This window comes from Desarmillaria tabescens (assembly GCF_030435595.1).
Source record: "Desarmillaria tabescens strain CCBAS 213 chromosome Unknown EV420scaffold_35, whole genome shotgun sequence".
NCBI classification, from domain to species: Eukaryota; Fungi; Basidiomycota; class Agaricomycetes; order Agaricales; family Physalacriaceae; genus Desarmillaria; species Desarmillaria tabescens.
This window is the reverse complement of record NW_026848334.1, coordinates 9,709-62,509: the sequence shown is the minus strand read 5'-3', so window position 1 is coordinate 62,509 and position 52,801 is coordinate 9,709. Positions and strand designations below refer to the sequence as shown.

At 47.0% G+C, this 52,801-nt stretch overlaps 7 protein-coding genes across 7 annotated transcripts; 3 read left to right on the top strand and 4 right to left on the bottom strand.

Moving 5' to 3' along the window:
- Window positions 1-2,535: 2,535 nt before the first annotated feature.
- Window positions 2,536-4,170, bottom strand: EV420DRAFT_1646376 (uncharacterized protein; the record flags this gene model as incomplete). The annotated part of the gene is made up of 12 exons (XM_060477904.1): window positions 2,536-2,811; window positions 2,859-3,017; window positions 3,068-3,162; window positions 3,221-3,290; window positions 3,340-3,407; window positions 3,480-3,545; window positions 3,602-3,686; window positions 3,739-3,765; window positions 3,814-3,868; window positions 3,926-3,944; window positions 3,998-4,026; window positions 4,076-4,170. 12 exons carry the CDS (start codon window positions 4,168-4,170, stop codon window positions 2,536-2,538), a joined length of 1,044 nt encoding a protein of 347 aa, XP_060327330.1.
- Window positions 4,171-12,095: 7,925 nt separating this feature from the next.
- EV420DRAFT_1482667 (uncharacterized protein) lies at window positions 12,096-13,201 on the top strand (the record flags this gene model as incomplete). Its single annotated transcript, XM_060469918.1, has 4 exons — window positions 12,096-12,642; window positions 12,774-12,852; window positions 13,003-13,064; window positions 13,155-13,201. 4 exons carry the CDS (start codon window positions 12,096-12,098, stop codon window positions 13,199-13,201), a joined length of 735 nt encoding a protein of 244 aa, XP_060327329.1.
- Window positions 13,202-19,745: 6,544 nt separating this feature from the next.
- Window positions 19,746-21,253, bottom strand: EV420DRAFT_735793 (uncharacterized protein). The gene is made up of 6 exons (XM_060483253.1): window positions 21,009-21,253; window positions 20,836-20,964; window positions 20,355-20,784; window positions 20,211-20,299; window positions 19,949-20,162; window positions 19,746-19,894 (listed from the first exon to the last, which is right to left on the bottom strand). Exons 2-6 carry the CDS (start codon window positions 20,871-20,873, stop codon window positions 19,850-19,852), a joined length of 816 nt encoding a protein of 271 aa, XP_060327328.1. The 5' UTR covers window positions 20,874-20,964; window positions 21,009-21,253; the 3' UTR covers window positions 19,746-19,849.
- A 2,981-nt stretch (window positions 21,254-24,234) lies between these two features.
- Window positions 24,235-25,748, top strand: EV420DRAFT_735723 (uncharacterized protein). The gene is made up of 3 exons (XM_060483251.1): window positions 24,235-24,399; window positions 24,458-25,640; window positions 25,687-25,748. Exon 2 carries the CDS (start codon window positions 24,461-24,463, stop codon window positions 25,469-25,471), a length of 1,011 nt encoding a protein of 336 aa, XP_060327327.1. The 5' UTR covers window positions 24,235-24,399; window positions 24,458-24,460; the 3' UTR covers window positions 25,472-25,640; window positions 25,687-25,748.
- On the top strand, window positions 25,610-27,118 carry EV420DRAFT_735751 (uncharacterized protein). The gene is made up of 3 exons (XM_060483252.1): window positions 25,610-25,640; window positions 25,687-25,969; window positions 26,034-27,118. The coding sequence occupies exons 2-3, from the start codon at window positions 25,793-25,795 to the stop codon at window positions 26,826-26,828; spliced, it is 972 nt and encodes a 323-aa protein (XP_060327326.1). The 5' UTR covers window positions 25,610-25,640; window positions 25,687-25,792; the 3' UTR covers window positions 26,829-27,118.
- A 1,753-nt stretch (window positions 27,119-28,871) lies between these two features.
- EV420DRAFT_1561840 (uncharacterized protein) lies at window positions 28,872-30,146 on the bottom strand. The gene is made up of 3 exons (XM_060473877.1): window positions 29,822-30,146; window positions 29,525-29,765; window positions 28,872-29,462 (listed from the first exon to the last, which is right to left on the bottom strand). The coding sequence occupies exons 1-3, from the start codon at window positions 29,960-29,962 to the stop codon at window positions 29,188-29,190; spliced, it is 657 nt and encodes a 218-aa protein (XP_060327325.1). The 5' UTR covers window positions 29,963-30,146; the 3' UTR covers window positions 28,872-29,187.
- Window positions 30,147-40,225: 10,079 nt separating this feature from the next.
- On the bottom strand, window positions 40,226-43,351 carry EV420DRAFT_735596 (armadillo-type protein). The gene is made up of 13 exons (XM_060483250.1): window positions 42,895-43,351; window positions 42,031-42,840; window positions 41,776-41,969; window positions 41,647-41,727; window positions 41,428-41,590; window positions 41,330-41,376; window positions 41,206-41,275; window positions 41,025-41,148; window positions 40,800-40,974; window positions 40,666-40,741; window positions 40,516-40,613; window positions 40,449-40,458; window positions 40,226-40,397 (listed from the first exon to the last, which is right to left on the bottom strand). The coding sequence occupies exons 1-13, from the start codon at window positions 43,258-43,260 to the stop codon at window positions 40,377-40,379; spliced, it is 2,235 nt and encodes a 744-aa protein (XP_060327324.1). The 5' UTR covers window positions 43,261-43,351; the 3' UTR covers window positions 40,226-40,376.
- Window positions 43,352-52,801: the final 9,450 nt, after the last annotated feature.

Genomic DNA, 52,801 nt, shown 5'->3' with positions numbered 1-52,801 from the left:
TGACCGTTGTTTAGCTTTATGCAGAGTATATAACAATGATGAGCATAAAGGCTAGGCAGATAATTGGTAGCTTTTGCGAGCGTTGGTAATCAGTACTTTTATACATGAGTTAGTATTCACTCCTCGCCCTCAAGTGATAAGTATGGGCTTACGTATTCATCGCTAAAGGCTCCATCCACCTCAAGAAACCATGAACTCGTCCGAATTCCGTTCGAGAGAATTTCGGAACAAGAGGACGCCCTGGATACGTGTCAGGGTCTATCAGCCAAGATCCGGAGAAGTGATAGAAGCTCTCACCTGTTGGTATCGTACTTTGCGGAATCGCAGTTCAGAGTACTCCCTATTTCACGTCGTACGGGAGATGAACGCCACATCGATAGCGCGGAAAATGTGACTGTCAAAGGATTAGCTGATATTAGCACCGGGACCAGAATGCTGTGATACAACCACGAACCGAATGCTGCAACCCCACATTTTAATGCGTCGTTATCTTCCGATCCTGAGAAGTAGTAGTAGCAGGTGCCACATCAATCAAGGATCAAGCTAAGCTTCAAACGCAGAGCGATCAGGGATGTCTTGGAGAATCCGTTTAAGGCAGCGGAAGATCTAGGACCATACCATCATATTATTTTACAGGGACGAGAAAGACTTGTACCATTGAAAGGTCTTGTATCCAGATGTTCAACAGCTCGATGGTGGACTTGGACCCAGAACATGGGCTGGACTCGGAAAAAGTTGATGTTAGGAGCCAAAAAGTCAGCGAGCGGGTTCATGGCACCCACGAACTCCGTTACAGCTCGAAGAAACGAGATAAATGCCGTAGGCTTCACCGCAATTGGTCCTTTTAAGGCCAAGTCCGAATCGGAATCGTCCCTTCTCGCACGATCAGTGACATTCATGGGAAAGAATCACACTCAGTATACCTGGTTTGGAAGGGGGGCATACGCGTGAAGCCCAAGACTTAATGAAGACCGGAAGCAGAGCCTATATTCCACAGCACTGCGGTTATGTATGTGAGCCAGGGGAAACGGATAGAGATCAAGGAACGTACCTAATGTCCCGTCGTGCTGAGAAGGAAGGCATCATAAATCGATCTACGCGAGGTTCGCGGGATATTGCCTGAAGAAGACCTGACCATGCGGTTCACCGTCGTGCCCGTTTTCATGTTGGACCTCCTAAGCCCCATAGTCTCGACGCTAATGAAGCAGATCATCACTCAAATATCAGGGAACGATCAATGGTTCTGTCGAAGAGTATCTCCGTTGCCGAAACGCTGGTGAACATAGGCAGTCATTCTACCTATTGTAGACGAAGAGGAACATAGCTTCGAGCTTTGGATCCAGCCCAAAACCAGAGCGAAGCGATCATTCACCAACACGACCGGTGACAACGGCATCAAAGTCTCCCCGATGGCAACCACTTTAGCATCTGTGATTCGGAAGAGCGGCTTGAGCTTTTCCATCGCGAACTATCAGCTGAAATGGTGATGCTGATCATCCGTGTGCAGAAACACGTAACGAATGAAACGGTCTTTAGGTGCTGAAGAGGATGTATTGAATAGGATTAGACAAAATCACAGAACGTACAGCATGATGATCTTTTGGAGATCATCAGAACCGAAAGACTGGATTTTTTTGTGGAGGATAAAGCCTGTCACCAGAAAGCCTATCCCTAGACGGAGTAGTACGGGAATGTCCGCATGTGCCCTAGAGAGGTATTATGGTTTGAATAGGCAAAGACAACTGAATTATAATTAGTTCCGTCCGACGATTATTCAACAGACGTACCTAGGGTCGACTGAAAATGAACCAAAGCACCACGATGCACAGCTGATGAATACAGTGTTCGCGACATTTCACCACGGCAGAACGTCATCAGTACCAGGATCAGGACGCCTCGCAGTGTACCTGTCCTAAACCCACGGACCGTCGAACAGTAGCCCAGATCAGAACCTTTTTTGCTTCGATTTCAGGTTCAACGTGTGGTCCTGCGACAAAGAAAGGAACCGTCACTCAGAAGCCCAAAAGGTCAGGGACAAGACAGAAAAGAAGCCACATTCCGTGGAACTCGACAAAGGCGGAAAGAACGATGGACCAGGTGAAACGCTGTGCCGAAGTTATTTATTACTGTAACCATGAAGAAAGGAACAGCCTTCCTAGAACTCGTATCATAAAACGAGTTGGTTCAGCGGTTCGATTCAACAGCAGTTGAGCCGGATGATGTCGGACGAAGAGTATGCCCACGACCGTCACTGTGAAGCCTCTAAGTCAGAAAAAGGGATCTTGAAAGGAACGGGAACATACAATTATTTTAAGCAAGTAGGCATCATTGGAAAAAAAAAAGAATGTAAAGAATCATGTTCTCGTATTATATAAGCCGAAAGCTGTTCAGAACTCGTCATTTCCTGATTGCAGCTAAACTAAAGTAATACTCTATAAGATCGTAGATGATTAATATTGGTTGTCCAAGTACATGCCTAAATAAAAATCATTACCACTAAAGTCCGAAACCCTTAAATCTCCCACCATCATTATGCTAGAGCACAGCCAGGCCGCCCATGATCGCACCAAGGACAGCAAACCAGGACTGCCCGAACGTAACAGCACCTCCATTTGAGGTGCTACTGGATCTACCTGCCGAGCTGGCAGCAGCAGCAGATCCTGTAGACGAAGCACCAGCACTGGAAGCACCCCGCGTGGTGGTCCCGGTACGCGAAGAAGAGCTTCCGCTAGTACTTGTTCCGGTACTCATTACACCCTCTCCGGTACTCGTCGCACTTGAACTGGTCGACGTCGCCGTAGAAGTCCCAGACTACGCAATTAAGCATAGTATTACAAGAGGAATACAGAAAAACGTACGCTTGTCGCAGTCGTGGTGGTAGATACACCAGTCAATACTGCACTCCCGCCTCCAATAGCAGAAAAAGTCGTACATTGCGAGGAAGACGGTACAGGATGAGCAACGGGCGTAGAAGCGTCACCTTGGTGGAACGCTGCGGTGCCGTAGACACCCATAGGCTAATCACGGCATCAGGACAGGGCGCAAAGTATATCTGTGAAAGGAATACCTGTCCGCTGTCACCCTGACATGACTCGAATACACCAGCGTCGTAGTTGGCGGGCATGTTCCATGCACATCCCATCTCGTCGTAGATATGTTGACCTAAATTCAGAAGACGGTCAGCGATTCTGGGACAAAGCGACAGTTTTGCTCTACTTACACCATGTAGGCGCCATGCTCCCGGCAGGATTGCAAGCTCTGAGGCAGAATTGGTCAGCAGCCATAAAATTCTGTCAGAGATTGAGATACAAGCGTTCAGGGGAAAGATAGGTTGTGTACCGTCCATTCAAACACCTGTTCGAGCTTCCCGAAAGCAGTAGAGAACACCAAACCGCCAATTGGGTTGCCTGATATTCAACAAAGTCAGTGTTGCACATCAGCCGACAATAAGACGATGCTTTACCATTCCCAGTCGGCACCATGAGGATCGAGCTCTCCACCAGCATCGCCAGCGGGGATATTAAGCTTAGTCAAATCACCCGTTCCTGTGAAATAGTCTGTTTCATAAATGATTCCTATCAAACGTCAGGGATATACGTACCAGTAACTTGGACAAAGTCGGGCGTCTGAACGAAATGTGCGCCTGTAATAGTACCATTGGGAATGAGACGTGTACCGTAGCCGTCCTAAATGAAACTGGGAAAAAGCGGACAGAGCAAAGGGTCTGGAGAAGGCAACCTTGAGGCACCAAGAGACTTCGATACGCTGTGGGAGCCTTTAGCGTTTCCAAGAAAAATGGCGAGTTCGACGAACCTCTGTATTTCCAATTGTAGAATCGGCGCCTGCTGTGGGCGGGGCCCATAGGCAGCTACAATGTGGGTATGTAAGTGATCCACCTAGGCAGGGGCCGGAAGGCGAAACGTACAAATCATCGACGCCATTGACTAGACGAACATCAGGAATGATATCGCCCAAGATTGACAAGATAACAACGCACTGTAGACATTCTGGCACATCGAATACTGACTAGACGTCGTTCCGCATTTGTTGGTCCCACTCTGACCCTTGCTCAGACGTGTCGGGTGCGGTATCAGGTAGATAGGTCGCGCTATATTGCGCGCCTACGGTAGAGAGTGTGGCGATAAAAAGAACGACGACGGGGGTATGCATCCTGAGTGATGGGAGAAAGTAAGGAGAGATAGGTACGACACGCGACATCTATTGGGAATTTTTAGGGTCTAAATATAGAACACCTGTCAGGAGCACCGGATTTTTAACTGAAACCATGGAGTTGTGTAGCCGTAGCTTTCAGCTATGTACAACGACTAATTGAGCGTTGAGAAATGCAGAAGGCGGGAGCTCGAGCGCTGTGAGTGCAGCAGCGAAAATCAGGGAAAATTCATAGTCTGAGGAACGGAGTAAACAGAAATAACGCTGACAGATAGGGAAAATACTGACAGACACCCAAGAGACGCTGAACTATCGATACCTTGATGGGAATGAGGAACCGCGGAGCTTGACCTAGCAAAGAGACCGTAATCGTCTCAGCGTGTTGAAGAGTTGAAGCGTCAAAGAATCCGAAAAGAAAATGTCGCAATTACTGCAAGATGGCTTGTTAAGGACTGAAACACTTTTACAAAGACACAATGGTAACTGGCATCATTCTGGGACGTCAAGAACTAGTTTTGCGAACGCGGCGCAGCTGCCTGTAAAGGGCGTGTATCGATGTGTTTTTAAGCATCACCCATACTGCTTGCTGCCTGTTCCATGAATTAGGATCTGAGGATAAGAGCAAGCCGATGAATCATCAGACTAGGCCGAGGGCGAAATATCGTAAAACCGAACGTGCGCCGAAGCCGAAATGAACTGGATCAAAGTATATCAGTATCGGGGATCCAAGCAACGTCAGACGAACATACCGACAAGTACGCATGTGATGTGAACGGTGCTCGTGTGCTCCCTAGTCGCGGTGAGAGCAGCCGCTAAGGATAGCAATCGGAAGGTTGAAAGAATTTCGACGCGTCAATGCGGGTTTGCATCGTGTACACCGCGTGGGATCATAAAATTGGGACTAAGCGCCGGCTGTTCCATTAATTAGGCGCGAGAGAATGAGTTCAACACTACAACATCCTAACAACCTGTGGGGCACTACTGACCACAGCATGGTCTATCGATAGATGCCGTATCAATCACATTACAAAAGATCCATGACTCGTGGAAATCAATCCAGCAGTCGCGTATAGACCGTTCCTTCAGCACGAGTACGACATAACACTGTACAGAAAAGAACTGATGAGCAACCGCTCTGACAGTTAGGCTGTGTTACCTTGTGAAAAATCAAAGAAATTCATCTTCCTGTGTGGTGCTCCACCACATCAATAAAACCGATTCCTAATAATTCGGTTGCACCGTGGTACGCGTTGAAATGGTTCGAAACTTTATCCTTCTGGTCCATACTGGACCCGGCAGATAAATAAATTGACGGACTAAGATCTATGACTGGTTTATGTCAGTACCAACCACAGCTTCCATGAAGAAATGGGTAGAGATATCGGTCGTCGTGGTTCAATGAAAAGGTTGAAGTTGTAGTTGTTTGGCATCTCAGTCGGCGCGCATGAACCGTTCGGACCGTCCGCCCGGTTCTTTGCGCCTTGCTCAATTCTCATCCTGTTGCTGCTGGACTTCAGTGGGAATTCGCTGCTTCATTATCTTTCCCAGCTGCTTTAATTTTATCTGAACTACCATGAACGCTCTCAATCCTCAGCATCGCATTCGTCTGCATAGGTGAGTGAAGATGACTCATTGTTACTATGGTCCGTTTGACTTGGTGCGACGCTTGAGCTTCGTCTCTTCGCCATGTCCCCGCAGGTATTCTGGCATCTAGCTTTCAGAAAGTGATCTGTCCTTGCTCACCGTAATTCGGTTTACATGGCAATAAAATTCAGTGTAAGAGCAAATTTTATACTTGTATTTACACCACTTTTGGGCGCAATCTGCTTGAAACTGTGGTTCAACTTTCCTTCTATATTATGTGTACCCGACACTCATTAGCTTCTCAGATAAAAACCACTCACAACTCCGACTTTGTTTAGACCGACCACTTTCTGTACTCTATGCGCCTCGCGATCTGATATGCTGCTTCACTCGAACTCTGCGGTGACTTGTAATTTCTCTGATATTCGCCCAGCTCGAACTGATTCAGCCTACTGTCATTCACTCATTCGCACAGCCCTTGTGGAAATTATTAAGAGGCCTTTCTTAGCGGGGATCACGACGCGATTACTATCAATATTCCCCCCGCCACCTGCAAGAGCGTATTTGGTATGTCTCACGACATGTATTTATCAAAAAATATCCGAATCATTCTGATAGCACAGGAAAAGTGACAGCCCTACTTTTAACTTGACTCGGAATACCTTCCCACCGGTACCACGAAATAATTGCGATATCTTGATTCCCTCGTACAGCCAACCACGAGACTGTGAGTAAGCTGAACCTTCCTGAGATGATGAACGCTCCTTAGTATGTTATGATACCAGCTACTACACATCTTCAATTCCCGCACTACGGCTGGTATTTTACCGATCAGTGCCGCCGTCTCTCTGTAATATATCATTACAATTATGCGGCCAAGGCTATTTTATGTTAAATCCGCATTGCTCCTACTAGCTGGGATACCCGACATTGATTACTTCCGCCAGCTTGAGCTCTCTACAACTTGACCTAGCCGCCGGGACCATCAAATGGCGCATAACCTGCGGCGACTACAGCACTCGCACATCTAAGACGACGCACCCCGCACGAGACAACTAACTTGTTTCCGGCCTCTGAGTCATCGCTGACCACAATGCACGCCGGTCCTTTTTAATTTCGGTTTAAACCAAGTTCCCGCTGCACCGCAAGAAGGCGCTAAGATGGCCTATCAAAGGCATTATACAGAAAGTTGACCACAGGTTCGTCATTCTTTTGATCTTCCATCATGATTCTAGGGTTGATCGTCGTGATAGTCAAGCCTTTCTCAATTGAACCGTAGTTTCCTCTACTCACGGAAGCTCCACCGGGGTTTGATAGTGCGATTTTCGTATAAGCCGGTTGTTTTTCCACAGAATGCACGTCATACATTACAAGTTGTATGAATTTCTGTCATACCGGCGACTCAACGTTGTGTGGAACAAACAAGACATAATGGTGCTATTTTAAGTATCGGTGTATTGTATCTGAATACTCGCCCGGTCCTTGACAATATGTACTACATAGCATTCCTGGATAAATCAGCATAGCGGGTGCGAATGTTCATTGGAACTACATTTCCTAAATTCCTTTCTGAGCCTGAGGTCCGAGTTGATTCGGAAGGCAGAGTAAGACATCAACGTCTTTTCTCATACTCTGTCGACTCGTCCGGTCATCCATCAGAATTGAATGAAAGGTTACGACATCGGAAGATATCACTTCGCGAACCTCTTGTCTCTGCGGAACATATTAAGCCCGGAACAGGCACAGATCACCATGACGAATAAATGCAGTTGTTACAATTAGCTAACTATAATTATACAGATCACACCGATTGGTGTATGATACGCGAGATAAATATATGTACAAGAGTGAGCGACGAAAAGCAACATGCTAAGATATGTATACGACATGACATCGAACGCGGATGCATAGTAACGGACAGCGATTATAACGATGATGGAATGTAACTGAAAGGGAACAATGTAGGAAGGTGAGAGGATGTGATGTGGTTTGGGCAAATGATCTGATGATGAACGAGCTCGTAAGCGATTGAAAAACAGAAGGAAGAAGAGAAGGATAACTCACAGAATTATGATCGCATTCCTTTATCCCTTTATCCGAAGGGGCACCCTGGCGCGTGAGCACCTCTCCAACCACAATGGCAGCACTGGGGCTCGCTGACTCCGCGACTCGTATTCGATAGCGGTGAGCCCAAAGATGGTTCTGAGGATGGGATTGAGGATTCGTGTCCGGAATGGTAGCAAACTGGTACAGAGGATGACGATAAGGTGCACATCGTGTTGGGTATGCTGGGTAAGGAGGACGCGGTATTGGTTTAGATACGAGGTGGGGCTCGACTGGTGCTGGTGCTGTTCACAACTGCCTGCTTTTTATCCAGTCCCGAGGTGGGGCTCGTTTCGAAAAGATTGTATTCAGGTGACAGAATTATATATATCGGGAAACGGGTAGTAGGATCTGACTGATGCTAAGGGGTTTCAGCCGGATAAGAAGCTAAACCATTCCGGGTCAAGGCCGGTGAACAGTTCGAGTCGAGTCGTGAGGTACAGAATTCGATTAGGCGGCCCTGACCTAATATAGACGTATAGGTCCTTATTCGCGGCTCGTTCAGTGACAAATTTTCCGAGAATACTGCCAAAGACAGAGAGAGTAGATGACAAGCAGGTCCTCATATAGAAAGCGGGCCGATGCGCTGAAAGTTAATAAGGAAACTTCAATGACTGCCCAAGGTCATAAGGATGAGGTTGGTGGCGTTAGGGTAGTTAGTATTTGCGGTCTTCTGAGGGAAAAAAGGGCGAATAATGTAGTCATGAAAAGAATAGAATACTTGAAGCAAGACATTACCTCTGTTGGTGACGGATTATTTAACAATATCCAATTCCCCCGTGCAACGTTGGCGTAGTTCTGAGCAGAGCAAGGTCGAGAGAGTAAAGTTCCGAGCGCAACACGGTCACATCACGTTCTGTGCGACTATTGTGACCTCCCTTTTAGGCCTGTCAGCACCGCCACACCGCCACTCAATTTCGAACCACTTCGCATGCTCGACATCTCCTGTGTTATGTCCGAGAGGAAAATACCGCTTCATTTAGATAATGACTTGGGTGGTATCCATCCTCCAAATTATCTTGACAAAGCTCGGTGGTCATCAAATGTTTGGTATCTCATTCCCGAGCGACCAGTGGGCATTTTACAACGGCGTGATTTGTAACTGGACGACGAAGGGAACGTTTGTATCATTTAAATTTTAATGGATCTTAATATCTTTCTTGATTATTCTCTCAGCTTCTCTGAAAACATTCCGTCAGCAAGTCGGTCTCAATCAACTGGTGCTGATTATTCTCTTATGTCCGTACTTCTTTGTTCTGATACGTGTTTCAAGGTCATGATTCAGGGTAGCAGCCCTGAGTATCAAAACTAACGAAATTAGAGCACTTTTGCTGTACGTTTTTTGTGCAGTAGTTCACAGTGTTTGTGATAACTGAGCTTGAGACTCAGTTCAGCCGAAAGCGGGTGACGATGCCGCACCTTGGTTGAACCGAAGTGTTCTCAGGATGATTTAGCGAGGGCATTTGGTTCGTTGAAATAATCTTTCGAATACGATGTCAGTCTCACGAAGTGCATGTAAGCAATCATGAAGAGCCCTCGATACCCTTACCCTTACATCGGAAGTAGGTCAGAGTATTCATGAATACTCGATAAACGTTACAGTGCTGCAGGACAATGATTCCGGGAAATATTCAGACAGGCTTTTCCCCGCCGAATTATCTCAACCTTGAGTTTCTTCTAGTACGTACTTAACAGCGTTCGGATAAAACGAGACTAAATTCAGAGAATTAGTACAACCACTGGTGCGACTTCCATTTAAGTAAACTGCACAGTGCGCTTCTCCAGCCGCGGTTCGGGGTAACAGTGCGGAAAGTAATCGGTACACTGGTAAGCGCCTGCTTGTTCCAGCACCTCGTTCATTTTGATGCTCAAATTGACGGATATCCGGTCCGACTTTTTTTCGCAACATCTGTCCTGGAGTCGAATGATTCATGTGGGGTGGTCGAAGCAAGCCGGAATTATCAAGTATAAGTGGCTTCACTGGCAGCTCGTCATTCCCTGCTTGACAGAGAATAGGATGACGCTGTATCTGCCGTCATCTATACAAGATTGGACTCGAATATTCAAGCTAAGATTTTTCTGACGGTTCAGTGTATTAATTGCCCGCAGGGAATAATCAAGGTGATGTCTCTATTACCACAGCACTTGGAATCTTGACGAACCCCATGCAGCTTGTCATAGCTTCTCAAAACCCGGTGGTATCTTCTATGGCATTGAACATTTTGTGATATGAAGGTAAGTCGCGCACTACGAAGGTGTTCGACTCAGCTGACTCTCGAGCTTCCCCAGCCGCGCGGTTCAAGGTGCATAATGCGGTGTTCATTAATGTGTTCAGAAGTAACCGGTAACTTGGCGAGCACTTCTTTGTCCTGGCCGCTCACTCGCCCTTCCCGACTTGGATGCATGATGCAAGCATGACTTCTGAACGTAATATGTATCCGCGGTTTGATGAACCCTTGGGGAGCACTTATTGCTCGTATATATGGTGATTATCAAGTAACTGGCTCAAACCTGAAGGATCTTGCTCCCTGCTGACGTGTACCAGGATGATGCTGCCCTCGTGGTCATTGGGAATATTCAGTGTCGCATTCGTGCCAGCCGCCCGTTCAAAGCTTCGTATGGAATACGCTGACCTAAATATTGGTACGATTACAATTTCAACAATGTTGGAATGACGCAGCGACCTTCGTCATCACTTTCCCAGGTACATGTTTTTCTCCGTCGGATGAAATACCAAATTTCTGTGACTTATGACATCCTTTTCTCCGTCCTACCAAGTGAGCTGAAGCTGCTCTGGGCCCAAGGAACGGTATCTTCAGGAAGGCCTGGCATTCCCTTCCAACGTACCAAGAAAGTCATCTGACTTGGCAGCTGAAGCGTCCTACCTAGAGTTAATCTTCATTGTGTCAGTTAGAACCACGAGCGCCTGTCTCGGATGTCTTCTAGACCAATCGGTGAGCCGCGAGCGGCGGACAACGTTATCCCCCGAGTTACTGTAGCAACCACCAAGCCTTTCTTCACGTCTATCATTGCCCAACAGAGCACGAAAGACGACTCCTTATCACCTTGGCTTGTAACTATCTCTCGGATTTCCCCATATCACCAAGACTTTCTCCACCTTCAAGTCAACTCCGACATCGCACACGCTTCTAACCGTCTCTCTGTTGCCCAAGTCTCGACCCACCCAAATTGTATTACTCTTGTGGGTCTGTCTCGGTGCCTTCGCCATCCCGGATGATTGACTTTGACGATGTGCGGCGCATAGCACACACTTCTTCAATATAATTGCCGTGTGGCGCAGCGTGTACTTTACATTCATTATGCATGTCTCTTCACGAGAAATCATCGCCACCGATGCAGATCTTCGGATTTTTTTGTCCTTGACAAATTCTTCCGCTTCCTTTTGTCTGGGCTGTTGAGATAGACTCTTTGACGCTGCGGGTGCACGGTGGCGTCGGATAGGGATTTTTAGCCCGAACCGAACCACTTCCTGTTCCTCATTTATCAATGATCTTCACTAATGACGCTCTGAACGGTCTAGACACGAAGTCGAGGATTGATCGTCTTGCATGTACACTCATCCTCAGGCTATACCAGATACGAGGCGACAACCGTTCACTACCAGAACAGAATGTGCGCCACCTATCTCGGATTCATCAAGTTTTGACGCAACTCTGACTGTGTAGAAAACTGGGGTACTTCTTGAAATAGGTCCAAAAGAGCGTACTCTCCTAACGGGTATTGCCGCGCTTGGAAAGAAACGTGCTGCTGGACACAGATCAAAAGGACGGCCAGTACCACGAGCCCGTCGGCGGCGGTAGGGCAGGGTCTTGCACCGTACCCTCCCAGCGATCGAGTGGTTAAACCGCTGACTCAAAATTTCGGACCGCTGAAGTTCTAAAGTCGACAAAATATTTTACATTACAAAGGCTAGAAATCCTTCCGTGACAAGGGCGGAACTATTTTACGGAAAACTGTGTGATAGAGTTTCCAGGGAGGGCGCGCTTGCTTCGCTTCCTGTCCCCTCTAAGAAATTCCATTGTCATGATGGGATTCCGTGTGAGTTCCGCGTACAAGCTTTGTCGGACAGGAGGCAGTGGTACCCTGTCATGTGGAATGAATAACAGAGGCTGGGAGAGGCTAGGGAATCACGTTCCGAGGGGCAGATAGCGAGCGCTATTATGTTCGCATCAGAAGCATGATCTCATACCGAGCCTGCAGGGTTGCCATTTCAAGCGATGTGGGGTAAGGAGAGGGCTTGGATAAGGAAGATTTATGGTGGTGGGATTATCGGAGAAATTACTCCGGGTGCTGGGAGAAGTATACACCTACCGTCGCCTACATTTCGGCAGATGGGTCTAGACATTGTGTTGCTATCATCATCGGCGTGCCGCAGTCGCAACAAAATTGAATATCACGTCAATCTTAACATGGTTGACGTCGGGGAGCACTGGCTCAGCGCGGGGCCATTTGATATGTCGACAAAATCTGCTAAGCACCGAGAAGATCAGGGATTACGCACGCGGAGGTGGATAGTTCTTGATATTTCCTGTCAAATTCTGTACGAATCTAGCAGTCGAATAAGTTATTTTGGATCAGAAGCTGATCCTGAATCGTCCAGACCTAGCAGGGTTGAGAAGAAGAACGGAAAGGAGCGCTTATACGACTTCAACCCTCTGAGTTCGTCATTCATGACGTTTGGTTGCATCGACATCCGTAGTCTCGGAGAGATGATACCTTATGGAACGAGCCACCAGAAAATAAAGTTCTCTGGAGTACTGATAGGTAATCCGTTGGAACTGGAGCCTGGAAATACTTACTAACACGAAAATTTAAGCCATCAACTACGTTGCAGCTCCATCAAGCAATGATTCAGCAGCATAGCCTGAGGTCCCCAGATATGCATGTATGCCTAGAGCGACAAGGAGATTCGGCCAGACCAAGGGTAGTAGTAGAAGCGAAGTTAAAGGATCCGGTTCGAGCGAACATGATAAGGTGCGGGATTATTGTAGTTACCGCTGTCCAAGAATTATTACGAGAAGTCACCTGAATCGTGGAAAATTTACACTGCAAATATTTATGCGCACGTAATCGTTGTATATTCAAATGCTTATCTTCGAGTTGACAGCTTCGATAGTAATGTAGGCACCGATACATTCTGGTCGACCACGTTTCTCCTGCCCAGGCGCTTGAGGTATTTCTGCGACGTGAGTCACATGTGACTTTATCTCCAAGTTGCACGCCTACATATGACGAGCTAGAAGGTCGCTACCAGGGAATACTTGCTATTGTTGTAGGTGCTTATGCCGCAAAGTCCTTAGAAGCCGTCGTTCACGGACTGTAGAAGGTATGTCGGACGGAAGCGTAAGAATTAGAGTTGATGTTATCACTGGCAATACCACGGACGAGGAAAGTGTTATCATTCAGATCATTTAGATTTGTAACCACGAGTAAGAGTCTCAATGTCGGCAATTTGTACATCACCAGAGCCACTATGGTTCATCGGACTGAACAATCCGTAGCACTGAACGGAGGTTTTGTGGAATGCTACGGAATGTCACTGGAACTTTGATAAGAAGACGGTGAGAAGGGGCTATCATTTCGTAGTAGTTGAAGCAAGTAGGTGTCGGCCCGGTATCCGTACACAAAAATAAATGAACATCCGATATTTCTTTGTTTAGAGTGCGTCCCAGCGCGCGCATTATCTATTTGGAGGCTAAATACGACTTTGCATTAGCCTACACTAAAATTCACGGCAAAAACATCGAGAACACATAAACAAAGAATTACATGACAATTGCGTAGTAATACCATCGCAAACATGAAAGGAATCATGATGGTATGGGAGGCAGTTTACCGTGTTGCAAGTAAAAAGTACTAAAAACCACTGTCTTCCTGCATCTTGAGACACTTCGTCGATGAAATCCAACAGCGCAGAACACGACAGCAGAGGGGTATACCTAGTTTGACCAATGGTAAATGATCGGCCATTAAGACGTCGTCGTCTTTAGAGGCAAGTGTGCAGTTACACTTGTTTGGCAAGCATCTGGCGCTTCACCTTCGGCCGACGTATCCAAGTTGCCGGTCTTTGCCACGGGACTTGGGAGAAGGTTTTTCTATCGTTGTTTCCAGTCTGCGATGAGCTTCGGTCGTGGGTGGGCATTGCCACATTGGAGTTCCTAGAGCTTTCCTCCGCCGACCTTTCCTTGAGTCGCCCATGATTGTCACTGATAGGGTTGCTGTAAGCTTTAATCAGTAATTGCACTCTTGGAATCGATGTGTCACATTGGATTTCGTTGCATCAGCAAACTCTGCTGAATGGTGAACATCGTCGACATTCTCTCCTGCCAACTCTTCGCATTACGCCTATATGTCCCTCTGATTTCTTCCCCGTATCGTTATTGTCACAAGGTGACTCCTCGTTGATTGTTATATCACTGCTTACGGCAAAAAAAAAACTTGTTGGCAAGTGATATCGAAGCGATACAGATTCTCTTGCCCATGGGGACTTCTCTATGTTGAAACTCTGGTTAGACCAGCTGCCCACACGCTGGAAAACCTCCGGAATACTCCACAGCGGTGATAATTTGATACGGGGGACTTCGTAAAACTTGAACGATGCACTATGACTCACAATCGATCTTATGATCTTAATTTCCCATACTACTGATCCCATTTTCCTATTTGGACAGTGATTTCTTGGCCGTATTGTGGTAATGTATCCTTGTGATTATCCACCTTTCGATGTAGGACGAATATTATCTATCTTTGTGTTAATTCCTTAAGGCTCTCAGCTGAAAGTAGGGGACACGAATCGCTTCTGACAATCACATGCTGCCAGGTCCGTTCAACTTCAACTTGATAATAATTGTCGTACACGCTGGATACTGAGCCATACTCGGTTTTAGGGTCAGTATGTGGTGGACCCTTCCCCTGAAAAACTTTCTTGCAACCTACTCGGGAAGTGGTGTTGCGACTTTTTTCTCTAGCTCTACAGAGCACCAGTTGATGCCGTGCTCCTAATCGCCGTGATAGGCCGCTGACAATCCACCCCTGTCTTCCTTCATTTCACCTTTCATTTCGGACGCTTTCTAACAAGGTCTAAATCATCCGGTATGAAGGCGCCTAGGAAACGAGGACAATCTTTTCCTGGAAGACTCAATACGTCGTCCGCAACCGCTCGCGGCAAGATGGTCCCCACAGAATCCTACTTGAGTAATGCTTATGGAACGCGTCGGGGATATCGGCTACCCGAACCCGAACTTTCAGATTGCAACAGCATCGTGTGGCACCAAACTCATTGAGTTTTCGTTCTCCTTCAAGTTCCCAGATCTGGGCCAACGTCACCATTTGAAGGCGCCACAATTGACGTAATCAGCTTTTCCTCACGTTCATTTGGTTATGCAGTAGTGAAATCTGTTCTTGAAATATGACCCTTTCATTCAGTCAATTTCGACGTGGGGCGCCGAGGTCGAGCCAATCCCAAACCAAATTTGCTTCGTGAAGGTCAGCTCTAGTGTACCTGTACCTAATGCATATATATGATCGACGATTGTCTCAATGACGTCCAAAGCTGTTACTAACGCTTTGGTCAGCGGTCCGAGTTCCGAGGAAGAGTACGAGCTAACAGCTCGACAGGGTAAAAAAGTAGTACCGGTCTCCTCCTAAAATAAATGTCCTGTGATGATATATACTTCCTTAGTGCAGACCATGACGGTTCGGATCACAGAAATACAACATATAGGAAAAGAGATCCGGCTTACACGTGTAGACCCATGTCATAGGTAGATTTACAGAGGCCGAAGCACGAGAATAACGCAAATCGGCATAGGTTCAAACTTCATGGAATCAATAACCGCAAGTATAGTGTCATGGCTGTGTATGCGAAGATCGGCAATGCGCAAGGCACTGAGCAGGAACAGGTCAGTGAAAAACATGAGCCAAATAAACGTACAGTATGACTCGCAGCCAGGGTTAATCAATGCCAGCGCGTAGAGACGGCTCGATAAAAACAAATTGAATGTAATAGCCGCCTGATTTTCATAGTCCGTGAACCTGTTGCGCTCCATAAGATCTCCGAATGAAACAAAAAACACAAATCTTTGATGCGTCATTCAGATTCCGAGGTCGATTTCCAGCTGGGCGCTTTCTGGCTCCGCATTCAGAACCGGGACCAGATCGCATAATGAAATCGCCAAGGCACTATGCCAAGTGTGGATTGGCTTTGCACTGAATTCACCGGTGAATGGGTATTTTGGTGCAGACTATTGACATGTGAATAGCTTCACCAGCAGAGTTATTATCAAGTCATGACATTTCAGACGCAAGGTCGTCAAGTGCGACTGATGTCGGTTAGCAATAACCATGACAGGGTTTGCCACTCGCCTTTTACGAGCCTCCGACGACAGATATCAGAACCCACGGTCCGAAGTACCTGGTGGACTTCAGGGAAATCAGAAAAAAACGGCATCGAGAATGGAAATGATTGAGACACACTAGTCACGATGACCCGTTGATGTTCGCAGTGGGTTGGATGGATGTGTGAAAGAATATGGAAGACGAAGACGCCTACTGGCACCTACATTTCGGCATCGGGATGGGACGGACATAATAGGCAGCGGTTGGATTCAATTGCTATGCGGAGGGAAACTGTGGCCGGAGACTGATGAATGACAGGCATCTTCGGCCAGCCGCACCACTAGCGTTGTTAGGCGCTGGATAAAGAGAACTGAATAGGAAAACCCGGTTTTGAAGTGACGGAATGCATATAATCACCTGTAAGACGACTGCGAATCGGATCGCAATTTCGTATCCATATGAAGACTAGCCCACAGTCCGCAAAATTCAAGGAGACAGTGATATAACTACTAAAGGCTAGAGAGAACTTTTGATAAGAGGCTTTCATGTCACTTTTAGAGACACAGAATATGGTCTCTTGGTAAGATGTCAGGACATTGGAAGCACCTATTCAATGGATAAAACTTCAGGAAGTTAAACCGTTGATTATATTTGAAGTTATGATATGCCGAAAAAATCGGCAGATCGTTTTGAGATCGTTTGAGATCCCAGATGGACCTAGAAATACCGGTGAATAAGTCAGGCCACCTATTAATGCGATATATACCTGAGAACAGAGAGCTAGAACGAATGTTGGACGTCGTAGAAGAAAGAGATGCTAGAAAAAGGCAACGAACATGGGTGCCCAAAGGTTCGCTCCAGGAGGTCAATGACGTAATTCACCGTCGCGATTGTGGCGTGAGAATCTGTTTTCTCTCGATCGATGTCATCTCCTTCCAGTTACTACCATGCTAAGATGGACCAGCCTGTATTCTCTTCTTCGGCGTTCTCATAGTGTCCAAATTTTGCGCTGCGTTTCTTCGCAAGCCCTCCACTATACCGAGCGAGTAGTCCACGTAGAAAATCTCCCTGCGGGATACAATGTTTCGACCATCCTCGAGACTATGAAGGCTGGTACTCAGGTCGAGAAGATACAACCTCAGAAAACACGACTATCCGTGTATTTTTATGACCAGAACTGTGCTGCTCGATGCTTACAGGCCAATGGAGGAAGTCGTCTGTCGCTGAAAATTGCTCATGCAGAGGGTCGACTACCGAACACCGTTGTTGCCTCTCTGGGGCGCTACCATGCGTCTCATATTCTCACCATAGACCGCGTATCACAGAGGTTCGATATCCAGAAGCTACAGGAAATTGTTCCTAAGAAATCCTTCAACTACAACGAATCTGACGCTCACTCGAGATCCGTTTCCTGGATACATCCACGGCATTCAATGTAGGCTATCATCCTTATTTATCATATGCTTGTTAACATGATTTCTATCCAGACCAGACATGTCCTTCACGAAGTTCCACCGGCATTCAAATTGTAGGCTATCAAAATCTTATGTATATATTGCTTTGCTTAACAACGATCTATCAGAAAAGACATTCCTATAAGAAGGACACTCTCCCCGATTAAGTGTCCCACCTGATCAATCATGTGGATATTTCCCTCCGGAAAACACGTCTCGAGGGCTTCCAGGGATATTGGACTATGTTAGAGGTATGAAAATAGTATGAGCAATATAAACAGATCGGAGGAAAGAGAACCAGTTCAAGGGGTCTCAGCTAAATCTTGGTACGTTTCCGCAAATTATAGTGAGATACATATATCAGGAATCCATTGGAGAATCTCTCTTAAGCTTGGAGAATGTAGCCGAGCACATATGAAGTGCAACGGGAGAAGCCACCACAGTTCAACTCGAGTTCAACGCAGCCTAACGCAAACGTGACACGCCGTCACAACTATCGTCACATTTGCGTTCTCGTTTGCGTTTTGTCTCGAACGCATGCGTTTACTACAACGACGCTCGCGTTCGATTTAATAACGCATGCGTGACTTATTTTTGAGTTGCGTAAGCGAGTTGCGTCGATTCGAGAGGTGCACACAAGTTTTTCGGTTTACCAAAAGTCCAAAAAATGCAAGGGTTCACAACTGATTCAACGCGAAATGATACTGAAGTAAGAGGATTATGTTCTAAGACATATATAGCTAAATTCACACGCCTTTATGGCTTTCCAAGATAGTTTCACACTGTTTCTATGTCATAGAAAGCTGCCGATACATGTCCAGTAAATACGTCGAAAGTAGGTAAGTGCGTCATATAAATACACATGGTAGTATTATTCTTGAAGGTAGACTAACTATTAGAGGTCACGCACTGAACGCATCGAAGGAACGCAAACGCATCCGAGTTGAACGCATTCAAACGCAGTTGAACGCACGCACGCAAGGGTCGAACGCAGAATTCTCCTCGCCCCTTCACGAAGACTGGAGCTTCAAAAATTCCCAATTTGATTACGTCCACGACGACGAAAACAGCTTCTTCCCAGACTGGTACCCGATGGAAGAAAGGAATTCCAGGAGAGCGTTGAAACGAAGCGTCGAAATACGGGGCATCACGTCCCCGATAATTGCCGAAATTTGTCAAGGATGGGTAGACCGATTTGACGAGGTCTCGTCCGCCTTGGTTTCTGCATCCCTCTTGCCGAAAACAGAGGTAAGTCGACCAGCTATGAAAATCTAACCTGTGACTAGATGTCGTTCTTTCAGTTAACATATCTCGGCTTCGCGACGGAACTGGCTGCAGAGGAGTTTCTGAAGATGTTTCAAGTCAAGGCTACGAAGGCGGGAGTCCAGATGGAATTGGCTGTAGGGGATCACACGATACACCCCAGTCTGATCACGGCTATGAGCTTGGGTGCTAGTCGTTCGCTTGCGTTTACTCTGAGCCGGAAGCAACACGATATATTGAAGAAGAAAGATTGCCGGAGACTCTTCTCGAGAATGGGTCGGGTTTCCATGGTTTTCGTCCAATTGGAGTGAGTCGTTTTCCCATTTTCGTAATCAGCCTCTCTGATAGAAATTGCTACTAGTGAGGAGACATTAAAGGGCTCGTTAGTGGTTCAATTCGACAACATATTTTCGGCTATGGGTGTTATACATCGGCTGATGCACCCAGACGTGTTGCCTGATGTAGAAGGCAGCCATGTCAACTTTAAAGGAGCGCATCAGCTCAGATATCTTGTTGTTCAGTGACGAAGGAAGCGATTAATATGATTGTATCGTTCTTCCTTTGTTTGCGCAGAAAATCCGAAGCCGTCACATCCGACGTGGAGTAACATGAATACGACGCCACGATGATTTCAATCTTATACCCATTTTTCAGTCGCGGTGTGTGAAGGCTTGCACCGTAAAACATGTGGCGTTTGTCGATGTACGAACAGTTCAGTGTAATGCAACATTTCTTAAGTTCGTTTGAATCATCTTCACTAGGAAACAATCTTCGCTTCATGATAATTTCTTCAGGACCTCAGCCAGCCACTTACGCCAAAACGCTTCATATGAAACAATGTCCTCGACTGGATAGATACAAATCGGACATTCTTGTGTCTACCGGGCTTACAGCTCATGAAAGTAATACCAGTCGCATCATTCATTCTCAGTCCCCCTACTCGCCTTCCACGTTTCGGGACCCTTCACCGTTTCCATGAGTTCTTCAAGAACCAAAAATGAAAAGCGAAGACCTACCACCCTGTTGTTCAACCTCTGATACTTGACCCGCCGTGCAAACCACTCCTTCGCCGTCTGGCCAGTCTCGAAGTTCTTCCCAGGAGTATTGTGGACTGTGTCTGCGATGAGAGGACTGTCCTCAACTAACGCACGAAGGATGACCGAGTTGCCTGGTCTGGTGAAGAAGACTAGAGACCATCTGTCGAGATGAGACTGAGCGCCTGGAGGTGGCCTTGAAACGGATGAGGTACGAACGAAGATGAAGGAGCGTCAGGCTTACAGAACTCGATGCAGATTTGAGCGGAGGATACCTCCGCTGAATAACGACAGTGCATCACCGACATTGCAGATCGCATGCCCGGGGATCGGCTGGAACACCAATACTGAGCAAACATGATGACATAAAGAGAGCTCATAAGATCACCTTGACATACTGCCACTCTGTATAGCACGGTGGGAGGACCTGTAAACCTCCGAGTCTGTTATGTAAAAAAGTCAAGGAACCGAAGTCCGTATGGGCCCCGATCGCCACTCGGTCAGGAGCGTATCTAGGGGGGTTCTGAGTCGTTCGCGCTTCGCTTCCGCTGTGCTCGTTCTTGGGGTGAAGCTTGCTCAAGGTTCCTTTCGGTAACCCAAGTGTGTCATTGAAGATTCCCAGGATGGTATCGTTTACTTTCGCCGACTTGGTGACGAATGGGATGATGGTGGTTTCCATTCTCTCGTTTACCGTGGACGGGTAGGTGCGGTGGACAGCGTTCGGGTAGGCAAGCGCGTCGTCTTTGGAGACGTTGATGAATTCCATGGTGCCTTCCTGTCCCGATGCGTCTACAGCGCTACTTCCTGCGGCTTTGTATCTGATAGGACAAGATAAGTCGAATGAGACTATCCAGAAAGAATTAACTGACCCGAAGGATCTGCCTTCGTCACCTTGTTCGTATTTCATCTTCTCCTCGAGAGGCAGATTTCATCGTTTCCTCTCCCATCTCGAACATGCGGTTAGCGTCTTCTTCGGCACCGTGGTTCTTCAGGCTGCTCTTATCAGAAATATGATATGAGCAGGCTTCGGGAAGAGACGTACTACCAGAAACCGAGCTTTCGAGCGGCTTCCCAGAGCCTTTCTATCTCATTTGTATTGCCCTCCTTGAGGAGCTGGTAGTCAATAATGAGGAGAGGATGAGTCGGGACAGTCGTCTGGGAACGGGGGAGATAGCATGGTTAGATGGGAAGAGAGGAGCCGTGAGTCTTAAAAGGCAGTCATAGGTGCTCCTTTCCCATGATGTAGTGGTCACAAGTCTATCCGAACTAAGACCATAAGCCGAAACGATTATTCGACACTGAATGGAGAACAGAATTATCCTTTCGCCTTAAAGTCTATTGGCAGCCGTGAGAGGACAGTAAGTATATAGGTCGGAGAGTGGACGACATTGACTATATTGACTGTCCAATGCGAAGGGGTGGATTTAAGAGGTTGTGTTAGTTTTAGTTGGATAGGGTTGGACAATGAATCATTTCAAGGACTCTGCCGTGAATTATTACATTCCTTGTCGAAGTATACGAAAACGGTCTCGCGCTTGACGTGTCTCAGGAGGAAGGCCAAGGAAGGTATCCAGCACAGAAAGAACCGAAGAGAGCATTGAATGCGTTAAGATCCCTTGAAGAATGGATTGGCCTCCGGTTAAGAATCGACAAAGTCCAAAGCAAGTTCAATACTCAACACCCGCGTCGCAACGGAGCGCGATGATGGTTAGGTTCGGATGGTAATTGAACTCCGCCCAAAATAGATGTCATCAGGCAAGCATGCCGCAGTTGTCGGTGTGCGGGCGGCACCGGCATTTCGGGAGAAAACGGAAGTGGGCTTGGATCTCGATTTCATGATTAGACCGTGCGAAGGTCTAGGCTAACGCTCTTTCATTTTCATTTCTTTCTCTGCGTTCTACTATTTATTCCAAGTGGGCACTGAGCAATTATGGTGCTAGCTTCTAAGGAATTGCAAATCTGAGGATTGCTGTGTGGTGTCAAGCCATCTTTTCCTTCGTCGTGTGTTTCTCTCCTTACACAGTGTAAATTCCAGGATGTCCCAGTGCTCGGGTGCAGGTGTCGATTCCGAAACTTCACAATCCTTTGCTTACACACAGTATACCGCAGCGTACTTATCTGATACCGCACCTGACAACACTGAGCAGGGCCGAATTAGAACCAAAAGGATACAGATTAACGTCTAGCGAAGAATCAAAGGGCGTGTTAGCGATTTCTTCTCCCTAGGAGATTTCGCGTCTGATGCTGGTTTAGTCAACGTCATTGATGATTTCTTCATTGCGCTTTCAAGTTTCGATCGAAGGTCTCTTATTGGCCCTGCCTATTGTTGGTGCTACAAAAGTTCGTCCGGTCAGCGGTTGCTCTACTTTGTAGGTACTAATAGCCTCCTCCATAGCGCATGGAAGTTTGTTCTGCCTCAAGGTCTATTCTCTCCGTTTTTTTGCTCACCTTGCTTCAGCGACCTTTAGACCGACTACGGATTTGTGTCATCCCAGAGGGGATCACAACGTGCTTGCTATTCAGATGCCCAGTTTCATACGCGTCACCGGTGCGCGTATAACTTTAATTCATGAGGATGCTCTCTGAGCAAAGCCTTCGTGGGCTTGGGAGATTTCACAAATCTTCATATCACCTCTGGGGACGCTGGTGGAGAGCTCGACTAAGTTGCGGTAAATTTCTTGGAACTAGCATTGTCTGAATGTCAGGCAACCTTATCGGAGGTCTAGCTTCTCTTCTACTCTCGAGAGGCTCAAGCAGGTATTTATATCGACGGTGAGTAGTGATTAGGTCTATGCAAACACTTGTATCTCATTATTTGGTAGAACATTATGGCGGCCGACGGGTTTTCCTTCAGGGCGTGTAATCCCACTGGGAAGACTCAGGGCATGTCTCAGTCTTCCATATGAGTATTAGCGGCTAATGCCGAAACAGATGAATCGCCAACCATTATCATTCCCTCCTGTCTAGCGGATCTGCAAGCTTCATTATCATTGACTGTTGTTGACTGCCCGTGTTATTCGTTCGTATTCAGTACCTGCTTTACTGTCTACTTCAAGTCCTCACAGTGAGTTCACTCCACAACATCCTTTCGGTGCTTACTGAGATGTCGAACAGATGATCTACTGCGCTGGACTTGCGTTATGGCGTTCATGAGAACAGAGGGATATCATGACCAATGACCAATGCTTTTTCACGTAGCGATCCGCGAATCTCGCATGGGCGTATGGCCTTGAGTTACAAATGATTTCATTTTCGGCGTCGACGGGCACCTTGTGGGTTCTTTGATCTCTGTCTATTTCCTCAGGCCCATGAATGTAGTCCGGTGCTACGTTATATAGACCCTGCACCCGAACCGCTTTAATGTGCTCTACGAATAGGGATGACTCCAATTCTGACTTGATCCCAACGAAAGATCGTAGGAGAGTGCGCAGTGGCCGGGCGCCCTATCGCTGTTAACTAGCATTTCGCTCCTACTGTCAACTTTGCAGGGGCCTTCTCCGTAGTCTGGATCCTGAGGGCCGAAAGGTCGTGTGATAGGACGTCTTGATGCGGGCCCTTCCAATTGCGTTGTACCTTTGACGTTCGACAAGGGTATTTGTGGCCATGGATGTTACCTTTGCTGGACTAATTGATCACTAGACAGCCCTGATTGTTCCCCGCTTGAAGCTTGAAGCTTGTTTGAATTCCAAGAGCTACCTCGTCAGTATCCGAGCAGGCCTAGATTCGAGGTGCGAGCTGGCATGACTTCCCACTCAGAATTTGATTGGTAGGTACCTTGATGGTCCCGGCGTTGGGCACTGTTTTGACGACCTTTCCTCAGCATCTGATCTTGTCATACATGGCAGGATTCCCATTACCTCGGGATGAGATACCCTCACTATAGACCTGCCAAAGCTTCTGTGGTGTATAGCGTTCGGGAGTGGTTGACAGTCCTGAGATCTGCACACGGCCGAACGGAATTCGGACCAAGGTCCCCTGCTTCCTGAGGTGGATTCGGCTATCGTCGAACTGTTCTCTTGGTCACTTCCCGACGCCCCAAACGTGTACTCGTCATTGTGTAGTACCATCCGTGAGTATACACCCTGCAGAGTCGTTTTATTTCTCACATCCTCAACGTAGTTATACGCTGCGTGCATCATATCTAAGTTCTATCTCAGACTATCTTAGCTACAACCTCAGTCGGCGGCTAGACAATCTTTCATCTGCTTTCCAGGTCTGAATTTCTTATCTGTTATTTATGGTACTATATTTTCGGAACGGCATGCCGTGTCCCTGGTACGTGACCACAATCTCATTCAAAATCTAGGCCTTCCTGATGAGTCTCACAGGCGCGCGCTTAATTGCCTCGTGTACGGACCGAGGACCCACAAGGGTCACTGAAGCACGACATTTCGCACTTTCCCACCATCTAACACTATCGGCTCAATACCGTTGTAAGTATTGTCTTCCATTTATATCTGCGATTTCCACCGATCTCGTTTTTTTGGGTAGTCGATGACCGAGACGGCTCCTCTGTATGCATCCGGGCAGTTTGATGCTGTCGATCAAGAAGGAGAATACTTGAATGTCGGTGATATCAGTCTGCATGAGACCGATTATATGGAAACCTCTCTAACCAGCGATGACGAAGACGAGGATGACGAGAATGAGAATGAGAATGAGGAAGATGAAGATGAAGACGTGGGATTCCAGGCAGCCTTAGCGGCGTCTACGTTGGAGATGGAGAACACTCGTAAACAAGAGGAGCTGGAACTTCAGCAAGCCATTGAGGCGTCGAATGATGTAGATCAGGATGTGAAGTTGACGCTGGATACTGAACGAGCGATAGAGATGTCTCTGGAACAAGAGAGAACCTTGGAAGAGATGCGAAAAGCGCAAGAGGAGGACTTCCTTGGTCACTTTGCTGCAGAGTCATCCTCGATTCTGTCTTTCGATCGGCCGAGCTACACCTCATCGGTGTCAACCTTATTGACTGGTGGTACTGGATCGCAGTCACGACATCATCCATTCCTTTCACCCCCTGCGTCTGTCATTAGCAACCGCAACGCTAGCGTTTCTTCGGCTTCCAGGTACAATTCTCGAGAAGCGAACATCCCTGTGCCTATAGGTAGTGATTCGAGCGCTACGGTCACAGACATTGACATCAGCGCCTATCCACCACCAAATTTATCTCCCACTGCTTCTACGAATTGGGAGCTGATGGCTGAGAAGGGTGATCCAGTATCTGTCTCTGTACCTGGTCAGACATCCTCCTCCAGTCCAGCTACTTCCAAGCGCGAGAGGGAATATAAAATTCCTCTACCGAATTCTCTTCCGTCGAACATTGGTCCTGACTCTCTTAACACAGAAGACGACGCTCCATTCCCAGAAGTTCAGGATGGGCACCCTACCCCGCCAAAGCCGCAGCACGAACGTTTATTTTCATCCTCGAGACTTTCAAACAATACCGATACAGGTTGTGGGAGGTACAGATCCGATAACTATACCTGTGAAGCTAGAAGATAAGCTTGGACAAGCTCCGTACCTGCAGCACAAAGCGACATTTCCGCTCTCCTTCCCCGGACTCTTATATTTCTCCATCCAGTCCTACAGCGACTTTGAAGGACGACGTCCCCTTCCCAGAGGTGGAGAAGAGTACGGCAAAATCTCGTACCTCATATAAGCCGACCCATGAGTGCGTTTTTTCTACTGCGAAGTGCACATATGACTTATGTCTCCAGCTCGACAGCGTCGAATATCTCTGTTCAAAGTGCTTCTACAGAGCAGACATCCGTACATGGGGATACGCGTTCTCAACGTTCCGATGATACCTCTGCCAGCTTATTTATGCGCCTGGCTGTTCCACCATCGGAAATGGCTCCACCTTCGCCATCGAGACAATATTTCATTGCGAGCGATATCTTAGCTGGCATTGAACCACGCATGTCTCTTCAGACATTCAGGACGATGACACGACCTCTATTCTCCGACCAATGCTTATGCATCAGTTGCGGGACCGACTTTGTATGGAAATTATATCTTTCTTCGATCCGTGTTTGATAGACCCCTTCAGGTACACGATTTTCAGCAAAGTGTCCAAGCAATGCCAATTACCGTCCGATCCGCTATTCATGGAAATCTCACATGTTGCTGTGAGAAATGCGGCGTTGAATTTTGTCACGGGTGCCGTCGTCCACGGAATTGGTGCGAAAAGCCTGATGGCTGCGTACCTCGGATCGCTACTGCGATTTTTCGGCTACTGAGTCTCATTGACATTGAGCTCCTCAGGATTGGGGGTCCTGAACGTCTCAACGAACTGTTCGCAAATAGCGGAAAGCGACAAATGGTAGCCAATGCGTTATCTATGATGGTAACTTACCTGAACAATTCGATGCATGCGCGGCATTACTATCTCCCTCACCTCATCAATCTGTCGCTCCTTCCTGTGATCTTCGAATACCTCCTTGAACGTCCTCCCAAACTGTGGATAGAGACAGGGGCAACTGAAAATCTCTACCGTCAGATGCTTGCATTTCTCACGATATGTCTCGATGTGGGGAGTGGAGAAATTCTCCTTCAACAACGAGGTCGAATTATCCGGCATAGTGGCTTGTACGCAATGATGCAAGACATGGGAGGGATCACATGGGACCATTCAGCACCGGTTAGATCATTTGCCGATGTTGTTGAAGAAATCTATACGAGTGATTTCATGAAGGAAGCAGAGGAATATATCTCTAGGTCTCGATACCTTTTCGACCATCTTAGCGAACGTGTGAATCATCTCAAACACCTATTCGAGGGAGTTGATAGGTTGCGTACCATAGACGATGGTGGGAAATCCGTTATGGCTCGACGCTCCAACATCGATGTAATAATGTAGTGGGTATGAGAAGCTTATGCTCTGGGAAACATTCCTGATTGCATTTTTTTTGTGAACGTCGGGTTCAGGTGTCAACGAGACGTCGGATGGCGTTCGTTACTCCATTCGTCAAATTCGTAACACGCTCACTCCGCCTGAAAAGAAATTACGGTGGCAGCCTTCATGGGGTAATTTGAACACGGAGCACATACTGGAATAGCAAGAACCTCAGTGCCGCTCTCGGTGCCGTTTATCGAGGAGATGTGGGGGCAGCAAATTTCGCCTTGGAAATCTAGCTCAATGATATACTCCGGAATCGGACATTTGTGAATGGAAGAACCGTGCTTGACTACGGTGTGGATCGTCTCGCGATTGTGAAGTCCTACGCTACCTAAAGCTGATTATCAGCCAGTATCAGCCCTTCGTTTCAGGGCGACGTCAGATGGATTGATGATCGAAACCGAAGGGCGCACCCTCCTCCCACACATTCGTTCGGCCTCACGTTTCCATCCTACGGAGTCCTTCTAATCATTTCAGACGTCCTTTGGCTCTGTCACTTCGGAAGAGCTTCACTGTTTTGAGCGTGAGAGGGATGGCTATGTTCCTGACTCCTAATTGGTTGTGATATTGCTGTCGCGGATACTTTTCCGAAGTTGAGATGTGGCAGGCTAAACGTATACTTCAGTTAATGAAAACAGTTTTGGACAAGAATGTTTGCTCAAAGTTTAAAGTTTCAAGTTTAGATCCTGTAAATTTGTTCCAACTTATTAGGATCGTTGGTAGGGCGAAGGACGCCTATGAGAGGTCCGGTCTTTTCGTACTCCCGATGATCTCATTGACCTCCCGTTAATCAGCGTCAAAACACTATTTTCTGGTACAAGGGACCCGAGCATAATGTGTAACATTACCCCTACGCGCTCAAACCTGGGAGTGATCTCCGGAAAACATGAAACGTACGCTTTTACTGGATCATAAAAGTGTTTTAGCTTGACTATATAAATAACATAGACAAAAAGACTGGTAGTTCCCGGAGTCCGTCACTCGGGAGATAATCATCTGTCAGATAGTACCTCTCGACTTGAGAACTCCTAACTGTTTATCTCATTCCTGAGGCACGAATACGTTGATAGTGCCACGCACACGATTTATAATCCTTCTAATACGGAATGAATATCAGTATACACCCCCTCCTTCCCAGCAACGAGGACAAGGTTTAGTGTTTCGTAGATCACAACTACTATTTTTGAAATTACACATGTGCTAGCGGTGCGGCAAGTATACGCCAAGCTTACTCATGTGGAGACTCGGAAATTAAGTCCGCTCCATCGGCAGTCAGGCAAGAGCGGTGGCAGATTTGTTTCTTGACCGCCAAGGTTCAAATATTCTTTTGTAACACTAGAGAGTGCATGTACGACCGATGCCGGGGGTGTCAATTATGGCATTCCTGAGCCTGTCGTGGTACGAATTAGTATGGGAGCATCATCGTGTAACGTATGCGACTACTAGAATGTGGCGCAGAAGTAGCGTTAACCCCGGAAGTGTTACGCGTAAGAGACAAGCCGTACATCAATAGTAGAAAAAGGGATCACGGGAACGGTTCAAACGTTAAAATGCAAGCCGAGAGCTAGTAGAATTGTGGAGCTGGAAGGCTGATCGGTGAGGTAGACGACGACCAACGCCGTAGATAAACGGTATCCTAGGAACTCCCGAAACCATCGCTATAGAGATTACTAGGGAACAATGTAAAGGATGAGAATGCGACGTTCCTCACTTAGAAGAAACCGAATAGGTCGAGTTATCGAGTCGATTCCGGACTCGGGAATTTCCAGCGGTCCTTGAGGGTTTGTTCCTTTCGTGCCCTAGTGCCGGAAATGAATAGATCATCCATCAAAGGAAAGGATAAATGAGAGACGCGATTTACGGCATCCTACCGTTACGATCTCACGACTTCTTCGAACTCGTCATGTCTTTAGGTCAGATGAAGGGATTCGGATAGTTTTCGAAATATAGATCCCAGGACCCACATATGGAAAAGGTACCAGAAGTGACGCTCATCTTATCTCAGGCTCGAGTGCAGAAATGCAATTGTACAATTACGAAGGTACAATTATACACGTACAGGCCATCTATGAGAGGTCCTATTATAAGTGGAATAAATATGTGATAGGAGCGGAAAGCTGTAACACAAGCAATATAAAGCAATTACGACGGCGATGGACTGTATTTGAATGGGAGCTGTGAAGCAATGATTAAGAACATGCATGACGCGCGCAGTGTGGAGTAGGACTTCTGATGACGAAGTGGCCCCAAAGTGGCTCGTAAGCGGCAAGAAAAGAGAAGATAAGAAGGAATAACGCACAGAATCCTGGTTCCCCTTCCTTTACCCGAAAGGACACCCTGGGGCGTGGGCGCCTCTCCACCCACAATGGCAACATTGAGGCTCGCTGGCACCGCGACCCTTCGGGCCCGACGTAGTCAACGCTGGGCGCACAGATGAAGAGCGATGTCCGGAATGATCGCAGACCACGACGGAGGATGATGATGAGGTGCACATAGATGTGTGTGTGTGAGGGTGAATGCAATGTTGATTTAGATACGAGTTCCGGAGCTTGACTGGGGAAAAGTCATTGGCAACATGCCCACCTTTATACCAATGTCAGTGGCGCCCAGTTTTTTTCAAAAGATTCAGCTGACCGACAATATATCGGGAAGGATAGTTAGAGATGCCGGGTTAACAAGTAGGACGAATCGGTAGATCAAGCCTGATTCGTTACTAGACCTTTCTAGGAGTGTCCCATCACACGAGGCCGGTGAACAGTTTGCAGTTTGATTCGTCTCCACCCTCCGAATCGAGCCGTGTATCCGACGATATATGAAATTCGTCCGAAAATAGCATGGACGAGGTACAAGATTTGACTGGCTGTCCCGGACGTAATAATAACGAAAATAGACAGACAAGTAGGTCCTTATTCACGCCCAGAACCTGAATATCGTCCAATCATAACTTACTTAAGGAATACTACAGTATTGTCGTACACTCTGCGCAGCATCCTGCCCGGTAGCAGAGGAGAAACTACGCTTCCAAGTCCATTGATAGACCCAAGATAGACCGGTCGTAGTAAATTATTGCACTGTTCACGGCTCCGGAGAAACATACTGCCGTATCCTGCCGTATCGTAGTATGAGGCATGCGTGTCAGGAGTTTCCGGTTGGCTAGATTTCCTTGACTTCAGGAATTATGTCTCTCAGCCTGATCTAGCTAAAGATAGACAAGTAAGAAGAACAACGACGTCGGAAGAATGAAGAAGACTATAGGTATCGAGCTGGATGCAATTGGAAAACCAAACAGGTGGTCGTGTTATCTCACGTGATTGGTGCACTGCCACGTGGCTACACCTTTCCTCCTTGTTCAATCCTCGTTTCGTGTCCAGAATTCGCACAGATTTTTTCCTCCAATCCAATGCGCATCATCCGATTAACGCTGTTCACGATGTTAGCGCATCACAGAGAATTCCTTACATGATTTGGTATATCATCTCCGAGAGAACGCCATTGGAACACCAGGACATTCTTTGAATTTGATCAAAGCATGACTACGGATTACAGATCAGCCTGACAAGTCGATAGATAACCTAATTAATCTTCAAGTTATGCTGGCGTCGTATACCATTCGACCACAAGCTCTGTCCGGAAGAACTCGAAACCAATGCTGATTTTGTTATCTTGAACTTGCATATTGACAGCGCTGACGCAGATTTCAATTTGCAATAGGACATTTTGGACTGAATTATTTTCACAGCTTTCCAGAAATTTTCTTCTGTTGTGTTCGTCTGGAATCAGGATACACCTCTGCTCGCGTTTCCAGGTCATCTTACAGGGGCGTGCGACGTCCCTTTGACTGATCGCAGTGGGCAGATAACGGCCTTACTGATCAAGAACACAAGGTTCGTCAGGTGGACATTTGCGGCGCTGCGAGGCCTGCATTTTGGTTGGAATTTGTACTACCCGGAGTAGAGCTCAGACCATCATGACCTAGGGTCTCTTCCGCTCAGTCCTTCGATGTAGTCGTCTGAACGCACCACCCTACCGCAGTCAACTCAATTTTCCACTTTTACGGAATCCAGCGTCTTCTATTTCGTAATATCCAAGCCAGTTAACTTAACCTCGCAGCAAAGGATTTTCCAAACTTCACCATCTGCGTGTTTTTGCGTCACAATGACGTGTTTCGGGGGAAAGTAACCTTTACTTGCGTGGACAGGCTTTCGCTCTTTACAAGTTACCATCTGATTTATTTGGTACAGTATATCCGCTATTACGCAAAATGAAGACTGAAGTAGGCGAAAGTTAATAAATTGGCACAATGCCAGTGGTAATGGTCTTTTTTATCTGTAATTTTTATCCTAGTATCATTCACGAAATGGTAATTATCAAGTAAGTGCCTCCAAATTTCAGCAATGTCTTCCACCTAGCTAAACTCCTCCCTACACATAGTCCGTTGTGAAGTAACGCGACACTTATCACCCAATCCTAGATGAGAGAAATACCCGGTAGGCTGGCGAACACAAGCTTTCGGACTAATAGTTGCATCCAACGCTTGACTAATGACTCTGGTAGACTAGGAATTTGCGTGACGAGTCCGGTAAGGATAACGTTTAATAAGAAGGCGAGACTTTTTACTATCCGCTTAAGACAGAACTTCGGAGTTTCCCGGGATCCGGAGTGACCCATCCTGGAGGTCTTCTAGGACTATCGATGGTCCGCGAGTAATGAACGCTGCCATCTGATTAATCACCTCCTTCATTTCACTGCGGCTTGCCTATCCTTTCCAAAGCGTCGACAATAATCGACAACAAGATTTTTTATATTGGCGTGGCACGTCGGGACTGGCCTCGACTCGTCGCCACATGTATGTCGCGGCTTTCGCTGTTGTCACTAGCCTTGTTCTATCTCCAAGTAAGTCAGCCCATCCCTTGATACACAGACCTGGGCCTCGGTGCCTTGGCAATCCCGGAGAGTTGATTCCCTCCTTGAACGCAACAAGCGTACCTATGCTTCTTCACTGCCTCATCACTGCCAAATTTAGCTGTAAGAGCTAATGAAAATCTTCGGCCTTGTACGGCCAGGGTTTCTGCAGGATCGTTTAAACAGCGACTGCAATGGGTGGTTGTCTGATCCGCCCCTGGAAATGGTCCTTTCGCAATAGCGATTACACTTTTACGGATCTAGACTCTAAGTCGGTCTTGCGCCTCTTGGTTTAAACTATCATCATCGTCTCGGGCATTTTTTGCAAAAAATCCATGCAGAATGCCTCTTAAAGATTCTTAAACAAGGTCAGAACAAAATTTGTACACTTGTCGCGAATTAACAAGGAAAATGCCTTAGTACATGTGCGGATATCGACCGAAAGCTCTATCAAAAGGAACCAAGAGCAATTTATAGTAACGGCACAGCGCTCCGCCGGAATCAATAAGGGACTTTGAAACTGTTGAATATCCCTGCAATGAGGGTGGGCGCAAGTTTCCCGAATTCGCATTGTAGTCTATAATCGAGAGGCGTATGCCACGCTCGTTTTCTTCCCTTTCTTTGCAAGAATTAACTGATCCCGCTGGCATTGAAAAATTCAGTAGATTGAATGTAAGTACTCCGGGTGAAGACTTTGGAAAGGATATAGCGGCACTCCGCTAGTGGATGAAAGCAGTGATCAAGACTGGAGATCCAGAGAGTCAAGGCCGAGGAGTAGTTAGCGATCACACGACCTGTTCGCATTCGTCCGACATCAATCCTGCAGGAACAACGTCAAGTTCAGCGGGGCGGAGTAAAAATTGCGACGGAGACGCGCCGGACAAGGAAGGGGGATTTGCGGTGGTGATGGGAGTATCGGATAAATCTAGCCAGACGCCGGGAGAAGGATACGCCTACCGGTGTCTACATGGTCTCTATAGATGGATCTGGATGCTGGATGGTTCGCATCTTCGTCTGCGGTAATCAAATGCAGCTACGCCTGATTGAGGCGGCAAGAAGCTGCACGCTAAAAATGTTTGAGATAGTTCGCAGTCTGAGTTCCCCTTGGAAACAGTACAGTGCGGTGAGCGTCAACCTACCTTTAGATGTCAGTTCGACGTCAGAAGAGAAAAAACTGGCTGTTTCTATCCTTTGAGCACGGCAAGAATTGTGGTATCTCGTGCACATCGACGGCCGATGGAAAAAGCAACCGATAAACGAAGGATTCCCTGAAGATGTCCGCGGGGGTGGGGGTTTGCTGCAAGGATGAAGTTTATTAATAATTTCAAGGTCATGGCGACAATGGGAGCTGAAAGATACCTCTGAATGGGGAGAAATATATGTCATGAACACGATGAGATCGATGTGAGATTTTTTTGGCTTGAAAATTAGGGGAAATACACTGAGAAGAGCATTCGTATAATGGCGACAGAGCATGTGTTCCCGTCCTCGGGGCGGGAAGATCTGCTAGCAATAATAAAAGGACGGTTGAAGACTGTTAGCGTATCAATACCTACATCAAGCAGGTCACATGAAATTACGACAGTAGGGCCTAGCGGTAGATGTTGTATTAACCACGCACTGGAAAGCCGAATCCCAGACTACGATGCTTTAACGCGGCTTCATCAGTACGGCGTACTCTAGAGAACATGAAGTAAGCATGACATCGAGAAGAAAGCAACATCGCACCATAACCATGAACCAATCAGTAGGCACGCCAGATCCATTTTATTTGAAGTGGGCCATGCCTCGTGTGAATCAAGCGAGACGTCACGTATGGCCTGATGCTATAAGTATGGCATGCCACTATGTAAAGGAAATAATAGTAATCAACTATGGTACCGATAGCTGGGAGATGATTTACCGTATTTGATTATGAAAGGCAACTGATTGCCCTGAGTACGTCTCCGAACGACTTCATCAGCAAAGCGAGCTGACGTGGCTTGGCAACCCCACATCGAGACCGGAAAACCCGCCACGCCGGTACGAATGTATTATGTGATGCAAGAACTACCGTGGTCGGTAAAGGTATGTGAATGGGAATGACCAGTGTCAGCTGTAAGGAGGGTCACGAGTATCAGAGAACTGCATCATGGTCGATGGGACCGCTTCTAGCGACGCCTTACGGGCCGACAGATGGAACCGGGCCGGTTTGTATCCACTTAACTTCAACTCGATAGTCAAGTTCTGCATGCTTGGCATCATCAAACCATTCTCCTTGTGTTCCTTGCAATATTATGGCCAAACACTCTATTTTGGAAATTTGACTCTAGGGATCACGGTGCTGAAAGTCCAGCGGTACCTTGTATAATCTTGCAACAGCGGTTAATACTTGGAAAGTCTGTTATTGGGAGAGCTTCGAAGTCTCCAGAACGTACTTTGATCCTTTCACACCTCACGATCCACTAAGTAAAACATGAGAAACTGGCCAATCTTCTCAAAGTCTTATAAATCACTGTGTACCCATCACGTACCTTGTACCCCTCTACATGATACCATGCCACCGTTCACAATCTTGGGAGATTTCACCGTCGATTACTATAAACATCTATGTTCTTGATCGGACTAGTACTTCAGAAGTTATTGAATACTTCGGCGCACGGAATTTGATCGAAACTTGATGAAGAACGTCTGCGTGACTCGCTCTGAATTCTATTATCTTAATTCTCCGACGCTTCTGTTTCTCGTACTGGTTTTTCATTCTGTGATGGATACGCTGGATTCTCCAATGACGGCCTCTCGGAAATGAACCTTAACCCAACGTTTTCGGCCGATGAGAGGAGGGGTACACCGCAGGCTTGCATGTCGACGGTGACATCACACGTACCGCCGGGGCACTCAGAGTACATAATACTGTGGTGGTCATCGCCGCTACAGTCGGCCTCGGGCTCAGTATGTGGCGGCCCCTTCCCCAAGGCATTCTCTTGACGTCTCGCAGATGTGGCGTTTCTCTCTGCTTTCACGTCGTTGAACTGTACTTTTTTGAATCCTTCTCATCTTACCCCGAATCAACCTTGTAAGCGCTGATTACTCTTTACGTGTACCCATACCGCTCATACCGGCTGTATTTCATCCAGCATATAGGACCGAACCATCCGGTATGAAGGCGCTTGGGAAGGGCTTAGGTGGCAGATTACCCACATCTATTCTTCGCAGTACAACTGTTGAGGGTCATACAACCTGACCCTGGAAGAGGAGAATCGCAGCACGTCTTCTGCACAGTGACAGAATATGTTTACCGCCCGAACCCGAGCTCATGTGGCGTCGAGTTCATTATGTCAAACATCTTCTTGTCACAAAACACCTCGGCTAACAGAACGATCATTATATTCTTGAACATCATCCACTCGTCGATTCGGTGTCTTTTCACGCACTCCAATGCCAGGCCAAACCGAACCAGGTAGATTCTGTTATGCATTAGAACTTGAAATCGTACCGGTACCTAAAACCTAGAATCACAATGACGCAGGACGCTGGTATTAAATCGTCCTTTCTCCTTAACTAGACACTTCGAGTTCCGAGGAAAGTCGAAAGGGGAAAGTATATTCGTTCACTTGAAGTTTCCCTGAAGGTTTTTGCCTTTGATTTAAAATTATCATGGCTGTGCTGGCTGGAATCTCAATCCCGAAACATCTCGATCGAGAGAGAATGAATAGGTAACCAGCTCCCACGACTACCTAGTACGCGATCTCTTCTAGGGGCGCTCATTACGCAAGGATCACTTGGATGACAACAAGGCCGCGCCACCGAGTGAAAAAATGAGATGAGGAAAAATAGACGTGTAGCCTCATTGACACGGTGGAGTGACGCTTTGAGAAACAAAGGGAGGTTTAACGGCCGCCTTAATTTCAGTAGTCCGTGAACCTATACAGATAGAGACCTACATCATTCCGACACCAAGGCCGGGTGCTGAGGGGAAGTAGGGCGCTATATGAGAGCGTCAATGAAAGCGCGGCAGCCCAGCCTAGCCCAGCCAAGCGTGAAATAGCTTTGATCCAAAATGCCCCGGTGAATAAGTATTTCAGTGCAGAACACCGACATATAAATAACCCGAACACTCGTCATGTTCATACACTGTGGCATTTCAGTGACACAAGGAAAAAGGACTGCGCCCGATGCTAGTGAAAGGGTAACAGGTCCTGACCCGCAACCCGCGAACCTCCGATGACAGATGAACCCACGGTCCAAGGACCCTGTAGTAGTATTCAAGGAGATCATGAAAAAAAAACGGCATAGGTACTGGAGGAGATCGAGTCGCAGCCGCGATCGTTCGAGGGATGTGTGAAAGAAGAACGGCGAAGGACGCCCACTTGCTCCTACATTTCGGCATCGAGATGTTGCCGATAGACGTGAGTAGCGGGTCGATTGCTGATTAGTAGGGCACCTGCACAGGAAGATTAAGATGACAAGCATCTTCGGCTAGCCGCAAGACCGTTGTAGGGCCCTGAATACAGAAAATTGACTAAGACAACCGGTACTGGAGTAACGAGATGTGCATTATCGCCGGTGACATATGACGCCTTGATACCCGCATGAAGTCTAGTCCGTAGTCCGGGAAATTAAGGAAACAATGATATAGCCTTTAAAAGGTTAGAGTCTTAGAGAGTGAATACGCTTATTTATGGTCTCACATGTCGCCGCTGGAGTGACGTTGAACAGTCTCTTGATGAGATGTCAAGTAGAAGGACATCTTCGCGGCGGCCCATATATAGTAGAGAAAAGCTGATTCTCGAGCCAATATAGGCCGAAAGAATCGGCAAGGTAGGTAGGTACTAGGGTAGGTAGGATTACACGGAAAGCATTGCGATCTTGTGGTATAGGAATGAATTGTTCATGTAAGGAGATGTAGGAGAAAACCTGAGTGGGCAAACGAACTGAAAAACAGACGCGGTCAAAGACTCGAAGTCACGGAGGAAAAGAAAGATAACGTAATCATCCTGTTCGCGGTTGTGGCGTGTGAACGTGATATTCGGCGATCACAACCGTTCCATGTTACTACCATGGACCAGCCTTTATTCTCGGACAAGAAGAATTCTGCGTGGTCGCGTGGAGCGTGGCTGCGTGGTCGTCAGCGTGGTGACACATCATAGGTACGATCAAATGTCCATAGAACATGACCTCGACACGTCCATTCCCGTCTGTTGCCACCTTCACGGGATCATCTTCTGAATATGTAGCCTGATGTATACTCCAGATTAGTGCAACCGACACTCCTGAAGAATTTTAGCATCATTAATAGCATTTCTGTTGAATCAAACGATTTCTTGAATGTCTCAATGGTATGAAAAGGTCACAAAGGTCGTTTGTTAAGCGAAAATTGGTGAGATACACGAAGTGGGGTTACCTCTCACTGAAGACACAATGAGAAGAAGGTACTCTGTATGTGATGACTCCCAAACAACCCCACGAAAACAAGCTGATCCGACGTTATTGTACTGTGTTAATAGTTTTAACATATAGATACATGAAGTTCAACACACTATGTAAGAGCACATAAAGACTCACGTGGTCTATGTGTGCGGCCTGCGTGTTGGTGCCTGCATGGCTTGTGTGGCTGCGTGGTTTGTCAGCGTGGTGGAACGTGGTAAGCCTGCGTGGTCGCGTGGCGGCGTGGCGGCGTGGTACGCTGGCGTGATCGGTTGCGTGATCGGGGCAAATATTCACATAAGAAATAGCCGTCAGTAAGTTAGTCTTTATGACCAGCTGAGTCGGTACTCAAACCATTGACACACTAAATCCATGCTAAATCGTCGCAAAATTGATGGTCATAATATGGGACCATCCGTGGTTTAATATCTTTAAACAGCTAGAGTGAGATAGCATCTGAGTTGTGGACATTTAACCTTTTCGTATTTACATTTAAGATGTAGTGGCATATATAGATCATAGATTCGGAGCCCTGAACACTAATGGGCTAAATTTGAGCTTGGAAACATTTTTAAGCAAAGGTCTGTTTGTTACAGACAATTCAACAATGAATAAGAAATAGATACAAGGATATGTTTAGCGAAGCATTCCTAGTGTCGCACAGTATATATGTAGTCTCAAGGTGAGTTCAACTAAGGACTTGCGTGGTCCGCGTGGTACCACGCAGGTGACGACGCAAAATTTCTAGTGCCCTTTATTCTCTCAAATGTTCCTTTGCTTTTCTAATACCTGAACTGTAAAAATTGCGAGCTTCATGCAGACGACCCACTTGTGGTCTCTCTAGATGATGAGGCCGGTACTGAAGTCAACCCAATGCAAACACAGAGAACCCGCCTCTCAATTTATTTTTATGATCAAAACTGTGCTAGTGGGCGGCCGTATGCCAGCTGGAGCAGTCCTCTGTGATGTCTTCAAAAAATGTATCCATTTTCTTTCCGGATAGGTATCTGACGCACAAAAAAGGATACCAGTAGACTGCTGAAGTGAAGAGTTGGAATCGATGTATACCAATCCTCCTCATTGCCAGGTTTATTAGCAAAATAGGTATCATCTTACTGAGTCAGGTGGGAAACTCTGAGCTTCGCCTATATTGCGGGGGATCCCGACGGGGCGTCAGGAGACACCCTATTCGCGTTCGTCACGTGTGAAGAAAATGTCAGATGTTCGTGAACATAAGTACATTAATTTCGAGCTAATGCACGATAGATTGCTGTGCCCCTTATTTCATTGCAAGTGGAAACCAGCCCTTGAAAAAAATACTGATAAACATAAATCAGGCGGGCTTGTTACTTCATACTCTCTATCGTTCGTTCCTAGTCCCCCTACTTACCTTCCAACCTAAACAGAGAAAAGATAGTATGCACCGCTCTGTTATTTATCCTTTTAATACTCGATCAGATGAGAGGGAAGGATGACCGAGTTTTCTAGTCTGTAGAGGGATGGCGGCGGCTGGGTCGTTTGCCGTTAGAAAATGAGAGGTCCAGGAATGAGGGTAAAGAGATTCGGGCCACTAAAATAAGATAGCTCGTTTTGATTACCTGAACGAAGAACACTGATTGGACATTAAAAAGGGAATCCTGTTATCTTTCACCGCTTGAAGAAGGAGGGAGGGAGATGTTCCCCGTGAACCGTGCTTATTAGCTTACATCAAATGGGACGTATGGTAGATATTCGATTATTTCTGTTTAACGGAGAGTTCCATGGTGCTGTTGGGAGGATAAAAGAACATTTTAGGTTTAGTCTTTTCGCCCAAGGGTAGTGAGTGGTACGTCGTTTTTCATGTTCGACTTTATCATAGGGGCAAAAACGCGAAAGAAGTTTTCCCACATTCCCCAGTTTGTCGTGAGTAGAATTGCGATTTCCTAAAATGACGGAATACTAGAGATGACGGTACGCATCGGGAGCAGCATGTGTGGAAGGAAGCACCGGTGATCTTCATCGTTGAACGTTGTTGCAGCCCGAAGGTGCTGCTCTGAATTCTTCGAGCTCATAACCCTCCGAAGATGTATTACCACTTCCTGTTGACTAGTGACGCTTGCTCTTCGATATACAGCGGTTGATCAACGCTCGCAAATAACGAGTACTGCTACCGTAGCACCAATTCAAAGGCCATCTACACATTTGGGTGCTCTTCTGGGCTGAAGAGTGGACGCTAAGTGGAGTTAAATTATGGTGGGTTTGTCTAGGAACGATCCTTGAATAAAGAACGCGACTTCAAGTCCGTGTAGAGCGAAGAATATCCCTTGTTTACTGCATTTTCATCTCTGCTGTTTCTTGTCTTCAATACGCATGCTTCAATGCCGATTTGTTTCTCAGCTCTAACGAGAGACCAATGGGTCCGATGGAAGCTATAATTCCACAGACAGTTTAGGGATTGTTGACAAGCGTTGTTCTCTCGCAATAAATCAGCGCTGAGACGAGACGAGCTTAGAGGATGCTGACCATAGAAAAACAGCTGACGAAGGAATACATTCGGAGCTCGACGGTCTAACCATGATATATATGAAATAGAGACGTCAACAGGCCGAGAGACACGATTGAATGGCAAAGTCAGTCCATAACAACAAAGTGTCGACAACATGTCTATAAACATTATTTGCAATGTGCGATAGCTACAAGATCTCGAAAATGCTACACAAAGAAAGTAGGGTAGTACGTGTCAAAAAAACAACGTCGAAGGGGGGGGGATACAATGTGCAATGCGAAAGCGACGACGATACAGACAGATATAAGTAACAGAATAAAAATGGCTGCTCAATCGGGAGTGAAATAAATGCGGTATGTATTTGCAAGACGGAAGAAAAAGAAGCACGAGAAATCCGAGCTTTATGTCAGGCATATTATATGCGAAGTGAAGAATGAATGTAATGCGAGATGTTCCGAGATTGATAAAGTGCAGAGGGTCAATGAGGAATGATATATGGTATGCGGTGAATATTGATTCGTGAGTTTGATTCCTAGAATAAATTTGGTGAGAGCCGAAAAATCTGCAGATGATGTCGATGCGAGTTCAAGAGTATCTTTTGAGATATGTGCCGTTACCGGTCGAGTTTGCTATAAGATAAGAGCGATGATGATAGCGATGGAATGATATTGCCGAAGAAAATGAGCCGATGGAGATGGAGCTTAAGCGAATAAGGTTCAGTAGCCGTAGTATGCGCGCTGCAATGAAATGCGTCAGTTATCGAAGAGCGACATGTGAAAGCAGCGTACCATTCGATCACTAAGTGTAAGGTATAGATTAGTTTGACATTCATGGAAATAAAGCGGGGCGACTCACAATAACCAGATAACTTTTGAGCCGGTTTTGCACCCACGCAAGGTGACAATATGGCCTCTAATGCACTCGTAAAGAAGCGCTCGCTGGTCCTTGTCGGCCTTTACATATCTAATTAATACATCGAGTCTAGAAGGATAACAGCGGACATACCGTGGGCAAGACACTGGCGATCAACTGACTTCCAGTCACCGACAGTGCCAGGTCGACGATCATTGCGCGACGGGCGCTATACAAAATGAACATGAACGCCTGCGGCTGACAGAGAAGAAGAAACAAGCCCATACCCTTTCGCAGGTTCGCACATCCTCTTGACCACCTTGTCGAGCGTGTCTTTACCACCTTCCTTCAAAGCCTTAGTCACCGATTTATGCCCTTGTTCATTAGTTGCGTATTCAAGAAGACCTGATACCAGGTGGTCGAGTGTTAGTTGACGATGCTTGTCAGACCCGTGCTCTAAGACTGAAAGGATCGTCAGAAACGGCGTCAATAAAGGGCGGACTAGAACGAACTATGTTGAATGCAATAAGAACCCCACTGGCTTTTTGCAACCTCGCTGAAAACAGAAGGGCCCTGGTTCAGCAGCTCGTCGACGATGCCGTCCTTGGCAGAGTCTTCGAGGTTTTCAAAAGCGTGCTGCGAAATAGTGCCCCGAGTTAGAGAAAGACATTCAGTTCGATGGTGAAGTCATACCTGAACAACGAGGGATCCAGTTTCGTGGCATGCGAGCGCAGCCCATTTCCCTTTGAGTGACTTGTTGACGCTGTAACGGCGATCAAATACACCGCCAGCAGACAGTGGTGGACTAGATACGTACAAAGCAAAGATCGGTGGCGCCGGAGGAGTCCACGAGAGCTCCATGATCTACGGGCGGTTGTTAGGGATAAGACAATGTATTGGGAGACGATCTCGTACCTTACTCCAGACGTGACTTGCATGTTTATTCACTAGCGTTTGAGCGGGATCCCCAAGAAGTAATTCGGAAACGATTGCGAGGCGAATGTCTTCTTCGCAGTCGAGCGCTTTTTGAAGGACATGGCAACCATAGCAGTTGGTTGCAAGCTCGACGATTCGACCCCTTCAAGAGGAAATAAATTAGTGACATAGATAATAAATAACGAGTGGCCGTCTTACCTCATACATCCGACAATTTTTCTTCTTTCCTCAGCCGTCGAGGCGGCTTCAAGGCAACGTTGGACTGCCCAATTACCAAACCTGAGAAATAATTAGACGACATATCTGTAAGGATTTTCAGCAACCCACCTGTGAGCCATCATCTCAAAGCCTCGAGCACAAATTGCGTCCACGATCTTGGCGCGCTCATTCAAATCAGCAACTTTGAGTTTCTGCTGTAAGAAAATCGACGCTTGCTGATCTGATCCCTTGATGATCCGAGAAACAAAAGAGTGGTATGGTGGAGTAGACGACGGGTGAAGGAGTGACAGGAAGTTGATCGGCTGATAGAAAACGGATATATGCGCATCAGAATAAGTCAAATTTGAGTATTAAGCACCGTACCTCGTGAGATGATTGTCCTTGAGGCGACGACGGCGATGACTGCTGGTAAGAAAACGAAGAACGAAGTCCAGAGGAATGTTCCTCAATACCAACGCCTCCAGAATTGATGCCGAGAGCATTGACCATCGACTTTTCATCCGAGCGCATCCATTCAGCGGGTGCAGAGAAATGCTCCTGTGTAGGCTGAACAGTCGCCTGCGGTATGTGCCAATCGTTGGAACTAAGGTGGCCGCGATTCATACTAACATTGGTCGTCGTTTCCTGGCGATGGGATATCGGAGGCTGCGGGGAATTGAAGAGCTGTGAGGGAATTTGGTCCGAAGGCGAAGTTTGGTAGACGGAGTATGGTTGCTGAGGGACAATATTGCCAACGGCAGCTGCAGTATGAGGGTCGTAGGATTTTAAGTAGTAAGGCAAAGAGTGGAGTTGACTAGGAGCGTGTAGGTAAGGAATACCAGAAAGTGGCATCTGCGAAGAACTGAACGTCGGTGAATGAGATAAAGCGCCATTATCAGAGATGTGATGGATTCTGGTCGGCGAGCTGGGTTCGAATAGCAAAGAGGACTGAGAAATATACGAGCCAGAACGGGGGCCTGTAGCGAGCTCGTACGGAGATTGAAGCTGCTTGACGTCGAAAGATCTAGTCGGAGAGAGGTCGGTGGGAGTGAGAAGAGCAGAGGAAACCGACGCAGGGGAAAAATCTGGGGATCCTGGCGCCGACGTCTCGAAGTTGAGATTGAGGGCAGGCTTTTGCTGAACGAACGGGTCGGGTGAATTGAGATTCAGAGTACGAAGCAGCTGCTCGACGTGCTGCACATAGTCAGGTCAGCGAAATTGAGACAAGAGAAGAATGAAAATGCGTACAGAATCGTCAAAGTCGCCCGTCGGACTGTTCTTTTTTCGCCCATCACCGATAGCGCCGACCTCCTTCGTCGTCGTCGTCGTCCATCCACCGGGTGCAGGTCCAAAAACGTCCTCCCGGGTGATCATCGGCACCTGCTGGGAAGAAACCTGTATCGAGCGCAAGGGCTGCTGCTGAACTTCCTTCTCAGCAACCCTCGAGAACGAGTCTAGCGTCTTCGGCCACGTCGACTCTGACGGCTGAGGCTGGGGCGCCCAGATCGACATCGTAGGTGGTCCAGATGGTTGTCGAGGGCGAGCACCGTTCTGTGGTGGTGGACTATGGTCATGAACGGCGAGGAAAGGCTGGACGCTGTCGGTGGAGGGCATAAGGAAGGGAGGGGGAGATGGTGGTGGTAAGAAGTCAAGAGACGTCGCCGTCGTCCCTTTTTATAACCTCTGAAAGAAGCACCATCAAGATTCGCATTCCATTTACGGAAGCGCACTATCCTTTTTGGTCCATCATGCTGTCTTCCGGTTGCTCCGGCGAATTTTTCATCCAAAAGTGGATTTTACCTCAGAAATGTGAGAATACGGCGACATGGCGTGTTCAAAAGCTGTACTGTCGACCAGAAAAAAAAATATAAATAAAAATAAGACGCCTCAGCTTGAGCTACTGCGAAGCTAGTTGCCAAAGAAGATTCAACTTTCGAATTTGCAGGATAGCAATCCAAAAAGAGAAGAGAAATCCTGGTGAAAATCAGTCGTGATGATAAAGCACGCCATGAGAAGATAGATACCTGACACCTTGGACATTTCTATCAGATTGCGCCAAACGCTTAGATCTGACATTGCACGTATCACGATCAGGCTTCATTACGTCGGCTGAAGTTGGGCGATCTAGGTAGCGACGACCGATGGAAAATGGAAGGTTCAAATAAGGAGGTGATAAATCACTATAGGTCAGTAGAGGAGTATTTGGTGTGGTAAAGGTGTATCCCAGCCTGAGAGTGGAAGGTTCGAAATCCAACCAGCATCGGGCCCGACCACCGAAACCAATGGGGATAATGTTGCTGAAAGCTCGAAAACTGTGTCAAAAATCAGTAGTATCCTTCCTAATCACAGGGTGACTTGCACGTACCTTTCGCATGTCATTGATTCAGCGTTCACACTGCATCTGAGAAATTCCTCGATCCGCTGATATGCGAACTCCGATAGAAGGGATTTCGGCTTTCTACTTGTCCATCGGTCCCGCGGTTCAAATACCGATATCTAAGGTTGGCTTTAGAAAGCATGCAGGAGAAGATTTGATACATACATGGGGTCACCGTAGGACTATGGATTACCTGGCCAAATATCCCCCCACCATGTATTCTGTCAAGGTGATTAGGAAGCCAATCAGAGACAAGGTCACGATATGTCGACTTACGCGTGCACTCTTCACGCCGTCACTGATTTATTGAACGATAATAATGATCCCAGTAAATCACGGGCCGTGTCGCCGTATAGTAGAGCCAGCAAGAGAAGGACTAAGTCTCAATAGAACACCGCGAAAAAAGACAGCCAGAAAAGACTAAAACCACGGACAAGGATTCCAGGAATACAGAGAGCTCCAATGCGACGATGACCATGACTAAGAAACCGAAAGGAAGCAGCCAGTCTGGCAGCTTCTCGCTGGGTTCATGATACGTACAGAATACCCGGTGGTTCTGTGAAGGGATAAAGCAAAGGGTATTCAGAATCCCGAGCCGGAGCACAGCCAAGCTTGTTGCGGCCCGTGATGTCGATAGATTTGGATCTCAGTTCAAACTCCGAAAGCTTGACGCGAAAAGTGTCCACTAACGCTGTCCATTCTACCTACCCATCCCATGTATACGCGAAAATGGAATATACCATATCCTTTTTGTCGGTGAACGAAACGTTGTCATTGAGGCTCGCATTATCGACAGAAATGCGGACGGAGCCGTACCTCAAGGACGAGTACAGCAGAAGCGAAGAACGAACGACGAAGGGCCTCCGAGTCCCTCCTGGATACACGAGCAAATGGCGATCGGTGTCCATACGGACTCGGATTTTGGCTCCCTGAGCTTTTTGCGTAACAGACTCGGAGGTCTACAGGTATGTCAAGGTATGGTTATACGCCTTCCTAGACTGATTCCGTTTCCTTAGTATCATTGGTACTTCAGACAATCTCTGAGCGCGCGAACTGCACCAGCGACGCACTGCCATTTTTCGATGAAGGTTTCGCGCGACGGTGACGGTAAAGTGTCAATGGTCGAATAACAGAGTGGTGCGTCTCATCTTTTGTATTCGGCCGTTAATAGGTATTCATGAGCATGCTCCAGGGACCCTAGATTCGGAAGCTAGACAGGGGAACAGAGAATGAATGATATGACTGTTAGAGACTACTCGACAAATACGCAGGATTTATGTTTATCCAACGCCAGACTTCACGAGTTCGAGAAGTCAGGACATTAAAGTAACGTGCTGCATTGTCAACCTGGAGGTATTCTTCAGTGGTCGGCTTCGGCTTTCGCTCTTTAAGATGAACTGACGACTGTTTCCCAGGACAGTCATCCAGAAGTTTAGCGGCAATCGTGAAGCGTCTCGAAATCATTTCCATCTGTCATAGCGAACGCAAGTCGGGAGTCAGGAAACGCGTCAGACTCACATGCAGTTTACGGTTTCAGAGACGTTATAACGTCTTCACTGCCCCGTTCCCATCTGACCGCCGATTAGCACAGTTCTGGTCATAGAAGTGACGAGAGGGAGTTTTCTGTGATTGTATTTTCTCGACTGGGCTAGGACTAGCCACCTTTACCTTCATCGTCGAGAGAAATAAATCTGGAGTTCGTAGATTACGGCCGGAAATTTGAATAGCACATGAATTACGAAGGAGAGATTAAAGGCCAGTCCAAGCCCGGGCCGTAACCTGAAGGAGATGTGGGCGATCGCGGAAAAACGGTTCTCTCACGCCACAATCGCGACACGACGATGATGTCCTTGCCTTCCACTGCAACCGCATCTTTTTTTTTTACCAGCTCAGGCTATCCGGCATCTTTTCAATTTTTTGTATAGATGACTCACGCCTAGTCATGATTACAACCCTTACGCATTTTCAGTGCCGCTTTTTTTGGCAGCTAACAATCGTTCGGATATTTTATGTATTATATGAGCGCTGAGGATGTCTTTCTACTTGACATCTCACCAAGAGACAATATCAGTCATTCTTACGGTGATGTAAGGCTTTCAACGTACTTCCTCTCTAACCGTTCAAAGACTATTGTTTCCGTGATGATTTTCTGGACTACGAGCTAGTCCTCATGGGGATATCAAGGCGTCACCCGAGTCGCAAGTCTTGCTACCGGTAATGATGTACATTCCGTTACCCCAATACCGGTCGTTTATCCAATTCTCTATATTCAGCTTTGTACTATGGTCCTGCGGCTGGCCGAAGATGCTTGTCATCTTCCTCTCCCGTTGGCCATTCCTTACCAATCGCGACCCGACAGCTACTTACATCTCCGGACAATATCATCCTCGATGCCGAAATATAGGTGCAAGTAGGCGCCTTCGCTGTTCTTCTTCATATCTCTATCGAACTTGGGGAAATCAGCGGGTCATTGCGACTGTGACCTCAGTCCCTATGCCGTTTGTTTCCAGATTTCCATGAAGGCTGCTAGGGACCTTTGACCTTGTGTGCACCTGTCATCGGTGATTCGCGAGTTGCGGCTTACAACTCTTGCTATTGGTTGCTATTCAGTCGCAAGTCGATTCCTTGCGTCTCTATATGATGAGTACTTACTTGAGTTATTGATGCGACGGTGTTCTGTAACTAAATGCCTATTCACCGGTGAATTCAGCATCGAACTATTTTGACAATTTCATTATGTCATTCAGCTCCGACTCGGATGGGGCAGACAGCGCTTTAGTCCCCCCTTCAGCACCCGGCCTCGGGATCAGAATGATACATCACAGATTCATGTAGGTCTTTCGCTGCATTTGGAAATCTATATAGGTTCACGGAGTATGAAATTAAGGCAGCCTGAACACTTGTCTGTTTGTCGAGTGTTCGCCAAGTCATCTACCCTGACTGTGTCAATGAGGCTACACGTCTAATTCCCTCAACCTTCCCTCGGTGGCGCCTCCCTGCTTGTTTCGTGCCTTTCATCTTACTGATTCTCGCGTACGATATTTTGACTGAATGCGTGGAACAGGAAACTATCGCGTGCTGGTCGTGAGGGATGCTGTCCTGCATCAGTGCCTGGAGCGCTTTCCTCCTCGATCTCTGATTCGCGAAGCCCATGATGATTTTCAATAGAACGAGAGCTTGGGGGAGTTCAAGGGTCCGGTCCTTTTACTCCTTTGGACTTTCCTGCGAATTCGGAGTACCTAACGGAGGGAGAAAGGCGATCCGATCCGACACCGTCACTGTACAAGATCACTGATCTAAGCTTTAGGTACAGGTACAATTTCAATCCTCTGAGGCATAACGAGACCTGCCTGGTTCGGTTCGGGTTGATATGAGATTACAGGAAGGTGGCGCTCCGGTTCAAAATTGCCCGGTCTTTGACAAGGTTCCAATAACTTAAGAAAGAGTCGCGTTCCGTGGCGAAGATATAAATATGCCAATGCGGCTTCTGACGAAATAGGAGCGAGTAGACTGATGGACTTGGCGCCACTCGATGTCGAGGAAGGCTCAGTGCTCGCTTTTGGGCGGCAAGCAAGTTCAACACGCTCTGATTCCAGTGGACAAGTTTCTGATTATCGTCTTGAATAGTCTACCTAATATGACCGTACACGTCCGGGGAAACTTTCCTCTTACAAGGCGCCTTCATACCGGATGGTTTAGACCTTGGTGCGGAATGAAATACATCCGAAATGAACGGTAGAAGGAGAAATAGAAAATGATGAACGTAAAAGTGCAGGCAGTGGGAGATCCGGGAGAAGTGATTCAACAAATACATTTCGAAATGCAAGAAGAGTGCCGCGCTGGGGAATTTGTTTTGGGGAAGGGGCCGCCACACAGCACCGAGGCCGAGACCGACTGTGGCTGATCTCTACCATTCGGTGAATTATAGGGTTCATTGGGTCCCGGCACCATGTGGATGCTACCATCGGAACACTAAGCCGGTGGAATGGTCTAAACATCATTGGGTGAAGAATGTTCGTTCTTTCTGAAGGCATGGATGATATTGGATGGATAATTGGGCAATCAATGTGGTCAGTGTCATCTAAGTCCCTTACCGCATTGAAATAATGTGATTAATAGTGCACAAGTGTCGGGAAAAGACAAACGGAAGCACGAAGAGCGGTTGGCGCTAATTAACGTCCTGCAGGGAAGTGAAGGAAAAGGGCCGTTCCGGTTTCATGCACCGGACAGAGGCGCCTAAGGATTGCCAATAAGTTTTCTACTTATCAACCACGACGAGGTTCTCTGAAATTCGTGCATCTGCTCCCACCGCACCTTGGATTGGATATATCTCTCACGGTACGTCTTGGTCAGATTTAGGCCAATGTGATTTTAGGGATTTCCACCCTCAGTGCGTATTTATGGCGACACTTCCAATACAAGGCAACTCAACTTGATTGATGAGGTGCAGCGGGATGGAAGACGGGTACAGGTAATCCGTCGTGCTTGGTAACCAAAATACGGTAAACTATCTCCCAGGGATCAATTGCTCATTGTTAATTACGACTTCCTATGCACAGTCGTGTATGCCCTACTTGAAGCATCGCGGTATACGCTGAGGTCTTGTTCATTTACATGAGGTATGGAGCCACTGCAATTTCGGTGAGTCCAGCGCACCTTATCGCGAGCTACTGTCATTGTGGGACTTCGTGTTTCTCTCGACATCATCATGTCCTCATTTTTAATAGTTTACAGTGTAAGGCAATGTTGGACCGTATTTAGGGATTTCTATATTTGCCCACAAGCTTCCGGCGCTTCGCCCCACTATTGTAACTTCATGCGACTTGCACGATGCAGACCCGCGTTGATTTGTTGTCAGTCTTCGACCTTCCTTTTATCATCGCCAGCGGATCTTCTCATTACAAGCGGCAGGGCCCCATACATGCTTGCGTTTGTTGTCATACTGGCGGTCATCTTGGTATGTTTCTCTATGTCAATTGTGCGAGTCGTAGTGATGCAGTTTGATCCAGGTCATTTCGGCATTTGAGTACGGTCGTTTTGAAAACTACCCTGAGCTGAATCCTATTTTCAAATACCCCGTATCGAGCTAGGATTTGGCAATGTTTGGGTCAATTTTAGTATCTCTGCGAGCATATTTCATTCCAACATCCATGATACATGTTCCATTTTGTTAGCAGTGTCTCGGAGCGGTGGGTGCGTTCACGGACTGGTTCCTCCGCGATAAGGTCTTATTTCTACGCATTTCGTACATCCACGATTATCTCCGGTGATTCTGTATTCTACCTCTTGAACATAGCACTAAAACTCCTTATAGATATGACAGTGTGATTTGACGACACCCTTCTCCCTGTTCTATGTTCACAACATCACGTTTTAGGAGAAACCCTCTGGAAGGCTCTTCTACATACTTTGCCGTCTACATAGTGACTACTGCTACCTCTGAGGCGAATATATCTTTAGATCATTTCTACAGTCTTTTAAAACGAGATAATACAAATTCTTCCATTTTATCTCTGTGTTTCTTCGAAGGAAAGAGAACCACGGGTCTTGTCTGGCCGACTTCCGAACACCCTCTGGATTTCCGACTTCCGCTTACTGAACTAGTTTGAACAGCCGATGTCTGCAATTGGGTCCCTAGCTTTCAAGCGTTTACACCCTATCAAGCGGGGTAACTCACCTGGCGAACCTCGAAACCTGTTACTCTCTCCCGTGCCTCCTATTGCCCACGATCTCAAAGAGGAAAGAAGGTGTCCCACTGCCCCGCCCAAATCTATCATGCATCTTGATCGAGAGGAATTTTTTGTTATATGAAATTAGGTACTGGACTCGTTTCTGCTCATGGGTAGAGCTAGCATCCGAGTAGACTTTACTAGTCCTCAAGCGTCCAGGTTGAACTGCGTAATCCAAGCGAATCTATTAGAGAACTATATTCGTGCTATCTTGGACAGTAGCATGTCAACGACGGACCCTGGTCTACGCAATTCTATGATATCCGGGTTTCTGTGGTCTTAGCGTGATTTTTAGAGCACCCTCATGCCAGGTGGCTGCCCTTTGGTCTCAACCTCCTTTTGGCGTGGCGCTGGACCCGCCCCGTCAATCCGGTATAGCTGCGTTCGAGCGCGAAAATCCGAACTTGCAAGTGACAGGAATTCTAGAAATTCATCTGCCAAAAACTGAGTAGACTCCACCAGGTGTATCCTTCTTCCAGGTGCCGGCTTGATTGTTCCGATACTCCCACAAAAACCGTAAATCTTCCTTATGCGACATGTCGCCCTCCCACACTCCGCACTGATTGATTCACGACTTCCCTGCAGGCTCGAAATCGGATGTATGCGAACCTGGAGCTGTTAGGGCGTTCGTCGCCTGTTCTCCTGGGTCTTCGGTGTCAGTGAATACATACCACGCGGAATCATTTCAAGACAACGGTAACAGTAAATACCTGCGAGGTAAAGCCAACAACTTGAAGGTGAACGTTCCCCGTCCCGTAATTTCCATTACATTGGGAGCGTAGGCACGGTCCGGTTCCTCCGCGATCACGTGTACTATATCCGTAGTTTCCCGCTTGTCCATAGCTACATCCGCGACCATCACTAGCCATCAGGCATTCTCCCTCTCGAACCTAGCAATACGGTTCCAACATACTGGAGTGAAAGTCCCAACGAAATGCACCCACTCTTATTGCCGATATATCCAACAAAATATCTTGTCGGTTCGAAATTTTCAACGACTTGATTGCTACCAACTGCTCCATGCTGCTCATTACTGGTTTACGTTCATATCTATATATAGCACCCCATTTCCCTTAAAAATTTGTATTAACTCTCCGTAGTGGAGTAAGTATGAGCCTTGGCCGGACTTTGTTAACGACAACGGTTTAACATGGAATGTGCATCAGATAGGTCCAAGAAGGGTGGCGAGTGTTAACCACGGGACTTGAGACTGACTAGGAGTCCAGGCCTTCAATCAGCACAAATTGTTGATAGAAACGGGACAAAATCCAGGGGTAGCTTGCTTTGGTCAGAAATATTTGTTGTGCAGTGTCCTTTTAAAATTCCATACTAAGAGTCGTATCCGATAACAATTCCATTGATTGAAGCTACGAAAAGATTCTGTGATCAACAATATTCTGTCTTGAGCTAAAATATGTGTTTAAGTTTTCGAGTCCTATTTGACAGACGTTGCACAGTGGCTGGGATTCGAGGAACTACAATGAAGTGAAGCAAGCGTCTTACATGGAATTGTCAATTTTGGCTGTAATCCGTATTCGAACTTTGTTCAAAATTATTGGCATTATCAATCCGGTAAGGATTATCTGTGATGCGGAGAGAACTTTCAAAGGTCAACTTGTATTGGAGGACCGAGTCTTTCATAGAACATTACATACTTATAATTAGAACATACTGAGGAACGTAGGTTCATGGCGTCGCTGACACTGCAGTAGCAATCCAAGGTGACATAATACAGCAAGAAAGTATACTTGTTTCACCATGGTTGCATTCAGCTTTGATTCAGATCAAAACTTACGCAAGGATTACCGCCTTTCGCTCGCCTCACACCGCTTGAATTTGTGTTTAGGCCTCCAGCTTGTCGCTAATCGCTATGTGAGAATCTCAAGCAAATTCTGGCATCTTCTAATACCTGCCATTCAGTAGAGTGGATCCGGCTATGTACTGAGAGAATGTCTACTCAGAGCCCTGACAAATGCCGCACTTTACCATCGGTGCATGGATGAACATTCAAGAATACCTTTTGTGCTACTGCGCACGGTTCTGGACAGGCCAATGCTGTAGTATTTCTGGATATCCGCGGATCAGACGATACTGTGGTTTTGGCCGTGAGTCGGAAGAACATGCTTGCTTGTCTATTCTTGTCATTTATTCCCTCCGGAGCAGCCAGTCGAATCTTGTGCCTGGTCCACGCTATTTTCGGATGAATTTCATATATCGTCGGATACACGGCTCGACGAGGAGTGTCGAGTCGAATCAAACTGCAAACTGTTCACCGGCCTCGTGTGATGGGACACTCCTAGAAAGGTCTAGTAACGAATCAGGCTTGATCTACCGATTCGTCCTACTTGTTAACCCGGCATCTCTAACTATCCTTCCCGATATATTGTCGGTCAGCTGAATCTCTTGAAAAAAACTGGGCGCCACTGACATTGGTATAAAGGTGGGCATGTTGCCAATGACATTTCCCCAGTCAAGCTCCGGAACTCGTATCTAAATCAACATTGCATTCACCCCCACACACACACATCTATGTGCACCTCATCATCATCCTCCGTCGTGGTCTGCGATCATTCCGGACATCGATCTTCATCTGTGCGCCCAGCGTTGACTACGTCGGGCCCGAAGGGTCGCGGTGCCAGCGAGCCTCAATGTTGCCATTGTGGGTGGCGAGGTTCGCACGCCCCAGGGTGTCCTTTTGGGTAAAGGACGTGGAACCAGGATTCTGTGCGTTATTCCGTCTTATTTTCTCTTTTCTCGCCGCTTACAAGCCACTCTTTAGCCACTTCGCCATCAGAACTCCCACTCCACACTGCGCGCGCTCCATGCGTTCTCTTAATCATTTCTTCACGGTTCCATTCGAATACAGTCCATCGCCATCATAATTGCTTTTCTCGTGTTGCCGCTTTCCTCACCTACCATATATCTATTCCGTGTATCGTACACCGTCGTAAATGGCCTGCACCTGTATAATTGTACTAACTAAGTCTCTGCAAATTTATTCCTGCATCCGAGTCGGAGCTATGAACGCCGTTTCATCTTCTTATTCTGT

Excerpts from the sequence above, each read along its gene's own strand:
- EV420DRAFT_735793 (XM_060483253.1), bottom strand. The coding sequence starts at position 20,873 with ATGAAATACGAACAAGGTGACGAAGGCAGATCCTTCGG. Across the intron at positions 20,785-20,835 it reads GACGAAGGCAGATCCTTCGG|ATACAAAGCCGCAGGAAGTA; the intron begins GTCAGTTAATTC and ends TTGTCCTATCAG. Across the intron at positions 19,895-19,948 it reads AGAGGTTGAACAACAGGGTG|GGTCCCGAAACGTGGAAGGC; the intron begins GTAGGTCTTCGC and ends GAAACGGTGAAG.
- EV420DRAFT_735723 (XM_060483251.1), top strand. The coding sequence starts at position 24,461 with ATGACCGAGACGGCTCCTCTGTATGCATCCGGGCAGTTTGATGCTGTC.
- EV420DRAFT_735751 (XM_060483252.1), top strand. The coding sequence starts at position 25,793 with ATGCGCCTGGCTGTTCCACCATCGGAAATGGCTCCACCTTCGCCATCG. Across the intron at positions 25,970-26,033 it reads TCAGTTGCGGGACCGACTTT|CAAAGTGTCCAAGCAATGCC; the intron begins GTATGGAAATTA and ends CACGATTTTCAG.
- EV420DRAFT_1561840 (XM_060473877.1), bottom strand. The coding sequence starts at position 29,962 with ATGTTTCTCCGGAGCCGTGAACAGTGCAATAATTTACTACGACCGGTC. Across the intron at positions 29,766-29,821 it reads ACGACAATACTGTAGTATTC|TTGTCTGTCTATTTTCGTTA; the intron begins CTTAAGTAAGTT and ends ATAAGGACCTAC. Across the intron at positions 29,463-29,524 it reads TGTTAACCCGGCATCTCTAA|ATTGGTATAAAGGTGGGCAT; the intron begins CTATCCTTCCCG and ends GGCGCCACTGAC.
- EV420DRAFT_735596 (XM_060483250.1), bottom strand. The coding sequence starts at position 43,260 with ATGCCCTCCACCGACAGCGTCCAGCCTTTCCTCGCCGTTCATGACCAT. Across the intron at positions 41,728-41,775 it reads TTTGAGATGATGGCTCACAG|GTTTGGTAATTGGGCAGTCC; the intron begins GTGGGTTGCTGA and ends ATTATTTCTCAG. Across the intron at positions 41,276-41,329 it reads GCGCCACCGATCTTTGCTTT|CGTCAACAAGTCACTCAAAG; the intron begins GTACGTATCTAG and ends TCGCCGTTACAG.